The following is a 70072-nucleotide window of genomic DNA, read 5'->3' as shown; positions in this document are numbered from 1 at the left end:
TACATTCTCATAAAAACCACATGAAACTGGACTCTACCAGTTTCCAAACTCGGGAACCGGGCAGAATTGGATAGCGAAGGAAAGCTTTATACCTTTAGTGTGGCAGAGAAATCAGAAAGGTTGGAAGTTTGTTCAGGGCTGCATAGTACTCCCCACAGGACAGGGGCCCCTGTGCCTCAGCTTCTGTAGAAGGACCCTAATTGGCTTGAGATCAGCCCCCCAGCTTCCCTCTTTGGTTGTACCCCAAACTCTTACCTAGGGCTTCAGGTTCCTCCTTCTTATTCCTTGAGGTGATGCTGTTGGTAGGCTCAGCCTGGGCACCAGCAGTCCCAGAGGGAAGCAACTGGAAGGTGGGGTCTAGCTCTAGGATCATCTGGTTGAGGGTCTCCAGTGAGAAGTCAATGCAGGAGTCCAGGTCCTGTGAGGCCCCTGAGGCCTTCTCCCCGGGGCCTCGCAGGAGGCAGTGAGCTTTGGCTTCTGCTGGCTGGGCCTGCTGGAGCCTGCCGGCGCCTCCTTTGCAGAGTGTGGGCGCCATCAGAGGCTGGGAACCCCAGCTCTCTGTGGTGTAGTAAGGACACAGTGCCGGGAGGCCAGGGCTGGGGGTTGGGTGCAGGGCCATCCTGGATTCCTCGTGGGGAGTCAAGCTGACCACATGACCTCCAGCTAGCAGGGAGCTGGACATGATGAGGCAGGGAGTGGAGAGTTGAGTCCAGTGGTTTACCTCTGGCTTCCAATCAGCCTCCCTTCTACCCCAGTGCTAGATCCTGCTCAGGAGAGCTCCAAGGACCTGAAAGAAGAGGGTATGGGTGAAACCCCTGCATCATCCCTAGGCGCAGGACAGACCAGCCACTTCAGTTAAAGGCCCCCTTGGCCTCCGGGCTCTGACACTCACTAGCTGTGTAAGTTTGGACAAAGGAATGAACTTTTCCCCGTCTTAGTTTCCTCTTTTAAAAAATGAATGAACCTTAATGATATGCTCAGAACAATGCCTGGCATATCCGTGCCTATGCAAGGCACGGTTAAGTGACTTAAAGAGAAGGTTAGTAATCACTTACTCTGTCATGAGCGTATTTCTAAATGAATGCTGGCTGATGTTTATGAGGAACCCTCTGGTTCAGAGGCTCTGAGAGGAATACACACAGCCCTTTCAAGTTCTTATAACAACCCCATGAGGTAAGCATCGCCATTATCCCATTTTGCAATAGAAAGAACGGCTCCACGGTCACACAGGCAACCCGTGTCAGAGTGGGATTGGATCCCAGGCTCTCTGACCTCCTGTCCCCAGGCTAGTTGGGTGAAATGGAGAAGCAGGCAGGCGAGCAGCTGCGAGTAATATCTCAGGAGGCTCAGGGACTTGGAGGTGATTCTGTCGCGGGTGGGGACTTCATGGAGCAGTGGGAAGGGAGGAGCTAGCAGGGCAAGGCAGGTAAGAATGAGGAGGCAAGGATGTGTTCAAAGCACTGATACAGCATGTGTAAGGGCCCAGGGGCCAGATGGGAGGGCAAAGGTATCCAGGAAACAGAGGCGCTTGCGATGGAGGGTAGGGTGGCCAGCTAGGCTCTGCGGAGACGCGAAAGCTCAGCTCGGAGCTGACAGTTCAGACCCTGAAGGTGAGAGGGAGCCACAAGAGTGTTTTTGAGCTGGGTAGTGATCTCAGGTGACAGTCACTCCCTGGGGCTCATCCGGAAGAAAAAATGTCCTAGCTTCTTATCTTCCTCACTGTGAAAAGTTCTTCCTGATGTCTAACCTTGATGCCTTGGAATACTTGTTTCTCATGGACTGGTGTTGTGGAGGACTAGTGAGAAAGCTGGGTGGAACCGGAACAGGCTGACCTCAGTCCTTCAGGCAGCCTCGAGCCCGAGCCCGAGCCCGAGCCCTCGCTGCCTGCCTACCGAGTCCGAGCATGAAGCTACGATGTGACGCTTGAGAAGCCATTAGACACTTCTGGAGTTTACTTAGAAACCGGGACTCATGGAGTATAATGCCATCATGAGGGGTTCCCAGTTACCGGGTGCCAGACACTGGTCAACCTGCCTTATACAGCTGCACCTGGTAATTGGACCTTCTCGCAGCCCAAGCCTCTGGCCTCAGCCCATTTTACCCCTGAAGATACCCAGACTCGAAAAAGTCGAGAAAGTGCCAGGGATTGGGTGTGGTACACAGACCTGTAATCCCAGCACTAGACAGGTGTGGGAGGGGGAGGGAGCTACACAGTGAGTTCGAGGCCAGCTTGAAGATATAGGAGATCCTGTCTCAGTCCCCCAACCAACCAACCAACCAAATAACCAACAAAACCCCAATTAAAAAACCGGCTGTGGCTTCATATCTGGGATTCAAATCTAGGCCTTGGACCTTTGTAATCTTAACTCTTTCAGCCCCACGGAGCTCAAAGGCAGAGGGGTCACCGAGATGAGGGGCATGATATGCCTGAGGACAGAAAGCCAGGCTGGTCTGCACAGCCCCTCACCCCACCCCCTCCTCACCCCAGGCTCTGCAGCTTTGCTGTCAGACCTCTCTGGGCTGGGACCTGGAGGGGGTTGGGGCATGCTGATGTGGGGAAGCGTATCTATAAATGGCAGTGGAAGGGAGCTGGCCTCTGAGAGCCTTCCTTGGGGGCAGCCGAGGACACAGAGGCCAGGCGCAGCCCTCAGGGTTCACTGCCAGGCCTACAGAGGAAGCTGGGGATGCTGGGCACAGGAAGCTGAGTATCCCCCGTGACCAGGACTCAAAGACTGCCCACATGCTTCTCCAGACGGCTGCTGCTGCCTTTGTGTTCCTGGGGAAAAGGGGGCTTTGGTCCCTTGGTAGATCCCCATGGTTTTATCTGCCTGATGGTGACCTGATAATAACAGACCCTCGACCCTCACCCTGTTTCCCTACAGTTCGGGGGAGTGGGAGTGCTGGCAAGGCTGGGGGACCTGCCCAGGCTACAAGTGTGTATCTGGGATTTCATGGCACGTCATCTTGCCTCTAAAGGTCCTGCACCATCACCCTCCGCTCTTCCATCACGGGTGTGTGTTAAGAGCTCTCCGACCTTGGCCCCTTTCGGGATTCTGGAACCGACTGGTCCTGAGCGTCGGGTGGAGATGCTGAGGACAGGAACCTTCTGTAGGTTGTCCTTTAACCTTCCCAGGCCCAGGCTCTGTCTGCGCCTCTGGGATGTTCTATAGACTCTCTGGCTGTGCACCTCTCTAGCTGGTTCCTTTCTGCTCTGGGTCTTAGGGAGGGGTGCCTGGGCTCAGATTGTGTGTGTGTACGTGTGCATATGTGTGTGTCTTAGGAAGGATTCCAGCTGGCTCTGCCGTATTTACAGCTCCCTCCTACCTTCCCCTTTTCAGATTCTAACTCTTGGGTTTTTTGTTTTGTTTTGTTTTTGTTTTTTTCTCCTCCCTTCCCTAGGCCTCTGTGGAATCCTTGTTTACCTCTTTTGACTCTTTTGACCTTTCCCCCGTTCAAGCCCAGGTAGAGAAGGCAGAGGACGAACTCAGTCTCCCCCAAAGCACAGTCGCCAAGGTCCCCCTCATTTGAGTCCACTCCTCATTGTCCCTCGCTTCCCCAAGATCCAGGTATACTCACCAGGGGCGGTGGGCAGGGTCTGTAGGCCAGTGGACAAGTTTACCGCCTAGTCAAGTTTACCACTCTGTCTGGGGGTCAGGAAACCTGGGTCTGTCCAGGTTCTAATGAGGTGTCCAGGATCCCAGGCTAGCTGCTTCTTCCCTGGCCCTGGAGTCTTTTATCTGCGCACCCCGGCTGCAGCCTTTAAGCGCTGAACTGGGTGCCCTCACCTCCCACCCCCATCCAGTGAGTAAAAGCCTACCTGTCCCGTGGCGTGGCCTGGCCTGGCCGCTGCTGCACTCCAGATCAAACTGTGCTCAGCCCAGGTAAGTTGCAAGGGGAGGCGCCAGCCAGCAAACCTCAGGACCCGCCTTAAGAACAGCCCGCCCTCCACCCTCTGGGCTTCTCCCCCAGGCCCTACACGTGGCCTTGACAGCGGCCTGCCCCGCCCCAGAGGTGTCCTAACAGCTCAGGTAGGGCAGAAACAGGCTGGGAGGGGTGTGTGTGTGTGTGTCGTGTGTGTGTGTGTGTGTGTGTGTGTGTGTGTGTGTGTGTTTTGCAGGGGGCATTGAGTGGCACCCTGGCCTGACAGGCGCCGGTTAGGGTGTGTGTGAGTGTGTGTAGGGGCACCAAGGGCCCAGCTTAGCCCGTCCCTTGTACCACGTGATCAGGAGGATGCCCAGGCCAAGGTGTGCTGCGGGCCTCTGCAGGAAGGAGAAAACAGGGAAATGGTAGAGGCAGGGAGGAGAAGGGAAAGCTTGCGTCTTGGTAAAGGCACTAGTGGGGAGGAGACCCTTCCTATGGATCTGGACGCCTCTGTGAGGCCTACATGTTGTCTTGTCTTCCTTCTGTCCAGCCTGGGAATGGGGCTTCTGATGCCAGGGAAGAAACTAGAAGGCCGTAGAGGTCTTGTTGCCCTGCTTCTCAGGGCTTCGCTCTGCTAGGTGGAGGGGTAGGAAGTCAACCCTCCCTCCCTCTCTTTGGCTCCAACTTCCTCCCTGCCTCATAGCATCCCTCAGGATGTTGTGAGGGAGTGTCCAGTCAGGATGAACTGTGCTGGTGGCAGAACCCCATACTAGCAGGTTGGTGTGAAATGTTTTCAGCCCAGAGACACATGGGGACTCCAACAGGCCGATCTTGAGAGTGGGTTGCCAGTGTCTACTTCCAGAATTGTTTTTCGATGCCCTGTGGTTTTAAACTACTATGATGGGCCAGCGTTCCTGCCACAGGAGGAAACTGGACAAAGTGGCACAGGGCTCCTCTTCTTGAGAGTAGCATTGAAAGGGGTCCTCAGGTATCCATGTGAGCTGGAGAGATGGCTCAGCGGTTAAGAGCGCTGCCTGCTCTTCCTAGAGGTCCTGAGTTCAATTCCCAGCAAACACATGGTGGCTCACAACCGTGCATGCTGAGATCTGGTGCCCTCTGCTGGCTTGCAGGCACACATGCAGGCAGAACACTGTGTAAACAATAAATAAAAAGTATTTTATAAAAAAGTATCCGTATGATCCAACAGATGCGGTGAAGAAAGAAACTGGCTAACTTACTGACCAAGGGTGGGAGGAGGAAAGATTGCTGAGTTTCTTGGGGTGGGCTACATGGAGGAGAAACGGCCCTGCAGCTGTAGCTCAGTTGGCACATGGCTTGCTCACCATGTAGGAAGCCCTGGATTGATTTTGTCTATCCATCCATCCATCCATCCATATCTATCTATCTATCTATCTATCTATCTATCTATCTATCTATCTATCTATCTATCCATCCATCCATCCATCCATCTATCTATTTTCTCTCTGCAGTTAGGCCTTTTAGTTCACATGCAGCCAGTTCCTTCAGCTTTACCAGCCCAGAACACTGACTTCAGTTTCAGCTGCCCCACAGACCTTGTCCACTCCTCTGCCCACCCTTCTGCTTTTGGAACAGCCAGCATTCCCGAAGGGATGACATATCTTTGCATGTGCGTTCATAGGACTGTCTTCCCAGTCTGCTGCCACGAAGGGCTGTGTTCATCTGCACACCTGGGGTAGATCTTGTTATTGCTGGTTTGTTGTTCTTGTTCTGTTCTTGTTTGGGGCATTTTTGAGACAGGGTTGCTCTGTGGAGCCATTGCTGTCCTGGAACTCGCTTTGTAGACCAGGCTGGCCTCAGACTCACAGAGATCCACCTGCCTCTGCTTCCTAGGAGTGCTAGGCTTACAGGTGTGTGCCACCTCACCCGGCTCTTTATGCTGTTTAATTCTTTTTTTGGATTTGATAATACTTTGGTGAAGAATTTGGCACCTGTGCTCAGGAGGGCTATCGCTCTGCATCTGTCTTATCCTTGTGTTGACCTTGGTGTTAGGGTGATGCTGGCCTAGCAGATGAAGTCAGGGACATCCCTCTGGTGTCTGTCTTTTGAGAGTGATTATGGAGAACAGGTGTGATTTCATCTTTAGTTAGTTCACACCCTTCTTTCTTCAGTGAGCTGTCCTGGTCCTTCCTGCTTTGGTAGCTAATTGCAGCTGCCCTGACCCGATCCCTGGATTCCACACTCAAAGAATCAACCAACTGAGGGTCAGACAAAATTGGATCTGTACAGGCTTCTTGTCATGATCTCCTAATTGTAAAAACTATTTAAAAATTTTTATTACATTAATTGGTGGCACACACCAATAATCCCAGCACTCAGGCAGGCAGAAGCAGACTGATTGATATGAGTTCAAGGCCAGCTTGGTCTACAAAGTGAGTCCAGGACAGCCAAAGCTACACAGAGAAACCCTTATTAGATACACGTACTCTACAAATGGGTTAATTATGTGAGAAGATGTATGTTGATCCTACACAATTATACCATTTTGTATAAGGGACTCGAGCATATGCAGATTTGGGTATGGAAGGGGAGGGGTCCTGTGACCAACCAATTCAATCCCCAAGAGACTGAGAGGCAGTGATGTTTTTTTAAATATGTATACACAGATCTAGCTCTGCCTTTTCCTTCCTTTTTCCCTCCTCCCCCTCCTCTTTCTTTCTTTAACAGAGTCTCACTACATAGACCAGGTTGACCTGAAACTCACATCCCCCTGCCTCAGCCTCCTGAGTGCTGGGATCATAGGCGTGTGCCACCGTGCTCAGCATGGCATTTCTTTCTTAACCTTGAATACGCTGTTTCTCTGGCTGATGTTATTTCTGGGAGTTTATCTTTCCTGGTAGGAACCCCATTTTGTGTGCCTATCTGTGTTTGTCTCTGTGTGGGTGTGTCCCAGTTAGCAACAGTCAGCTTGACACAGCCTAGAATCACGTGAAAAAAAAAACAAGTCTCCCCAACTGAGTGATTGCCTTTATCGGGTTGGTTTGAGTCTATGAGATAGTGTCTTAATTGATGTAGGAAGGCCCTGTCCACTGAGGGCGGTGCCCTTTCTTTGGCAGGTGGTCCTGAGCGACTGTATACGGACTGTGGAAGTGAGCTGAGCCGTCAAGCAGCATTCCTTCGTTTCTGCTTAAGTTCCTGGACAAGGGACAAGGTTGCCGACTCTAAGACGCTCATGTCTCCCAGGAGGAACTGCTCCAGTCTCAGCCTGGTGCTAGTCTACAGAAGACCAGGCCTCCGCTAGCTATCCTACACGGCGGCCATCAGTCAGGAACAGCCATTGGCCTGCTCCACACTGAGACATGCTTTGGGATAAATCGTAACTCAGATGTCACCGCTGGCTCAGCATGAAAGGTGCATGATCCATTATTCATAATGAAGTTTTTATTTATTTATTGTGTGAGGTGGAACAGGGCCCTGGGCCGTGGCATGCATGTGGAAGTCGGAAGACGAATTTGCAAACCTCTGTTCTCTCCTACCACACAAGTTCTGAAAATCACACTCAGGTTGTCACCCGTCCCCCGCTGCTGAGCCATCTCACCAGCCCTCTTACTCATAATGTTGTATATCTCAGTGTTGTGTTGAAATGATGGTGCTTTGTGGATCGCAGGTTAAATAGAATAGACGCTTAAAAATTAATTTCATCTGTATCAAGTCACCACAAACCCTGTGACTTCAAACAACCAAAATACATTGTCTCACAGTCATGAGGCCCAAATCTGGCCACGACATGTTTCTTTTGGAGGCTAAAGGAAAGAATTCATTCGCTGCCTTTCCCAGCTTTTGGGAGTCCTTGGATTTGCGGCTGAATCCCTGTCATCTCTGCCTTTGTCTTCACCTCTGCTCTCCTCTTTTGCCGGTCTGTCTAATCCCTTCCTGTCCACCTCGTACAGGGCCACTTGTGATGGTGTCTAGAGATCACATGAATAATCTGGGCTGACTCACCTCACCTCAATTACAACTTTGAAAATCCTTCTCCCCCCCCATCTCCCACAAATTAATTACTGTTTTAAGGCTCTGGAGGCTAGGACCCGATATGCTTAGTATCTTTGGGTGTTTAGTCAACCGACTCTAGGTGTGGCTTCCACTATATTTCTGTGGAGCAGCTTCAACCCATGGTAACCCAAGAAGTCCAGGGGAAGGGTCATAGGTCCAAAGAGAGCACAGGGAATTGGAGGAGCATTCTTAGGGACCCCTCGGAATGGTCTCTTAGTGGAAATATAGGTGAGTCTGGCAAAATTGCTGAAAAAAAAAAAAGATTCCAGAGAGAATGTTTGCATACCATGGTCCCCGCCTAACCTTCTGCCGAGCCCCTCTGAGCTACAGAGCAGGCGTGCTAGGCACTGCTTTTCTCAGACCCCTCTGCTCTCAGAACCCTGCTCATGTGGTCAGTTACAGCCGCTATACAGACTTGAGGGTAAGGATTTGGGAGAAGAAGTATCTTCCTTCTGCCTTGCAGCTTGCAGCTGTTGGTCGGCAAGGTGTGGTCTCGGGAACTTTCAACAGCTGCCGTCTAGTACCCAGCTTCCAGTTTTGGTGGCTACGAAGTGGTCGAAGTGGCTTTTTGACTCCCCGATCAGTTATGGAAGTTGTGGTCCCTGAGTGGCACTTCTTGTTTGTTTGTTTGTTTGTTTTGAGACAGTGTTTCTCTGCGTAGCCTTGGCCGTCCTGGACTCACTTTGTAGACCAGGCTGGCCACAAACTCACAGCCATCCAATGGGTTTTCTAGCAAAGGATAAGAGCGCACAATTCTTTCTGCTCCCATTAGCTGTAAGGCCCCTGTCTTAGTCACTTTTACCTGCTGAGGGCATCCTGACCAAGGCAACTTAGAAAAGACGGTGTTTATTTGGGGCTTACATTTTCAGAGGTTGAGTCCATGACCCTCACGGTGGGAAACATGGCCGTGGGTAGGCAGGCCTTAGAGCTGGGTTTACTAGCTGAGGGAATACGACTTGAGATTCAGTCATGAGGCAGAGACAGCTAACTGGGAATGGCTTGAGCTTTTGGAACCTCTAAGCCACCACAGTGACACACCTACCCCAACAAGGCCACACCTCCTAGTCCTTCCCAAAACAGCTCTGCCAGCTGTGGTCTAAGCGTTCAAATATTTGAGCCTGTCAGGGTTATTCTTCTTCAAACCACCACCACCCCCTTCTTTGTGTGTAGGTGACTAATGCTGTGGGCTGGGAACAGAGAACAATTGGCCGTTACAGCTTTGGTCTAGGCAACCTGGGTTTTCTGCTGTGAGCAAGGCAAATCCAGGGAGGAAATGGAATGTCATAGTCAGTCCTGGCTCAGGAGATTTTTTTTTTTTTTTTTTTTTTTTTTTTTTGCTTCAGAACAGTCTGGGCAGCCCCACAGGCAACACGACTGCACTCTGTCTCTCTCTCTCTCCTTCTGTTTTTTAGACAAGGTTCCCAGTCTGGCCTCAAACTTGCAATCCTCCTGCTCTGTCTCCCAAGCGCTGGAATCGGAATTGCAGACGTACACACCATGACGCCCAACTTGAGACAGACCTAAGAGTTTGGGGAGAGCTTCTTGTGACAGACCTGGGTGTTTCGCTTCTTGCACAACAGATGCTTTATTAATTTCAGCGTGCCAGTCTGAAATTAACAACAGAAAGGGCTCTCCAGCAGAGCCTGTTGTGATAGTCTGGGTAACCAAGGACCAGACTCCACCACGTTAGGGTCCAGACGGCAGAGCAGGCAAGGCCGCAGACCCAGTCCCCGCCTGCCTGAATTCACACAGCCTCCATTGCCAGTTTGCCATGCTGCACAGAAAAAGACAGTAACTTTTCGGGTCCTTCGAAATCCCTCTGAGCTGGCAACCATTAGCTCTTTCTCTTTGAGTGGGAGGGGGAGGAAGAGATAAAACAGGCTCTTCTCTTCCTTCCTCCCTCCCTCCCTCCCTCCCTCCCTGCCTTCTTTCTTTCTTTCTTTCTTTCTTTCTTTCTTTCTTTCTTTCTTTCTTTCTTTCTTGCTTGCTTGCTTCTTCCTTTTGAGACAGGGCTTCTCTGTGTAGCCCTGGCTGTCCCGAAACTCACTCTGTAGCCCAGGCTGGCCTTGAACTCACAGAGATCCACCTGCCTCTGTCTCTGCCCCCCCCCCCCCCGAGTGCTGGGATTAAATGCGCATGCCACCACCATCAGGCAAGCTCTTCTTTTTCTAGAGGAGGAGATGGTGTTCCTTACAACGGGGCAGCTCGTGGCCTCAGATGAGTCTTTCAGACTGTGACTTCTTACCTATAACGACACACGTGCCTAAAGCCTTTAGTTGACCCCTTGCCCCTATAGGGTAGGCCAGGCCCAGTCCAGGAACATTTTTATGATTTGGGTCCACACCCAGGGGCAGGGTAGGCCCCATGAAGTCTCTGGGGCCAGGACTGGAAGGGACACAGGCCCTGCCAACATCCTTCAATTCAGAGTTTATTGTTCACATAAACCATCAATAAAACTGTGGAGTAATCACGGCAGCTCTGGAATATTTATAATGTGCATACATAGAACTTTATGTAAGTGTCATAAGCCACACATGTGAATGTATATGAGCGCTTACATTATAAAAACATACGTCCATTATAAAGCATACACACAACATATAAAGTCATACAGGATATTATGCACATCATAAAACTATATAGAACATGACAAAAAAAAAGAACAATATCTTAAAATGATCTCATGGTGTTTCATTTAGCTCAATTTTTTTTTTTTCCTCTCACGATGAGAACACGATAGAAGAGGCTTGTTTATTTTTGAAAAGAAAATCTCGGTTTTACACTTTGTGGGGCAGGGATTTGAATGTCTCATTTTAAAGCTGCTTTATTTCAACGTGCAGTTTTTTAATGGCTGCCAGGGATGAAAAGCAGGCCTCACAAAGACACCTAGATCCAGAAGGACGAGGTGCATTGTGGGGCTCTGCTCAGGAAGTCGTGACATTAACTTTCAGTTTTCAATTCCATCCGCCAGTTATGGAGAGGCTTTGTTCAAAATTGGCTTGCGAATTCTCATCTTCTCTCATGTCAATCAGTTGTTCTTATGAAGAAATTGGAATAACGTTGCATTTTAATACTTCCAGCAAATGGATTTTAAACCCACTCAAACTCTTCATTTAGAAGGCTTTTTTTTTTTTTTTAATTAAAATTTTCTTTTTCTTTTTTTGTTCCTTGTTTGAAGGGCAGATCTGAAAGATCTTGGAAATGTGTGAGGCTTACAGCCACCATAGCCATGAAATAACGAGAATGCTTTTAAACTTTGTCTTCAAAAATTCCCTGATGGACTGAGTCCCTTTCCCACCAGCTGCTTACTCAATAACTCTTCTGATTTCACCTTTATCCTGGCAAACAGAGATACCACCTGTAGAAATTTCTACAGTCCACTTGGTAGGCAGATCTTAATCTTCTCTGTAACGTGAAACCGTATCTTCACACGGGGGTGGGGTGGGGGGGGAGATGCTTGTTTTCTTGCTGTCTGGTTACAAGAACTCTCTTTCGGCCATTTGCCTCCACACAAGGGTGTGTGTGTGTGTGTAAAAGATTTCACTCTGCGGTCCAGGCTGACCTGGAACTAACTTTGAACTCCTCGTAGGTGGCGCTCCTGCCTCAGCCTCCCGAGTGCTGAAATTACAGGCATGAGCCACCACACCCTGCAAGCCTTACTTCTTAAGGAGTGTTAATTTAGTTGAATCAGGCGTTGTGAGCTGTGATTTCATCGGAACTGGGCACGTGTAAGCGTTCACACGCCACGGTGTATTAAAAGTAAGCAACAGAGCGGGGGCAAGTCTGTCAGGTCCTCTGCTTAATGGAACCTTCCCACTCCTTCCAGAAACTGACTCATGCGGGGGTTTACTACAGGCCAGCAATCAGAGCCGTGGGTCAGGCTGTACGCCAGATGTTGGAAGTCCTGAATTTCCTGCTTTTGGATGGAGAGACGTATTATATATTAAATTCTAACTTTCTTTCCCACATTCTGTGCGACCCTGCTTGGAGGCCCCTTTGACTGAGTGACAGAGGCAGCCTGAGCTCAGGTCACTGCCTGAGCAGGTGGGAGTTGAGATCCTTCTGCTCCTGTCCCCTCCACTTCACCCACACCTCGAATACGCCTGTGCCGTCGGGAATGTGACCAAAGGGCTATCACCATGCTATGTTCCAGAGCCAGGGCTGGAATCCGGACATCCCTGCCTCTCTGGGGGCAGTGCTGGGTGGGCCTGGGAGCGGGTGCGGATTGCTCAGTTTTGCTTGTGCACACTTTCCTTTCCCACACCCTTGCTGTCTCGGGACAGGCAGGCAGGAATGACAGACTCAGCATCACTCAGCCACTCTCTGCATCAAGGAATTTAAACTTGGCTTTGGTTCTTCATTGGCTGATTCTCATGTACCCGAGAGCTAGATCTAACACAAAACCAGACACTGTGTCTACAAATAGACCAGCGGGGGCGGGGGTGTGGTGGGGAGAGGAGATATGTCACTGTCACCCTCCAGCCTGCCCTGCTTGGGCTCCTCAGCCTCCCTCAGGGAAGTGTAGGGACAGTCTCGAGGGCATCTGTACTTGTGTCCTATCCAGGAGCAGCAGTGACCTAAGCTGTTGGACTCTCTGCCTGGAATGGCCAGGAGCGGGTATCCTTAGCCATTTTGTGAGCCATCTTGCATGGCTCTGGGTCCATCCGGTGAGCAAATCTTCCTGCTGAGGTGACACTGACTAAGAGAACTTACTAGAGGGTGTGTGGAGGGACCATAAAGCTAGTGAGATACCCCAGTGAGTAAAAGTGATGACTGTGCAAGCCGCATGCCCTGAGGCCAATCCCTGCAACTCGCAGTGGAAGGAGAGAGCTGAGAGCTGTCTTCTCACCTCCACATGTGTGTCATGGCATGCTTATGTCTGTACTCATATGTTGAAGTAATCGTTATTTGTGCTAGCCCCAAATAATGAGATGAAGACCTGTTACATTTATAATAAGCTTTAAAGCACTATAGCTGGGCAGATTCTCGTCTATTTTAGCCCATCTGTGTTAGCCTGGCCTACTTCCCAGCCTCATGCTCTGTTTCCTGTCCTCTAGTCTCACCCTGGCCACTCCTGTTCCATTTTTGTTCTCATGGCAACTACCTCTTGGCAACTTCCTCCTAGTCCAGCTTCACAGCCACGTCTTCATTCCCACCTCCCCATGACCCAGCAACCTCATCTCCTATCTACCACCCCCTCTCTCGCCCCCCCACCCCAAAACTGGGGTTGCAAGTCCTGCCTTAACTCTCCCACCTGCCGTAGACTGTTCAGCTCTTTATCAGAGATGACGGAGAACAGTTTTTACACAGCATTGAGACAGCAGATTCTTCTATAGCAGTGTCAATGCTAGGATCCGTTAGCCTTTAGCTCACTGCTGGTTCAACAATTAACAACTGAGACACACCTTAATACAATGTGAATGAAGGTCACCTCTACATCTTTCCCTTTTAGTCCAAGAAATGGCTTTTTCTCTAAAATCAACAAACTATATGCAACAAGAACAGTTATAAAAATTATCAGGTAAGAATCACATTCACAATGTCCAGTCCATTTGTATTTGGCAACTTCGGAGAAAGTATTCCGTTTATCTATCTATCTTGGTGAATCCAAAGTTCTGTAACTAAATCACTTTCTTAGTACCTTCTAAGCCTTTATATCTTCTAACTTTCATAACTTACAATTACCAACCTTAAAACACCTGTTTATAACTTTCTCTGACTTTCATATAACACCTTTTCAGGCCCTCTGACCTTCTTTTACTAACCTTAAAACACCTCCTTACAACTTAAAATTTCGCATCCTCCAACCTTCATAACTGGCATTTACCATCTCTGAAACATCTTCTTAGACCCTAAAACACTTTCTTAGATCCTTCACAGCTTAAGTTTTTATGTGAGACTGTAACTATCTAGTCTTCACCCTCACCAGAGACCTGAGAAGGATAAATATTACTAGAGTAGACAGGAAGTACAGAGCAAGCAGCTTCCAAAACTACAGAAAAGACAGAGACATCTGGCTGCCTGGACCGTCACCCAAGGTTCCTCAGCAACACGGCATCATCTTCGGCCTCCTGGCACAGTATACGTCAGACTTTTTTTTTGTGTGTGAAGCAGGAATCACGAAGAATTGCTAACCTTGTCTTGGCAAAGCTTGGTAACCGACTACCCTCTGTCCAGATTGTTCAGATTGGCCCTCGTGTTGTCTGCAGTTGAGGCAAGTAAAAAAAAAAAAAAAAATCTAGTGAGTTTGAGGCCAGCCTGGTCTACAGAGTGAGTCCAGGACAGCCAGGGCTGTTACAACAAAAGTACTCTAAGTACTCTCTCTGCTGGAGGGAGAGGTGGAAGGATTTTTGTGAGGTCTACAGAGAGAGTTCGAGGACAGCTAAGGCTACACAAAGACACCCTGTCTTGAAAACCAAACCGGAAAAAAAAAAAAAAAGGAAGAAAGACAGAAAAATGAAAATGTATTCTTGCTCCTCTTGGGTCATCCAGGGAGCTCTGTTCTCTGCCACCATTGCATTGGGTGACCCATCATCCACCTGGGAGCCGTGGGAGCTATGAGTGACTATGGGACCACGATATCCGACAGAAACAATCTAAGTACAGAAAGGTTTATTTGAGCTCACAGCTTCGGAGGGTTTCAGTCCGTCCTGGCAGAGCAGTCATAGTGGAAGCAGCTTATTGCATGACCATGAGAGCGTACTATAGAGGCTTTGCATCACAGCAGAGCAGAGAGCAAGGTGGGAACCCAGGGAAGGGCATACCCATCAGCCACCCACCCATAGTGACGTCTAAAGACACCCTAATTCTTAACTTTTCTACAGCATCTCAAAATAGGACCGGCAGTTGAAGAAAACGGCGTTAGAAGCATCAGCCCAGGGAGCACGTTTAAGATTGAAACCATAGTCTGGCTGTCATGGCTCACGCCTTTAATCCTAGCACTCAGGAGGTAGAGGCAGGTGGATCTCTGAGTTGGAAGCCACCCTGGTCTACAAAGTGAGTTCCAGGACAGCCAGGGCTACAGGAAGAAATCCTATCTCAAAAAAACAACAGCAATAACAACAAAGATTTAAACCATTGTGGCAATGATGTGGTTTAAAAAAAAAAAAAAACCAGCATGTTGTGTGTTCCCTAGATTCAAATTTCCTTTCTCCTGGAGGGCAGTTCTCAGCTTCTTCTGCAGTTAGGTGAGGTCATGGACTGAATTTTGGCCAGTAGAATGTGACCCAAAGGCTGTAAACCATGCTACATTCTGGTTTGGTTCTAGCAGAATCTGCCGTGGCTGGCTCTCTTCTCTGCTTGCTAGCCAGTTTGGAGAAGATCCGGAAGAGGACGTCAAAGCCCTGTGCTGGGATGGAAGGGGATTGGAAACCCGTGTACCTACCAGAAACGAATGATAAAGCATCGATTTGATTAATCTAATTAAGACATGCTCTTGCTATGTTAGTCCAGGCCGGGCTCAAACTTCAGACAAGATCCTCCTGCCTCAGCATCCTGAGTGCTGACATTGCAGGTGTGGGGCCAGCCCATCTGACTGAAACAATCCCACCACTTGAATGGCCCTAAAAGTGGATTCTTCCTCACAGCCTTGAAGAGCCCAGCCTGGCTGACACCCAGACTTTAACTTTGTAAGGCACCCCCCAAGCAAGGAACTCAGTGAACAACTCACACAGACCCTTGTCTTATGCAGATGTGAGCTAATAAGCGGGTAGGACCTGGGTAAGATGGCTTCGTTGGTGAAGATCGAGGGCCCAAGTTTGATCCTCAGAACCAACATGAAAAACAAAACAAAGCCTGTAACCGAGAAGCCATCTGCAATTGATAGAGCTGCTGGCAAAAGGAAAACCAGTCCTCTTTCATTGGGTCTAGCAGCCACACCCCAGGGCAAGCCCCGGGCCCAGGAGAAGTTGGCCAACACAAAATAAATTCCCCTTTGTTTGTTTTATTTTGGCATTTGTTGTTGTTGTTGTTTTTATTGTGTTTTTTTTGTTTGTTTGTTTTGATTTTCATTTTGTGGGTTTTTCGTTTTGTTTTGTTTTTGTCTTAAGAGAGAGATGACATAAGAGTTGTGTGGGTAGGGAGGTGGGGAGGATCTGAGAGAAATCAAGGAAGGGGAAAACGTGATCAAAATATATTTTATAAAACCAAAGCAAATGAACAAGCCCAACCAATCTGGGCCCCGTGGTGAGCATTCGTAATGCCAGCCCTGAGGAAGCAGAGGTAGGCGGCTCCCCGTAGGGCTCCGCAGCCAGCCAGCCTGGACTCCAGGCCAAGCCCCAGGCCAGTGAGAGAACCTGTCTCAGTTAACACAGTTAGAGAGGCTCCTGAGGGCACGTTGCTCCCACATGCGTGCTCACACACGCGACACACATACGTGAGCATGCTCATACATGTTTACACACACATGAGGGGGCTCACACAGAAAGAAAATGGGCATTGGCTTAAGCCACTAACTTGGTATTTTCTTCTGTTGTTGTTACATAGTAATAGAAGATGAATCCAAGCCGTAAGTTCCGGATATTTGAAAGTCCTACTTCAGATTTAATCACTATTAAAAATACATCCTAGCCATCTACTGTGACATATGTCTTTGCAGTAACCATGAAGGCTTAGGGTCATGGTCGTAGCTCTCTGATAGTTTGGAGTTCTGTGCCAGGAGGCAGCTCCCTGGGGTGGCGGGGGGGGGGGGGGGGTTAGCTCCTTGGGTTTTGGGCCTTGCCTGTGGTGTCATTTTTCTTATCAGCTCATCCCGTTTCCTCCTTGGGCCAGAACGTGTGAATACCCACTCCCAGAGAAGCCAAATTCCGTTCACTCCCCTGCAAACAGCTGGCCCTGGGGAGCTGGGCGTGGTTTGCTTTGGTTTCCTGCTTGATTAGGGAGGAATGCTGCGTGCAGGGAGAGACCTGGAGAGGAGACAGCTCTGGTGGGCATAGGGATCCCTCAGCCCCCACGGGGACCAGCGCCGTTGGCTCCTTTAGAGCTGAGGGCCCAGGGCAAGGACCTTTCATGTTTTCATTTATCGTGGTGAAATGCATATTGCCATACCCTCCAAGAGTGACACCGAATACATTTATAATACGATGTGAACATTATTTCTATCTAGTTCTGAATCATTTCTCTCTCCTCCTCCAAAAGGAAGTTTTATCTCCATGAAGCGGTCATTCTCCCTTTACCCCAGGTGCAGGCAACCACTAATCCCCATCTTTTCGGCTTCACCCATTCTAGATATTGTACATAAAATGGAACCATACAACATGTGGCCTTTGTGTGTCTAGATTTGTCCTCCTAGCATGACTTCAGGCTGCTCGGCATTGTACCCATAGCATCTTCGATGGCACTGTGCTGTGGGTGAGGGGAAGCCAGTGGATAACTTTACCACTTTGTCCCTTTCTGCTCTGTGTATTTGTAGTAGAAGACGCTACGGAAGCTTGGGGAATCCCCAGGAAACGGCCAGTCTCCCCGATGTCGCCTGCTCTCTGCAGCCTGACCCCCAATCAGGCCTAGGGACATCAGACAGAGCTGGTGTAAACCTGTCCAGGGAGGTCCCAGAAACTGGTTCCCAGCTCTCTCTGGTCAGGGTGTTCCAGCTGAGTTCAGGGAAAGCCACAGGCTGTTTGTGGTGACCGTCTTGAGGTCACAGAGGGTGTCAGGAGAGGAGTACATGCATGGCCTTGGGAGTTAGGGTTGCCTCACTGCTGGGTCTGGAAGATGGGGGGGAGTCTGGCTGGGCACCAGGGGAGGCAGAAGGCCTCAAGAGCAGCTTAGATCCTCACCCGAGGAGTTCATTTTTCCAGAGAAGCTTAATCCCACATTATTCTCTACTCTACAGATGCCTCAACTGAGGAAACCACTGGAATCTTTTCTGAAGGAGAATTTATCCCCAGAGCCCCCTCCCCGCTCACTAGGGGGAGAGTGCCAAGATTTCATTCAGTCACTGCCACCAACTCCAGCAAACCCCAGACCACAGGAATGCAACCAGGTCACCTGGGGACAGCGAGCGGGCCGCAGGCTGTCAGCCTGTGCCATGTGTGGGCTGGTTGTTTTGTGACAAGGGCATTTGGGTTTGTGGGGTCTCCAGTCCTCAGCATTGGTCCAAGCCCTGCCACTCTGGTCATGGGATCTTGGATGGTCACCTCTGAGACTGACCACACGCACCTGGCCAATTTGGCCTTCTGCCAGACCTATGTGAGGAACTGACCTTGGCCAGGAGAAAGGAGCCACAACTGGGGGTGATGGGAGGCAGGAGGGGAGAATTTGCCGGTCTCTGGGCTCCACAAGCTGAGCTAGAGACGTGCTTACAACATCCACTCCTAGGCCTTAAAAAACAAAACAAAACAAACAGAAAAACGATTTAAAAGATGAATCTTGCTAAGCTGTCTACACCGGCTTTGAATCTCTAATTCTCCACGCGCATCTCAAGTAGCTGGGATTATGGGATGGACGCACCATGACCCCCAGCTGGAGGGGTACAGGTGCTGAGATGGAAGGGACCCGATATTGAACTGTCCGCTAATAGAGGAAAGCTTAGACGGGAAGCAATTCACCCTAAGTCCTGCGGGCAGGTGGCACCTCCATCCCAAGGTTCACGGACCGTGAAAGTTGTGCTCAGAGAAGTGGGGAGGCATAAAGGATTTCAAGCTGGGCAGGACCCAACAAGGTGCAACCCCCAGGTTGAGAACCACTGTTCTACCCCTGTGCTGTACTTAAAAAAAAAAAAAATGCTGGCTGTAACCCACCACCAGTACAGTGGCTTGAAACCGGTCTAGATGCTAATGCCTGTGACATCAGAGGTGTAGAAGGATGTTCATTTTCACTCCCGGCTGTTTCCTCAGGCCGTGGCGTGGTACCTGGTACACAGACAGGTGTTCAATCAATGTTTGTTGAATGGCCCTCTCAGACGCTCAAATACCAATGATTAAGTGAATGAATCGCCTGCCCCACCCTGACGGGAAAGTGCGGCTTTGATCAGATTCTTCCGTTTCTGAGAAAACCACCCTAAACCACCCTATTTCCTGTGGCTTTGATCTGGAGCCTTAATTCTCCACTGTCCCCTCCCAGCTAACAGCTCTGGCGGATCATTTCCTGTTTCTGACCACCTTATCTCTCTCCCCCCCCAAAATCCTTGGCTTTCTCTTTCTAGGTGACTCTGCCTCGTGGCCCCGCCCTCTGCTTCTCCCCCTCCGTGTCCCTGGCAAGGGAGAGCTGACTAGCTGGATTAAATCCTCTCCAAACCCAAGCCTCCCGGGGTGCAAGGTCTTTCTGGGTCAGGCTCTAAGCCTCCTGGAGGGCTGGAGGGCAGAGGTCAAGGCCGGGGTGGGTATCCACATCCCGCTGATGTTTATAAGGTCAGGGGTGTCGGGAGGCTAGGGATGGAGGCTTGGATGGGACAGAATAACCACAAACGTGTATAATCACAGACTACAGATGCCCGGAGGAAAAGCTACACTCTGAGAGACTCCAAATGCTTTGGCGTATCAGGGAGGATTTCCCCAATTGACAAAAACAAACCAGCAAGCAAGAAACAACAGGAAGACAACTGGTATTAGCTAAGCAAAGAGAGATAGGAGGGGGGCTTGCAAGTGGCAGCAACCATATGTGCAAAGGTCCTGAGGTAGGGCCTGCTTGAGACCTCAAGCAAACATAGCACAGCCCAGTGAAATGAGGCTAAGGAGGTAGCTTTTGGCTAGCCCCCCCCCCATTTACTAGACTAGACATTTTTGGCTTTATTCTCTTTTCTTTTTTTTTTAGAGACAAGGTTTCTCTATGTAGCCTTGGCTGTCCTGGACTCGCTTTGGAGACCGGGCTGGCCTCGAACTCACAGAGATCTACCTGCCTCTGCCTCTGCCTCCCCGAGTGCTGGGATCCTAGGTGTGTCCCCTCACACCCGGCTGACCCTGCGTTTTGAAAGGCCCAGTGTTTCGGTATGGCTGACAGATGGGGCCAAGGGTCAAAGGAGGAACAGGTTTCGAGGCTGTAGATAATCAGAGAGGGAGGGAGGCGTCATTAGAGTGGTGGAGCCACAGGCACATGACTGGCTTCGAGAGATCCTGTGTTTGGAGGTCTGGGTTCAGTGGGCAACTTCAGGTGTCTGTCTTAGGGAGCCTGAGAGCCGTGCTGGACCTCGCCTCTCATCTGCTGTCTGTCTTCCTGGGGAGACAACCTAGAGGCCAGCCAGACAGGTTCAAAGTGCAAAGTCCTCAGGTGTATGTTCAGAGGGCACGTGCAGAAGGCACATGGCTAGCGGGAGAAGTTCTCTCTCACATGACAGTGAGAACAGGACCCCGGGAAAGCTGCCGTTAAGGTCTCCCCCACCACTGAAATTTGCAGCATTCTTGGTGCTAGGACTCTTCTTCGTATCTCCAGGGGCATGCCCCATGTCCTGGCAAAGACCCCATCCTTAAAGTAGCAGCCTGAGAGTTGTTCCTGGAGGATCTGGGCTCCCTCCCGCCCCCCGCTGGGTCCTGGGGCATCCAGATTTGGTTCCCCCTCTCCTCTTCCTGCCTCTGACTCACGTTCTTGGAAGTTTATTCCTCCGTAACTTGATTACTCATAGAACCACCCTTCCCACATAGGCCCGCGCCCTTCCCTGGGGGAGGGGCTGTATAGGAACCCCCAGGTTGCGGGTGCACAAACCTAACAGCCATGCCCCCATCTGCTGAACCCTCCCATCACAGAGTAAGATCTGAGTCCCCCTTCCGGGCCGGAGCTCTTCAGGGTTACGGATGCTCTCATGCTCCTCGGCTTTAGGCCCGGTGGCCTAGGAGCCCACCAGGAATGTTTGCTGCACTCCCTGTATGGGCTACAAGGGCTCAGGCGTGGGTGGGTTGTAGGCCCTCCAGCCCTTGCCCTCCTGCCTGTCCTTGATGCTGAGGGCTCTCTGTGACCCTCAAGGGCTCAGCTGTGGCAGCAGGGACAGCACGGAGTGAGTCCATCTGGCCCAAGTCACCCAGGAAGCCCAGGCCCAGTCCCTGCTGTGACTGTGAATAATGGGGTCAGTGTTAATGGGCCGGCTAGGGACCTGGAGAGTCTGGTCTCCAGCTGTCGGTTCCTTTCCTGTCTGCCCTGGGGGTAGAGGACTGATTTTTCTTTTTTTTCGTCGTTCTGTTCTCTGGCATTCGGCTCTCCACCCAGCTTCACAGGCATGCTTTAAAGACTGCTCAGAAGACCTTTGGGGAGGGGTAAGATGTAATATTTAGGTTGCAAGTCAGAGGGAGGGGAGTTTCCCCGTGAGTGGCCAGGGGGTCTGAAGCAGGGAGTGGTGTGTGTGTGTGTGTGTGTGTGTGTGTGTGTCTGAAGGGTCCCTATCATTTTATTTCCAAGGCTGTCTGCTCAAGTGATGTAGTCTTGGATGGTTCTCACTGGCCTGAGCCGCACACTCACGGGACACCGTTCTTTCCCTTCCTGATCTTTACTACCTTTTGATGTCTGCCCATCCCCCTGGACCTTGGTTGAAGATGCCCAAGAGAAGTGAGCACACAGTCTAAGGCAATTTCTGACTGCTGGGGACATCAGGTGCCATAGCGTACATAAGCAAAAGGACCACAGGGATCCAGAAGCGCACAAGAGGCCATGGGGAGTTCAGAGTGTATGGCGGAAGTTTAAACTTTCTTCTAGAAGGACTTAAGAAAACTAGCTTCCAATTTGGACAGGGCCGAGCCACCCAGATTACAATAGAAAGATCATAAGGCTTGGATAACTGAGAATGGAGCAGTGACCAGCGGAAGTGGCCTCAGAGAGAAGTTGTTTTGTTTTGTTTTGAGATAGGGTTTCTGTGTGTAGCTGTCCTGGCTGGACTTGCTTTGTAGACCAGGCTAGCCTGGAACTCAAAGACATCCAACTGCCTCTGCCTCCTAGTGCTGGGATTATGGGTCTGCGCCACCACCGCCAGGCTGAAAAGGCATGGGTTTTAATTCATGGAGAAGCTTAGAGTCTTTCCCTGCTTGCCCCAAGAACACAGCTCACAGAAGGTCATTTGGGTCTGCCCCAAGGTGCCAAAATCCAGAGACCTGAGTCCCTCGGAGTCAAAGTTTCTCTGACGCACCATTTTTGGGTGGGCTGTCTACACCCTGGTAGCTGACATGGCTGTGAGCTATTACAAAAAGCCAGAAGCCTGACCTTGACTCGCTTTGGGGAGAGACACTATTTTTGGACCTCGGTTTCCTCACGTGCAAAAAGCCTCTTGTAGCTGAAGCAGGACAGCAGGAGGCAGAGCCTGCTTGCCCTGTAACAAGGTCCTAGCGAGTGAATTGTACTCTCAGATCGCCTGCTGTTCCTGAAGTCCCCTGGCTCATTCTAACCTTCCCAGAGTCTGTGCACACTTCCCTTCATGCTGGGGACGCGTCACCAGCCTCCTGAGCCTCCTCAGGATGAGTGGTTCCGTGTGGAATGTCCTCTACTGAGCTGCAGGAATCAGGGGCCCGAAGGGAATTCCCTGTGGTCACCTTACCTCCTTGGAGACACAGAGACACAAACACACGAGCATCCTGCAGGATTTAGAGTCGCTCGCCACACCCTGGAGCATGCTTTGCTCACAGCAGTCTCTCCAAGCCCTTTAGTCACAGGGCTCCTCCTTGCGAACACCCAGGGGCAATGTGGGCTAGCGACAGGGATGTTTGTCCTCTGAGTTCTGCCTCCCCGTGTAAGGGTTGAGACAGTTATCTTCCAGTCCTCTTTCACTCCCTCAAGCTTTGCTCAAGGCTCACTCGGCCTTACCATTTATCAAATAGGGACATTATATGGTGGCGTGAGAATTAAAGGAGACATTATTACATGAGCAGGAGGGAGGCTAGCGTTAGGTGCCCCTTCTCATCTGTCTCCTTCCCCTGCTCACTGGAGGAAATTCGAGGATGGCTTACTCCGTTTCCAAAAGTGGTTAAGCCAGGCAGTGGTGATGCATGCCTTCAATCCCAGCACTCAGGAAGCAGTGGCAGGTGGATCTCTGAGTTTGAGACCCAGCCTGGTCTACAGAGTGGGTTCTAGGACAGCCAGGGTTACACAGAGAAACCCTGTCTCCAAAACCCCAAAATAAATACTAAAAAATTGATGTATTTATTGGTCTCCTTCACACTCTAAGAAAGGTGTTGATTCATTGGAGCAGCCCGAAGGTGTTTCTGACATAAAATAGAAGAGAAAGAGAGGATGATCAGGGCAAGACTTGGAGAGAAGAGAAATCTGGGGCACTCTGTCGCCCCAGCTCACCTGGAATTTGCTCTGCACACCAGGCTGGCTTCGAACTCACAGAGGCCTGCCTGCCTCTGCTTCGGGAGTGCTGGGATTAAAGGCATGTACCACCACTCACTCCTGCCTTGAGAGCAGCCTGGATGTGTGGAGGAGGAGGGTGGGTGAGCATCTCTGGTTAGGGTTAGGAAAACTTCAAGGAAGTAGTTTTGAAACGACCGCTTGGTCTACACAGCAAGTTCCAGGCCAGCCAGAATTACCCAGTGAGATCTTGTCTTAACAAACCAAGAGCCGCTTGGTGGCCTGGGCTATAAGATTGGAGGCTCCTAGGGGACAGGGACTTCTGAGTTCTTTATTAGACGGCGACCACTAGTGTGGACTGTATTCTTTCTGACCTTGGGCTCTGCCTGAAGCACCAGAACAGGATTCTGCTCCTGGTTGGATCCCATCTGTTTGCCCGAGCCCCGCCTTTGAAAGGGTAGGAGGAGGAGTGGAGCGGGCCGAGCACAAAGTGTCTCCTGCCATGTGCTGCCCAAGGAGAGAATAACAGAAAAACAGCTTGCCCCAGCCCAGCCCCAAAGCTAGACGTGTCATCCCGGAACATGAAAAATCCCAGCCCCACCCAGGAGGTTCTCAGAGTGCCAGGTAGGCTGCGTCTGGCCTATCTTTCCTCCTCTGACTGTCTCATGGGTGCGGCAGGGGCCAGGCCAAACCAAAGCTCTATCTCCTCGTGGCAGTGAGCGTGTCTGCCTGTGTCTGGCAGAGTTGCAGGGGTGGGGGTGGAGGTCACAATGACAGCAGCTCAGAAGCTCCTGCGCGAAAGGAACAAAGTGTTTGCACTGTGGACGAGTTAGGATCTGTCTGTGTGGGTCACAGTTTGGGCAGCGTAGCTCAGGGCGGCAGCGGGTTAAAGCGGCTCGTACTCTGGGTTGGTGCAATTCTGTGAGATCTGAGCATGGGAGAGAGTGGAGCTTATGACAAGGGCGTGAGCAGGGAAGTGGGGCACGCAGGAGGGAAAAATTAAACTTCCAGAAGTTTGGGAACGACTGCTAACGTAGCTAATTTGAATCTTGAGGAACGAATGTGTGGTGGTTACGAGCACTTGCTTTTTCGAGGAAGCCAGGGTTCGATTCCCAGCACCCACACGGTAGCTTACAACTCTGCAACTGTGGTTCCAAGGGACCTGACGCCCTCTTCTGGCCTCCACCAGCACGACATGCGTGTGGTACATAAACACACATGCAGGCAAAGCATCTAACACATAAAAAATAAATAAGTTAGAAAAAGAAGGGTGACTGAGTAGGGATTCAAGGTGGCGGAGGAGGAGTGGGTGTGAAAACAGAGCACAATGGTAAGGGGAGTTCAAATAGAGCAAGTAGCTTAGCGTGAAGCTAAGGAGGGGAGGAGGATCAGTACTGAGTACTCACTCAGCACCACCAAGTGCTGTGCTAGGTGCTTTGCCTGTGCATCACCACCTCATTCCATCCCACAGCACTCTAACCAGCGAGGCACAGATGAAGGGGTGAGATGGCTGGACCCGGAGGACGGGGGTGGTTGAGCCAGGACGAGTCAGGTTGGTTTGATTCCACGTATGTGTTCTTTGAACTACACCAGAGGCGTCCTGAACATATTCTACGGGATTTATATCCCATAATGTGTTTAAGGTTCTGCAGAGGTGATTTGAGGACATGTTGGGTTTTAGTTTCATATTTAAAAATACGATCAACAGACCCTGAGGTGTGTTACGTAACAAAAGGCATTTTTCCAAGCCTGTGCCTATTTTTGAATTCTCTGTGAATGTGTCGTCGATGAGAAAGGCTGCACAAACCGTTCAGGTCCCTATGAAGCTGCGGCCATTGGGGTTGGGGAGGGGCTCAGTAGGAAGTGTTTGCCACTCAAGATTGAGGAACAGAGTTCGGATCCTCAGGACTCTTGTAAAAAGCCGGCCGTAGCAGCATTTGCCTGTAATCACAGTCCTGGGGATGTGGAGACAGAAGGAGCCTTGCTGGCTAACCAGTCTAGCTGAATTGGTGGGCTCTAGATTCAGGAAAAAAGCCTGCCTGAAAGCCAAACCAAACCAGACAAATATGGATGGCTGGAGAGCTGTCTCAGTGGTTAAGAGCGCTGTTTATTCTCGAAGAAATCCCAAGTTTGGTTCTCAGCACCTACATGGGAGCTCACAGCCGTCTGCATCTCCAGATCCAGCAGATCTGAGACTCTGCTCTGCCGTCCTCGTGACACAGACATGCACATGGCACACGTAGATACATGTAAGCAAGCCACTCATACACATAAAGATAAAATCCTTAAGATGTATCTCTGGGGCTGGAGAGTTGGCCCAGTGGTTAAGAGCACTTGTTGCTCTGGCGAAAGACCCAGGTACAATTCCCAGCACCCACACGGCAGCTCACAGCCATCTCTTAACTCCAGTTCCAGGGAAGCCGATGCCCTCTTCCAACCTCAGTGGGCATCAGACACACAGGCACTTATACACAAATAATAAATAAGTAAATAAATAAATAAGCCTAAGAAAAACTCCCAAACCTAAGATGGAGGAAAATACCAGAAACAGATCTTGGGTCGCCATATCCATTTGCACTTAGGTATATATGTGTGTGCGTACACACACACACACACACACACACACACACACACACACACACAGAAATACATAGACATACATTTCCACATGCATAGTAAATAAATATACAAGTGAGCACCCTACCCTCCAAGCCCACTGGTCCCCATTACAAGGTAGCTGGGTTTCCAATCCAAAATTCCTCTTTTCCCTTTTCTTTTGGAAATGTCTTAACAGTAAATGCCAAATAAGAAAGGGACTGGAAGGGGACCAAGGGCTCGATAGAGGATGGCAGCTGAGTGAACAGGGCCATGGAGGCTGCAGCCTGGCATGCACACGGCAGAGCTTGTAGCTGAAGAGGAAGCTGAGCTGCCTGGAGGAAGCTTAGGTCTTTGATGTGCCGGGTGCAGCAGAGAGAGAGCCTTACTGAAAGTCTATAAGGCAGTGGTTCTCAACTTTCCTAATGCTTCGACCCTTTAATATAGTTTCTCGTGGTGTGGTGACCCCCGAACCATATTTCATTGCTACTGTAATTTTGCTACCGTCGTGAACCGCAATGTAAATATCTGCTGTGCCGTATAGCTGAAATGCAACCCCAGGAGGGTCATGACCCACAGGCTGAGAATGGCTGCTTTCATAGCCCGTCAAACTTCTCTGACCCTTCAAATGTGGACTGCTCGGCCAGCCAGGTGTTTGTTCCATTTTTGTTCCTGCTCCCATATCACAGGATCTTCTTTGAAAAAATTAAGTCGTCTGGGGGAAGATTTAAGGTCGCTCCTAGAACAAAGCTCATTGGCGGCAGGCGTTTAGAAGTCTCCAGGCAGAGAGGACAGCCCGCTGGGAAACAAAGCCTTCCATTCATACCCTCTTATCCATGTGCGCAGGGCTTCCAGGAAACTTTGTCCTGCTCATTCTTAAACGTGAATGGACAGCCATAAGCCAGGAGCTATTTGAGGAAGCCTGAAATATGAACTAGAAAGACTAAGATAAATAAACTGAAAATAGGACCTCTAAAGAAACAGAAACAGTTCATAGGCAGGAAGGAACTGTAAAAGAGTTCAACAAGATACTGTATCTATTAAACATGGGCAGTGGGGTGGAAAGGGAACAAATGGCAAAAAAAAAAGTCAGCTGGACAAATATATATATCTATATATTTCAGTGAAATGTTGAAATAGAAAATAAGGCAAGAAGGGAAAAAAATCAGAATTTTTGTTGGAGAAAACATAGAGATGTTAAAAAAGAAGTCCCTGCAGGAAGTCCTCTTCCTCTTTTTTTCCTTTTCTTCCTTTTTCCTTAGAGACAAACTCTCTCGTAGCCCAGGCTGGTCACAGATTTGCTATGTAGCTAAGGATGACCTTGAACTCCTGATTCTTTTTACCTCCTGGTAAGATTACAGGTGTGTGCCATCACACCCAGTGAATGAGGTACTGGGGAGGGATTGGACCCATGGCTTCACGAATGCTTGGCAAACACTTCACCACTTAACTGTCATCTCCATTTATTATTTACTTATTTTTGATTAGTAAGTATTTCAGGGAGAAGAGAGCAAATATTAGTATTTCAGGGAGCTCTTAGAAAACAACAAAAAAAAGTTTTTAAAATAGAAAATTAGATAGAACTTCATGGACTGAAATGATTTAGAGTTTTCAGACAAACAGGGCTTGTTAAACCCACAGCATTATAAAACAAAACAAACAAGCAAAAAAATAGGATTTAGAGACTGGAATGCCGGGGAAAAACAAAAAGACTCTACGATTCCAGAGAAAGCAAAAAGTCACCTGTAAAAGCACACAAACCAGGGGCTAGAGCATTAAGAACACTTACTACTCTTCCAGAGGACCCAAGTTCGATTCCCAGCACCTACCTAAGGAGACTCACAACCAGGGGCTATAATAGATCAGAAAAACACCAGACTTCTCTCTAACAAGCAGTTCTAGACACCAAATGGCAGCAGAGCAATGTGGCCCAAGTTCTGAAGGAAAATGACTTTTAATTTAATATTCCATACCCAGCTAAACTGTCTATTGGATGTGGGGCAAACTAGATTTAAAAAAAAAAAAAACAAACACCCAAGCTGGGCAGTCCTGGCTCATGCCTTTACTTTCAGCACGTGGGAGGCAGAGCCAGGCCGAGCTCCGTGAAGGGCCTGTAGCTGCTGAGGTAAAAACACACCTACCACAGGAGGTTTCTAGAAAGGCTATTGTTAAGGCTTGGCTGTCCTGCCTGCAGTGTGGACGGTAGGCTCAGAGCAAGGAGACAAAGCTACTCTCTCGGTGGGGTCAGACAGAAGGAGCCAGGGTCCTGGTGCCATGGTGGAGCTCCACACCGGCCTAGAGCACCCATCCCTGGATTTCCTGTTAGGCAAGAAAAACATCTCCCTTTGTAGTTGAAGTTACCGTGCCGCTTCCTAGAAGGCCGTGTTTTCAGAAAAAGGCTGAGCTAGTATGAAGGAAGACAACTCTCTCCCCTCCCGTTTCCCCCACCTGCCCGTGAATCAGGAACCAATATTCTCTTGTTTGGGGGAAGAAACTTTCAGAGGACCATCTTGGTGCCCTGACGCTGATTCCACCCTGTGGGACCAGGTGGGACACCCTTGGTGTGGGATGTTGGGAAAGGGAACCCAGCCTGTCAGAGCCTGCGTGGTGGCTCTGCCTGTTTCCTGGTGCTGTCTGAGCGTGACCCCTGACCCGAGCAGCTTGCTCCTCGGAGCATCTAGGCCAACCCAGCCTCTGCTGGAGAGAACTTCAATAGCCCAGCTGGCTGGTGGAGTGGGTGGGTTATTTCAAAGCAGGGGAGTAGGGACAGGAATCCCATTTGGACTTTGGGTCCTAGCCGTATCCTGCAGTTCATGTGGCTCCCGAAGAAAGCTGACATCTTAGTCCCTGTGTGTCTCCTGTAACTATTTCTCAACTGGATCGAAACCTGGAGACGTGTGGGGTGTGACTGATCAGCACCCGTAAACCTTAGCCTCTGTTGAGTACTTAGCCACGGTGGGAGCAGTCCCAAGACTGAAAATAAACACCGGTTCAGACTCCACTCTTCATGTACCTTTTGATATTACCATTACACATATTTAACTTTCAAAAAGTGTTTATTTATCTTATTTTATATGTGTAAGTGTTTCACCTGCATGTATGGATGTGTATCACATGTGTGCCTCTGGTGCCCTCAGAGGCCAGAAGTGGGTGCTGGATTCCCCAGGAACTGGAGTTATGGATGGTTGTATGTCACCAGGTGGGTGCTGGGAATTGAACCTGTGTCCTCTTCAACAGTAGCCGTTGTAGCTCTGAGCCTCTTAGCTATCTCCGTAGCCCTCAATATATTTAAACTTTAACTGAAATTATTTTTTTAAGATTTATTTATTTTGTTATGTATACAATGTTCTGCCTTCATGTACACTTGAACATGAGAGTCCATTACAGGTGGTTGTGAGCCATCATGTGGTTGCTGGGAATTGAACTCAGGACCTCTGGAAGAGCAAGCAGTGCTCTTAGCCTCTGAGCCATCTCCCCAGCCCAACTTAAATTATTTTTAGGGTAAGCACCTGGGCAGAGAGCTACGCAACCCTCTTGTGTTATGGTCACTAGCTTTCTCTGCTTCTTGGTTTTAGTTTTCCTGGCTATAAAACAAGGGCATTCGATGACTTGAGTGATAGGTGCCATGCCAAGCTTTATCACAAGTTTTATATTTATTTAACACTCTTTTTTTTTTGGGGGGGGGAGGGACTTGTATTGGCATGCACTGTGCTGGTCATACAGGATTATATAAAACCAACCTGAGAGCTGGGTGCGATGGTGCCGTTTGTAATCTCAGCACTCCGAAAGCTGAGGTGAGGCAGGAGGATTGCTGTAAGTTTAAGACTATCCTGGGATGCATAGTAAGTACCAGTCCAGCTTTTAGTCAGAGTTTGTCTAGAAAACAAACAAACAAACAAACAACCCCCCCCCAACAACAAAACAGGCACGTAGGCAATCAAAAGCGATAGTTGGGAGGTTGGAATCTCCTGGAAGCAGCAGACCACACAGGAGCAATCACAGCCTCATCCTTCTCATCGCTGTAACTGTAAGACACAGTTGGACTGGACACACATTCCTGCCGCTTCTCACTCATCCATCCTCATGGAAAACCTTGCTGGCTCATCCAACAGCCACACACGGAGGTGCCACCGATGATGCAGTTGTGTTCCAGCCGATGTGCTTGGGAAACAACAGAGATGCTTCCAGAGGGCTGGGTTTCAGATTGAAAAAAAAAAAAAAAGGGCTAAGCATTTTTTTTAAAGTTACAAATTAAGAACACGTTTGCTGCAAAAGTTAAGCAATACAGAAAGAGAGTGTCCCCTACCCCCTCTCTCCTCCTTGCTCACTTGGAAAGTAGTAATAATGGACAGATGCACATTCTTTGAGTAGATATAGGGTCTCAGAGGGCAGGGATGGGTCTACCTTACCTGTGATGTAGCTCTGATATGTGTTAAATAAGTATTTGTTAACTGAATTAATGGTTAAGCAGTAATCCTACAATGTATATGTATATTTCAACATTTCAACATTAAAATGTTTTTATTATTGTGAGTGTGTGTGTGTGTGTGTGTGTGTGTGTGTGTACCGTACTTGAAAAGCCCAGAAGAGGGTGTTGGAAGCCCTGGAACTGGAGTTAGGCAACAGTAAGCAGCCCGCCAGGGGTGCTGGGTATTGAACTCATGTCCTCTGCAAGAACAGTAAGCTCTTTTAACAGCTGAGCCATCTCTTTAGCTTTTATATGTTTTTAACATTGTAGGAAGACAGTGGTAGGCTAGGTGTGATGATGCACATCTTTAATTCCAGCACCTGGAGGCAGAGGTAGGCAGGTCTCTGTGAGTTTGGGGCCAGCCTGGTCGGCACAGTGAATTTCAGAACAAAAGCCAGGACTACTAGTGAGACGCTGTCTCAAACACACAAACATCAGAACAAACAAACAAACAAAAACTGAACAACAAACCCCCAAAACAACCCACACTCCCAGGCACACACACAAAAGACAATGCTACATATGTTTTTCTCTTTGCACTTTGCCCTGCTCCCTCAAAAAATCTATTATGAACAATTCTCTGTGTATTGTTTTAACTTCTTTCTTTCTTTCTCTCTTTCTCTCTTTCTTTCTCTTTCTTTCTTTTTTTCTTTCTTTCTTTCTTTCTTTCTTTCTTTCTTTCTCTCTTCCTTTCTTTCTTTCTTTCTTTCTTTCTTTCTCTCTCTCTCTCTTTCTTTCTTTCTTTCTTTCTTTCTCTCTTTCTTCCTTTCTTTCTTCCTTCCTTCCTTCTTTCCTTCCTTCCTTCCTTCCTTTCTTTCTTTCTTTCTTTCTTTCTTTCTTTCTTTCTTTCTTTCTTTCTTTCTTTCCTTTCTCTCTCTCTCTTTCTTTCTTTTTTTCATGGGTTGTATTGTGTCATTCCTTAACATTCCTTAACGGTTCATTAAAGCCCTAATCCCCCATTCTGATGTGTGTGACCTTCTTTGGAGTACGGCCTTAACAGATGTGACCAAAGTCAGAAGTAAGCCTGGCTTGCCACCACACCTTGCATTCTGGATTTGCCCTTGTCGGGAGGGTAATACAATGATTTTCTGTTGTTTTAAGCCATTGAGTTGTGGCCCTCTGTGCTGGGTAAAGAATCCATTCCTTATGGTATATTTGGTTGCTTCCAGTGGTTGAGCTGTAATGATGACGTCTGCTACCGTTTTTCTGGGCTGCATGGGCTGTCTGCAGCCCTGGGAATTTGATTTTTTGTTTTTCTCCAGGAAGCCTTTGAAACGGTCATGGACCAAAGCTTGGGGGCGTTAGCCTCCACATAACCTTGGCTGCCTTGCCAACTAACACTGGGGACACCTGTGTCTTATTTGGGACATACTCTCAACTAAAAAAAGTATTTGTTGCTCATTCGAAATGCAAATTTCAGGGGGCTTCTGAATTCTCATTTGCTAAATCTGGCATCTCTAGTCCTCTGGCTGTGGGCATCCCACACTGTACCAAGAAGGAGCCCAGGGAGTCTTGCAGCTCTTTGTTTCATGAGTGTGGAGGCTTGGGGAAGAGTCCTGGCTCCTCCACTCTCCTCTAGCACCCCAGCTGCATACAGGGGCACCAGCCTCCCCAGGACCCAGCCCATGTAAAGAGCATCTTATTTATTCTCTGCTCCTCATCTTTGCACCTGAAAAAAAATAAAAATAAAATAAATAAAATAAAATTTTTAATTTTTTTTGTTTTTGTTTTTCGAGCCTGGTTTCTCTGCCTCCTGAAGGCTGAGATTAAAGGTGTGCACCGCCACCACCAACCTGGCTCTGCACCTACAATTCTATTCTGACTTCTCTCAGCCTGCCCTCTTGGCCTCCCTCCCCACCACTGGATTTGCAAAGGTGGGCTCGCTTTTTCCACAGCTCATGGTGTCCAGGTGCGTGGTGAGAGCCTGTGAGAGAAGGGCAGTGCCTCCCAATCCTGCCTGGGTATAAGAATTGCCTGATGGCTAGTTAAAGATGCTACTCCTCGGGACTGGGAGAGTCAGCTCAGATGCTAAGAGCGCTTGTTGTTGCAAAGGACCTGGATTCCCTCCTTGGACACCAGGCACGAATGTGGTACCCAGACATACATGCAGGCAAAATATTCATACACATAAAAATAAATAAATAAATAAATAAATAAATAAATGATAGATAGATAGTTAGATAGATAGATGCCACTACCACACTCGCCTTTGGGTAGGAGCTCACATGTATAATCATTGTACTTGGACACTTTGATGCTGAGGTAGATGGATGGTACTGAGTTTCAAGTCCAGCCTGGGCTACAGAGTGATTTCAACTAGGCCTGGAGCTACAAAGTGAGACCTTGCCTCAAAACAAACAAACAAACAAACAAACAAACAAACAAACAGAAAGACCAGAAACGGAAAAAACAAACAACAAAGCTAAAAACAAGGGAAGGAGAAAAAAGTTTCTCTTGATTGGCATCAGATATCTCCAGGGAAGGGGTCCTTGTCTTTCTAGGCCCTGGCCTTGTCTGCAAGGAAATGTGCTCTGAGTTCTGCAGTCTCCGTGGGAACCTGGCAGGAGAGGTTTGGAAGCAAGGAGAGGGAGATCAAGGAGAGGAGGAAGGACAAGAGGCCAAGAGCCAAAAAGGAAGGGAGAGCCTGGTGTATTGGAGCCGGAATGCAGAAAGCTAAGAGAAGAAAGGCCCACACCGAGGATGGAGAGAGTAGCCAGGGCCACATCTGTTCACTGGCTGATTTAGAATTCAGCCTGAAAAAGCGACAAGAGTGGCTTGGAAGCAAGGAACCGACCGAGCCTCCTTCAGAGGTGAGGCCGGGGTCGCCTTCTCTCTGGACAACTTGGCTTCTGGAATGTCACACTCTTCCCTCATCCAATCCCCCAACCCATAACCCGGCAAAAAGCGACTCCTACATGCAGATCCAGCAGGGGCTTTGTGTGAAGGGGGGAGAGCGATGGGCGTTCCGGGCAGGCAGGGGACCGTGCCTGCGGGAAGTCAGTACAGGCATCCAGGGCAGAGCTAGAACATTTCCATATTAGACAAGTAACTTCAGCAAATATTGTTTTTGTTATTGAGACGAGGCTATAAATGTTCGAGTATGTGGTAGGCATACCACACGTCCCCCTGTGAGCTCCCTCGAGTGTGGGCCGGACCCAGTGACTTGCTTTCTAATGAATAAAACATGGCAGAAAGGGGAGATGTCCTTTTTAAGATCAGGCCCCAGGAAAACCGGGGCTCTCGTCTTGCTCTTACTCATTCAACACAGCCTTCTCCTTGATTTGCCGCAGACGAGGCCAGCTGCGGTGTGAGGGCCGTCCCTCGGAGAGGCCAGTGTGCCAAAGACCTGAGGTGGTGAGCAGACGGAGGCTTTCAAGCCAACGGCCCACAAGGAGCCGGATCTTGCCAACAACCGTGTGTGAGATCTTGGAGGTGGAGCCTTCCCTGGCAGAGCCGAGGGGTACTCCGCCTGCAGCTTTGCAGACTCCGCACTTGGATCCATCACCTGTAGGAACTGAGATAACAGAAGCTTTTGTTTAGGACGCTGACCTTTGGGCTACTCAGTTACATAGTAACGGGCAATATTGCAAGTGTGATTTGGAAAAGGCCAGCCATTCCTGTTTCATTCTCCCATATACATTTTCTTTCCTTCTTTTTTCTTTCTTTCTCTCTCTCTTTCTTTCTTTCCTTTCTCTCTCTCTCTCTCTCTCTTTCTTAGTACATGTTGCTATGTTGTGGAGGCTGTCTTCAGGAGTGTGGTCTTGTGCTTGGAGGGTCAGTGCTTCCCTAGACAGAGCCAACCCCCCCCACCCCCCACCCCGCAGCCTTTTGCACGTACCTTTTCATGAGTTGAAGCCATGGTGGGGGGCACTGATGTTGAAGTCTTTTCTCACTACTTGTCCCTAAGGGGGTGGGGCAATAATTCGAGATCTAGGTTCATGGCCTCTTTCTGGTGTGCTCAGGCTGCAAATAGGAACTATATACTGTTGCTATACCTATTGGCAAGCTGGATCAGCAAGTAAACTGTGGGGTCACAGTGGGTAGGGAGAACTGACTCCCAAGAGTTGTCCTCTTTGATCCTCACTTTGCTACTGTGTCATGCATGTATCTGTAATCACATGCATACCACACACACGCCACACACACGCAAATAATAAGTACAATATCAACAAGGAAACTCTACTTGTTATTTTGGTTTTTCAAGGCAGGGTTTCTCTGCTTAGCCTTGGCTGTCCTAGAACTCACTCTGTAGATCAGGCTGGCCTCGAACTCACAGATATCTGCCTGCCTACTGCCTCCCTAGTGCTGGGATTGTCTGACTCTGCCTGTTATCTTAATGAAGATTTACACTTAGTAACCAGGCTGCTTAGTAACCAGCAGTGTGGAAGGTGAAAAGCACTGATAATCGGTAATCAAAACCACCCTGGGAAAACGCCATGCATTCCTGGGACCCAGGGCCTCGGAAACCCAAAAGCCAAGAATTATTTGGGCTGTTACCATTGCTGCCCTCCAGTTTCTCTCCCACTTCCTCAGAGCACTGGGGACAGGGGCAGAGAGCCCCCTCCCCACCAAGCATACTTGGTTGAACAGCTAGTTAGTTAGGCGGGAGGGCCCAGGGGTTCGGCGGAGTATAGCAGAAGGGCTGTGCTCGAGCCTGGCAGGTCCACAGCTGTGTTTTCCCAGGCTTGATTGCCCATTGTGTAGATGCTCCAGTTTTTTGAAATCACTTCCCTGTTTTGGTTCCCAGCTTTTGACCTTTAAAGAAAGCCTTCCACGCAAGTATTTATGCAGATTAGCGCTTGGCTCCCATTCCGGCTGTTTCCTTGGGATACATTCCCAGCAACGAGCTGACTGGGTCAAAGAGGGGAGAAGAGCCCTATGCCCCTTGCTAGGAATTGCTTTATTGCTTTCTAACGCCACTTATTGCAGCTCAAGAGCAATGGCTTACAGACTGTGAGGGGTCAGCCTCAGGGCAACGCGTTATTCACACCCAGAAAACCAGCTCCTAGGTCCTTTACAACTACCCAAGAGGAAGATGGCAGGGGTTTCACTGCCCAGCGTTCTGGAAGTTCCAGCCCCAGGGGAGCAGAACGAATGGTGTCCAGTTTGAATGGACGGGTCTTGAGTTTGAATTCTTCTTTCTACCGAGCTGGGGTCCTACGTGCCAGCATGGCCTCAACTAACTAATAACTGATACTGACCTTTGACTCCTGACCCTCCTGCCCCCACCTCCTGAGTGTTGGAATTATAGCAGAGTGTCACCTTTCCAGGTTGGTTCTGAGTTAGAATTCTGACTTTGCCACTGGGTGTCCCTGTGCAATTTACGTTAGGCGTCGAGATGTTATTTTTCTTTTGCATCTATAAAGCAGAAACGGTAGTGATTCTGACCCCTTCAAATATGAAAGGAGGGGGGCTGGAGAGACGAATTATCGGTTAAGGGCACCGACGGCTCTTCAAGAGGACTGGGTTCATATCCCAGCACCCACGTGGCAGCTCGTAACTATAACATTAAGATCTGACAATCTCACGTAGACCGTAGACACACATGGCAGGCAACCCACCCATGCATGTGAAATAAAGGTAAATATATATATATATATAACAAAACCCAAAACCAAACAAACGAGAGGAGGGGCTGGAGAACTGGATCAGCAGTTAAGAGCACTTGTTTTTACAGAGGACCCAGGTTTGGTTCCCAGCGCCCACAAGGCTCACAACAGCCTAGAACTCTAGGTTCAGGGGATCTGACACCCTCTTGTGACCTCTGAGGGCACCAGGCACGGATGTGGTGCACATGCAGGCTAAACACCGTTCCATGTAAAATTTTAAAAAATCCACATAAAGATTTAAAAGGCAACAGGAAGACTAATGAGGTGTTATTTATCAGAGGGCAAGGGATGGGAACTGGGTGGTAAACGGTCGTCAGTGCACAGGGATTCATTTGCGCCACATAGCGGCTCAGCCTCAGTTTCCATCTCAGCCCTGTGTACCTCCCCCTCCGCTGAGTTTCCGAGAGGGACCCCCATTTCGTGCTCTTCGAAATTTTCCCTGAGCATCTCGTTGTCTCTCTGAGGCCAACTAGTAGTAATCTTGGTGCTGGCAGTCTTTGGTTGCCCCCTTGTGGACAGCTGTTTCCATTCGCCCTCTCTCAGCTAAAGGTGTGTGTGTGTGTGTGTGTGTGTGTGCGCGCCTGTGTATGTACGTGTGTGTCTGTATGTGCGTCTGCACGTCTCTGTGTGTGTATTTGTCACTTTGTGTGTGTGTGTGTGCGCGCGTGTGCGCGTGTTCGCGCACATGTGTGAACTCTGTCTGCTGGCTAAGGAAGGATGGGGTCCACAGACTGTCTGCTTACCTGTATACACGGCTGGGATGTACTAACATGCGTGCACCCATGTACACCTGACGCCACTCTTCCCATCGTGGCGAGCTCATGTGATTGGCTGAACAAGGCCATTGTCATACACTTCACTTGTGCCCGTTCAGATGGGCATTCATCACGTGCCTGCTGCGCGCCTCAGCCGTGACCCAAGGAGTACTGTTCCTGATGAGAGAGACAGCCAAACCCAAGCACATCACTGCAAACTAGCGCCTCGCAGACTGCAGGCAAGCTGCCTGGCGGCCGAGGCTCTGCAGCCCATCCATGACCATGTGGGTACCCCGGCTCCCCCTCCTCCGTGGTGGGGCTTGTACGAAGAGCACCCGTGAGGTTTTAGAAGAAAGCAAGGCCGTTTCTGAGCTTCTTCCGGCTTAAGCCTCGGGGTTTGGCCGCGATACCCACATTTTCTATCGACTTTGATGTTTTCTGATTTTTATTCACTCGGCCCAAGGGATTCTCTTTCTTCCACCCTCCTGTCACGATCCGCCCGCTTCCCTGAAGGAATGAAAACCAGATTGCGTGGTTTGGGCAGGAAAAGACTGGCCTGCTCACGCAAGCCACGGATGTACGTTTCTGTCCTCCAGCCCCCTGACCCGCTGGGAACCTCCAGCTGCCCAGGCCACAAGTGACAATGATCCTGTGGGTGAGGGGTAGGGGCTGAACAATGGTGAGAGTTCCGTAGACCCAGCTCCTTGTGTATTCTCCCTTTCAAGGGTGTGTGTGTGTGTGGGGGGTGTCACTGAGCTTGTCAGAGCTCAATTCCAGTTCAGCAAAATGCATGCGCTCCTAGACCGCTGTGGTGATTCGGCTGGGCAGATGAGAAGGGCCCTCCGCTCTGAAGAGGTCTCAGGAAGCGCTCAGAGAAAAGAGGCTGAAAGGCAATTACAGTGAAGCTGTTTAATGTGGCCCAGACACTTGTACTGCAGGGCAAAGGTGTGACCAGAATGTCGACTTGCCCTTTCTGTTGACAGTTGTCTAGGGAAGGCTGTCAGATATGCGCCAGAGGCCTGCCGGTGACTCTGAACTCGGTCACAATCTGAATGTAGTTTGCTCACGGAGTGACTCTGGCCAAATGACCTTACTTTTCTCTCTCTCTCTCTCTCTTTTTCTTTCCTTTTTTCAGTATGGGTGAAAAGTCTACCACCGGGCATTAACATCTTTCTGTCTGCCTGATTGTCTGTCTTCCTTTCAGAGTTTGAAACAGAATTTTGCTGTTACCTAGGCTAGCCTTCAATTCACTCTGCAGCCCAGGTTGCCCTTGAACTTGCGATTGCCTGGCTTCCGGTCCCTGTGGAGGTACGATAAGGATGGACTGACACAGGAAATAGGAAAGCCTTTATCCACAGGGTGCACAAGCATTAGAACCCACATTAAAAAAGCCTGTGCACCTGTAACCTCAGCTTTGGGGAGGCAGAAAGGAGGATTTTGGGGGGCTTGCTGCCCCAGTCAGTCTAGCTGAGTCAGTTGAGAGATAGGCCCTGTCTCAGAAACTCAGGTGGGAATGGTTAAGAAAGGTACTCTGCCCTAACACACATGCACACATATATGCAGTCACACAGGCACACCCAAGTACACACACACATAGACACACACAGACACAGATGAACATATATATATGTTTGTATGTGTGTACAAACATATGTATACATTTGTAATATACATTTGTACACACACACACACACACACACACACACACACCACACAGTTCCTAGCATTCAGGAAGCATTCCCAAGGTTGGTAGCGATTTGTGCTGGTCTGGATAGGTTGATTGGCATAGCCAACAGGCCCAAGGCTAGCGAATCGCTTAGAAACAGCAGAGTGCCTCTTTTCCTATTTTGCTCTAGGGGAATGCCAGGGCGGGTAGTGGAACTTCTCCGGGACCAGCTTGCTGACAGTGTGCCACCTTCACTGGGTGGCTTCCAAGACCATGGCCATCGGCTGTGGGTGTCAAGGCTGGTGGACGGAGGAGAATGAAGGCATGCCAGCTTTGTCTCAGAAGGGACACCTCTGCTCACATCCCAGGCGTGAGAACGGATCCTGTGGCTCCATCTTAATGCTGCGGGGGGGGGGGGGGGGGCTTGGGAGAGATGGCCCCTGGCCGGCCACTGCGTTCCCAGTGTCAGTCCTGGACGCCGTGAAGGGAGGTAGGAGTCTTCAGTAGACAAAGCTATCTACTGCCTCTGTTGCTACCTTCTTCCAGAACACACTGTCACGGCCTGGGTGGGTCACGGAGTCTGTGGGTGTGGGAGATGTATTCTGGCTTCGGGTCAGGGCTGGTCGGGGTGGGTGGAGTACAGGAGTTGGGGTAGGGTCTTCCGGGTCAGGATTTCCACTGGGTGAGACGGCGGTCAGCCAGGGAGGACACAGGTCATGGGAGTCCTGCAGCTCCCACGACCAGCCAGGAGGCAGGAAAGCGCAGGCCTGGACAGTCTGTGGCAGAAAGGGGTGGAGGGGTGCGTTGGGGGCCCACCAGGAAGGCCTGGAAAGTCGAGATAAGGGCATGGAAATCTGGAGTCATGCCTGGTCTTCATGCTGTGCCGTCCAGGAGAGTGGGTGGTTATGGGAGTAAGAAGCAAGAGACGGAGGAGGAAACTGTGAAGATGGAGAACGAGAAGTGTGTTGGGGGAACAGGGGGATGGAGGCAGGCAGAGGAGAGGAGGAGGGAGAGCGTGGGGCTTTGACTGGACCTGGTACCCACCCATCTTTCACTTTTGGGCTCCCTAGGCAGTCACCTAGCAGCCCGGTTGCAGTAGGGTTGCCTGCTTGGGGCCCAGCTCTCTACAGCCCTGCACGCAGGGAGAAGCCTTATCTCCCCTTCTCTGCTTTGTTCTCCTTCCAGGAAGGAAGTGGCTCCAGCAGCCCGTGGGTGAGACATTCCTTGGCTTTGCCTACTGTTCCCAGATTTTTCATGATTCCGGGAGACAGAGCTGGCATCTCTAACCAGCCTTGGAGAGGGACAGGATCCTTCTCAGGAACACTATGAACCCCAGAAAGCCGGAGCCTGGTTTTCAGCTACCCCAGCCCTCTGGGTACAGGAGCCACCTCCAGAGGGGGAAGCCTGGGCTGGAACTGAAAACTCCATGAAGTACCACCAAGGCACATGCCTGTAGGGAAGGAAAGGAAGGAAAATTCACCTGATGGGGGTGGGGGGTGGGGGGCGGAGGCGACGTTTGTAATGGCTTGTGACATATGCAATTCTGACAAGTGAGTAGGTTTCTGGTGGCTTTAGGGGTGGTAGGAAGAAATTGGGAGAAGAAGTTGGAAAGTAGGGAAGACTCAGGACTTCTTAAGGGGAACGTGAATTGGTACAGATTTTAGCTGCTAGGTAGGAAGTCAAGGAGACCCTGGAATGCAGTGGGTCAAATGGAGGACTCTGGGCCGGCAGGCAAGCTTCTTAAGGCTTCTGGGTAGGGGTGAGGCCATAAGCTGCACCAGGACCTCCCTTTTTACCTAGGAGGCTTTTCCCAGCTGCCTTTACGCTGACACGAGATCCTTTAGACCTCAGGGCAGTTCCGAAGGTGGTCTAGGGGGTAGACTGTCTGTAACTGCACAGAGGCCAGAGGACTTGGGAATGGGAAGGTTTTGCCCTGGTCTCAAGAAGCAGTTCAGTTCCACCTGAAGGCCTGTGGTCCTGGGAAAGGGTCAGGCTAAGGTGGGAAGAGAGCCAGGGAGAGGGGGACTCCCTCCACTTCACTGGCTGGGACCTGGGTGTCTACAGTAGTAGGCGCCTTCTGGACCTTGGTTTCCCCGCCTGCTCATGGTAAAATGAGATCACTGCCTTGGCCTACCCACAGCTGTATTTGATAAATGTTAGTTTCCCTCAACTTGGGATTGGCATGGGGGAGGCAGGGTGGATCAGTGATCAGCTGGGCCGATGCCGGGGAAGCAACTTAGATCCTTCAGACCTGGCCCTGTACTGCCTGGGAGGAGCGCTGTTCCTCCTCAGACCTCCCTGGTCATCCCTCCCCCACCTCCCGCCTACCCCTTTTCCCTCAGGAGGGACAGGGAAGGCCCCAGGGTCTGAGCCATTCCTCCCTGTTTGCACGTCGTGTGCCACCCAATCAACCTGGCAAGAGTTAGCGGGTCTCTAGAGGCTGTGGGCCTCTGGGAGGGAGGTGCTTGGCACATGATAGCAAGGGAAGCTGGGAGGAGGGCCTCAAGCCCAGGCTGGCTCAGGACAAGGGCAAGAATCCAGGTCATCAGCAGGTGCGCCCTGCTTAGCTTGCCATAGCCCCTCCTTTTGTTGGCTTTCCTGGTACCAGGGTCGACAAGAGCTCATAGGACAGAGCTTTCTTGCCAAAGTACGTGAGAAGGGGGTGTCGGGGCCCCCTGGCTCCTCTGCTGTTCTTGGAAGGAGGCTGAACAGACTCTTGGCCTCCTGTCTCCGGACTTGGCAGGTGCCAGTGGCACGCCAGCCCGATCTTGGTTCTAAATCTGGCCCTGCAGCCCATGGGCTGGGTGATGTGTGTGGTACTAATTCCTTCCAGCCTCAGTTTCTTCCAGCTCGTGGGTTCCTTGGCTGTCAGATGGGAGTAACGTCGTCAGTATTTTGAGAACTGAATTGTTAACGGTTGCAGAGTTAACATGGTGACAGACACAAATCAGGAGCTGCTGAAGCACCAGTTCCTCTCCTTCCCTCCCTTGTTCCTGCATCCGTTCTGTGTCCCATCTATTTCTTCCTCCCCTCTGTCCCTCCTTTTCCCCATCTCCCTTTCTCCCTCCCTTTCATCACCTTCCCTCCCTTTTTCTCTCATCCTTTCCCTCCCTCCTTCCCTTCTCTTTCTTTCCAGTCAGAGTTTGAAATGGGAGACCTGTTGGCATATAAAGGAAGCCTTCCCTCTCCCCTCTCCAGCTTCATAGAACCCCTCTGGACCCCAGGCCAGGAGATTGAGAAATAGAGGGAACTGATGACCTGACTCCTGAGTGCAGAACTCTAATCTGGAGATGATGTCCATTGGAGCACAGACCACCCCTGGGGACAGACTCTTCTGGAACCCTTGTCTTTGGGCCTCACTGAAGCGGGGACAAGCAGGTTGGCCGGCTGGAGTAGGAGGAGGGATGGGAACTGGCAGGCTTGGGCTTTCTCCTTTCCCTAAGACTAGTGTCTTCCATCAAAACTCAACAGTCAGGAATGGCCCAGCTCACTCTGCCAGCCAATTTAGAAAGAGCCAGAAGCTAATTCACACTCAAATGTTAATAGCAATAAAGAATCAATGATCGTCACCCCAGGGGTGTTGATGGCTGTTAATGACTTTCAGGTTCTGCCAGCTGCTTTCGGAAAGGCTCAATTCCCTTGAGCTACATCTGTCTTGGGCTCAGTCTTCTAGTGCTCTCAGCACTGGCTTCAAAACGCTGCCGAGAGTTCAAGAATGCTGGATCTCGAAGAGTGTAGGACCCAAACAGGTGGTGGCTCTAGAACCCTAATGACCGTGGGACACTAGCCGAGGGCCAGGGCGTGCAGCATTGGTGCCGTGGGGTGGGGATAGTGGTGGGAGGCAGGGTGCAGCGTGGGTCCACTCTGTCCATGGGATGAGCTGTTGGATGCTGTTCTCCAACATGGGTGACCTCTGTTGCATCTACCTCATCAGACCCTCTGGACACTTCCGGTGCTTTTGGCTGGAGGCTGTTATGAAGTAGGGTACAGTCTCTCTTGGGCACAGCTGGACAGCCCTTTGGGCAGGACATAGCTCTTAGGAACTCAGGCCCGAGCTGAGCTCAGTAGTGAGTTTCAATCTATTGGGCTGGGTCTGACCTGGGGGTCATATTAAAGATGCAAATTCTGATCCTATGTGTGTGGAACCTGAGGCTTGCATTGTGTATAAGTTCCCAGACGATGGGGGCTGCTGCTGCTGCTGCTGCTGCTGCTGTTGTGTGTGTGTAACTGGGAGAGGGAGCAGAGGACTATGGGAAGGACACTTCCCTCACCGTGATCTCAGAGGTCCCCTCTGACTCCAATACTGCATCTCTCAGCACATGGTAGGTTGGGGATAAGTTAATCCACTCTCTGCTGCTCCACCATACGCAGGCCGGTGGAGGAAGACGGCTAATCTTTAATGAGGTCAATAATAACATCAGTCACCATCCATTGAGGACTCACTCTAAATACCTTATCATTTCTCCATTGCAGGATCTGGCCCCAAGATGTTATTGAGGCTGGAGGGACCTTGAGTGTGGAGAGTTTGGGGATGGGAAACATTGGACATCTCTCTCTCTCTCTCTCTCTCTCTCTCTCTCTCTCTCTCTCTCTCTCTCTATCTCCTTAGACCCTTAGGTAGTGATGAGGAATTTATTAATCCTTTTCTTGGCCCAGGAGCCCATCTCATTGACAGAGATGGTAGTGGTGCCATTGTCCCTTGGCAGGGGAGCATGTGGTATATGGGATGCCCCTGAAGTGCCTCCAGCCAACCGCAGGTAAACATTAATCTTTGTACCTAAGATACTTCCCTCCGAGGGCTTGGTTCCTGTCAAGGAGAAAGTTTCCATTGTGTGTGTGTGTGTAGCGCCCACATGCTGGTGGATGTGTGCTCTCTATCTTTTCCTCTCTTCCGCAAACCAGGTCAGTGGTTTCACAGTTGTCATTGACTCAAGGTGCAGGAGGGAGGTGGCTAGGGCTGCTGTAGCCTGAGGGTCAAAGCCACTTGGGCTACGGGGACCCCAGAAATCAGTGGCAAAGGCGACCCAGCTGAGGAGAGGCCCCTGCTTCACCCTAAGTCTCTTCCAACCTTGCTCTGGACAGTTTCTCTTTTCTTTTCTCTGCCTCTGTGGGCGTGAACCTTCCTCTGGTCACTGGCTGTGGAGTCATGGGGACTGTGGCTGCTCTCTGGTAGCTGGAGGCTGGGTGGGAAGCAGAGAGAGAAAGAGAGAGTGCTGGCGAATGGGGGTGGGACTCTCCCTGTGGTAATAACAGCAGCAGCCCCGAGCACTTTCACACTTGTGTCTTTACCTTGCCCACAACACAAAACCCGAAAAGGCCAAGAAAGAGAGGGGACGGGCGGGTGTTATCGAGTGGGGCCGATGCTGATGACAGTGGAAAGCTACTTCAAAGGCATCCTAAGTCTCATTCTGGCCTCATACTCTCATTCTGGCCTCATACTCTCCTTCTGGACTCCCTCTCTCCCTCTCCCCCGAAGAATACCACCTCGGAAATGAAAGGAAGAGCAAACCCGTTGTTCTTGGTGGCAGCAAAGGTTGGACCTTGAACCAGAGTGACCTAAGCTGCATCTTTTGGGTCTGTCACAGGTGTCATTGTGTCCCTGGTTATCAAAGAACTGGGTGAGGCATGGACTTGCTTCCTGGGTCCAAGCTGAGTGCTGTGGGGGCAGGGTGAACAGTCTGGGCCCAGCACCCCTCCATTTTTCTTCCCACCTTGTTCTTATAAAGTACATCATCGCCTTTCCATGGCCCACCCCATCCTCTAAGCCCCTCCTACCTCTGCATTCTGCTTCCCAGAATGTGGAGGCTGCCGATCTGATTGAACTTTCCCCCCATTCAGCTGCCACCAAGAATGTCCCTGCAGGGTCACCCTTCCTTCCCCCCCAGCCCTCAACTGAGCCAGAAATCACAGACTATCCTTGAACCTCCCTGAGAGAGGACTAGAAGGCTGGGTGATGAGGAGTGGGGGGCCAGGGGCTCACTTCCAGGAAGAGGTGGGAGGGTCTCATCTGGCAGCCCAGGCCCTGGATGGCTAACAGATGATTTCTGGCAGCTCCCTGCAGAGGAGGCAGGAGCTTGGTCCCAAGGACCTCCTTCTGGGAGGTGAGTCTAGACGTGACTTCTACAGGTCAGCTCAGTGGCCTGTGCTGGACATGGCCCAGAGAGCAGAGCAAAGTAGTTAGCTGACATTGCACAGACCCTGCTGGAAATTACAGAGCGCTGGGGAGGAAAAACAAACTGGGGTTTCAGTTCCCATGGAAACAGCATCTATTTGCATAGGTCCCTGCGTCAGAGCCTTGAACTCTATGTTGTATGTGTGTGTGTATGTGTAGGGGAGGGGTGGACGTTGGAGGGTAAAGGTCATCGGTTTACTGTCTGGGACTGTTCCAGCACAGCCACATACACACACACAGAGTCCCCCGTCCTTCATCCATCATAAACAGATCTTATACAAGGACCTTTGGGCCAAGGTAGGCCTTTACAGTGCAGGTTTTTTTTTTTAATTTTTAAATTTATAATTTAATATGTCAAGAGTGTAGTTACACATACAGCTGTTAAACAAGGCGATAGTGATATTTATTTATTTTTTTAAACCTCCAGTGTGCCAGGCGCTGTCTGTGTACACCATCAGTGGGCTCTGTGTACCAATCAGGAGTTGTTCTGGGCTTGCTGAGTGTGCTGCAGTCTTCTTGGAAGGCCCGGGGCTCGGATGGGGCTGGCAGCGGTGTGGCTTCTTTGTGGAGATATTCAAAGCACAGGAACTCCACCCCACCCCAACTCCGAGCACTTTGTAATCAAAGCCAGCGACTTCTGTCCTCAGGTGTCAAGAGGGCCGATCTCTACATCTCATAGGGCAAAGACAAACCCCGAGCTGCGGCCCCGAGTGAGCTACCCAGAGGGCAGGGGCTCTTTCTGGCTCTTGTTTGCAGAGCATCCTCTCCTACTTTCTCCATGGCATCCCATGTCATTAAGAGTTCTACCCTCGATGCTCATCCAGTACATTCCCTGTCCTCAAACAGAAAAACTAACACTCAGGAAGCACTTGTCAGGGCCACACGGATGATACACGGACAGAGCCAGGATGCAGATTGGAGGCTAAAAGCTCTTTCTCAGCTTCCTCCTCCCTGCCAAGGGGCCACCTGGTGGCCAGACCTCCCGCCCTGGCTGGCCTCCAGCCAGCCTGCTCGCTGTCCGCCTTCTTCCCTCAAATGGGAAGCAGCTGTGCTGGTGAGGTGGTAGGTGGGGGTGGACACGGGCTGGGTTGGATCTGGTCACCGCCGTGTATCCTGGAGGTCGTGTGTCTGAAAAGATACAGGCGCCACCTCTGATGCTCACTGGTCACGCTCATTTCGTTCTTCAAGTGTCTAGTTTTCCCCCTCAGCAAATCAACAGGGATGCTGCACCGAAGTCGGAGTGACCTGCACCTTCCCCCTTGTAGGAGGAATTCTGATGGAATTCGCTTTCCTGGGCCTGCCAGTTTGGCCTAGCGCTTGGTTCTTGCCACAGGTTTACTGTTGGCAGTCACTCAGCTGGTCTACTGTCCTTCTGTGGGTGACTGTACGTTTGTGTTTGTCTTGTTTGCTTGATTGCTTGCTTGCTTCAACCGACTGCGATGAGAGTCTTTTTAGCTCCAGTCTTTAGGCCTTGAACTCACTACGTGGCCAAGAATGATCTTGAACTTCTGGTCCCCCACCCCCACCCCGCCTTCATTTCTCGAGAGCTGGAGCACAGGCGTTTAACCGCCACGCTGCGTTTATGGGGAACTCATGCACGATACACGAGCATTCCGCTAACCGAGCAACATTCCCCAGCCTTTTGTTTGAATTTTTCTGAGACAGGGTCTTGATCTGTATCCCAGGCTGGCCTAGGAATTCTATCTTCCTCCCTCAGCCTCCTGAGTGTGGCGGCGGCGGGGTGAGGGTGGGGGGTGGGGGTGTTACAGACAGACAAGCTCCATCACAATGGGCTGAACTGAGTTGTTTTTCTGGGTCACCCCTTGAGCATCTGGTATCACCTAACAGAACGGAGGGGCTTCTGGGAAGAGGCAGAGCCTGGAACTGTTTCTTACAGTCAAGATTAGGGTTGGGGGTGGAGAGCAGAGGAAGAGAAGGAGGCCTTGGGGCCTGTTTGGCTTGCGGCCGGAGCTAGGGGATCAAAAGGAACCGAGGAACGCTGAAAGTCCCTGAAGAGAGGGTGGGCCTTGAACTACATCTACCTCCCATGTTCGCCTCTGGCTGGGAAGTGAGGGGAGAAGATGAGAAATAAACACATTCTGAAGGGCTGCTGTTAATGAGGGGTTCTGGAGTTGGTGAAGCAAGAATCAGATTGCAAGACCAGCAAGAAGGCAAACTGCTGAATGCTGGGCGAGCCCAGGAGACGAGGCCACAACGTCCACACACACCACACAACCCTGCAATGTAGACAGTGTTTTCTCATTCCTTGGAGACAGAGATTGAGGCCAGGCGAATTCAGCGGTGTATCCAAGGCCACCTAGCGAGTAAGGCAGGCGGGAGTGGGCAGGTGGGTTGTGCCTTTTCCCTACCTCCTGGAAAGGGATTGAGTGTTCACTCGAGAGAGAACAGGAGCTTTGACTTGTGTGGGTTCAAGACCCCCTGGGCCCTCACAGAGCTGTGTGACTCAGACCAGGTCACCTCGTGAGTCTGCTCTCACCCTGCCTGCTTTTTTCGGTTATCGCTTTCCCTTTGCACCCAACCTCTTCTCCCAAGACTTCCTCCACCTCCCAAGCTCTCCTTTTCCTTTGTCTCTGCTGCAGGGTTGGTGGGTGAGCCCACAGCCCACAAAAGAGGTCAGCAGGACCAGTTGAGGATACAAAGGAGGAGATTAACCCCTTTCTTTCCTTGCCATCCCCATGCCCCAATCTGTTGTCTCTAGGCTCTGTATCTCAGCCCTGCCAGCGGGTGTCAGTGTCCCTTCTTGGGAACAGTTATGCCTGAGTGTGTGCACACAGGGGAGGCCCTGCAGTACCAGTGTGTGTGTGTGTGTGTGTGTGTGTGTGTGTGTGTGTGTGGTTCGTGTGTTTGCGCCTGTGTGTGCATTCTATGCATTTTTGCCTATCAGTGTTTATATGATTTTTTTTAAAAAAAGATTTATTTATTATGTTATGTATACAATGTTCTGACTGCACGTACAACTTCACACCAGCAGAGGGCGCAAGATCTCACTATAGATGGTTGTGAGCCACCTTGTGGTTGCTGGGAATTGAACTCAGGACCTCTTAACCGCTGAGCCATCTCTATAAGCCCTTGTATGATTTTTTTAAAGCATACTGCACATATGAATACTTACACATGGATACTAGTAAGTTTGGCTTTGTAAATTAAAGGGCAAAATACCCATGTTCACCTCCTTGTTTAAAAGATACTGGTAACTTTGGGGCTGGAGAGGTGGCTCAGTGGTTAAGTGCACTGGATGCTCTTTTGGGGGACTCAAGTTTGATTCCCAGTATTCACATGGCAGCTCACAACTGTCTGTAACTCCAGTTCCAGGGGATCTGATCTTCCGGCCTTCATGAACATCAGGGTACACAGACATGCATGCGGGCAAAACACAAATATACATAAAAGAAAATAGAAACTTAAAAGAAGTTATTTAAAAATACTGAACGTTTCAAACTGGAGAGGACAAGCCATATGACACCCATGGCTCGTGTGATGTGTGTCCTGGCTCACGAAGCTGGCCCCCGACGCTAAGCGAGTGCCCTCCTTGTATGTTTTTGTGTGTGGTTGTGTGATTCATGTATGACTGATTTGTGTGATCTTTGCAGTGGTGTTTCTTGTGTGATTGTTTTGAGTGCCTACTTATATGAGTCGCTTATATGAGGCTGATCTGCTGGTGTGTGTGTGTGTGTGTGTGTGTTTGTTGTATGTGCATGAACTGAGGCGCGAAATCTGAACACTTTTCTCACAACCCCCAAGGCAGCTCCCAGTACCTATCAAAGGAAAGGTGTGTTTTATTTTTGGCGCCTTTACTGCTGTTCCCATAATGCCCCAGGAGGCTTTTGTTTGATCGCCTTTGTTGGGAGGGTGACAAATACTTCCCTCCACCTGCTGCCACCAGTGGCCCCACCAGAAACCACAGCTGGGGGTGGAGTAGCTTCCTCAGCCCCTCACCCATTCGCTTTGCAGCCCTTCCAGGCATCAAAATGCCCAGAGATGTGCCCCCGGGGCCACAGACCCTACCCCCACCCAGTCAGTGTACCCATTGCACCTCAGAACTGGTGGGGGCTGGTGGAGGTGACTTATCCATGTTGCCCGGTGACTCTGTGGCAGAGCCAGGATGCCTGAGGAGGCGTGTGTGAGAAGCAGGTCCCAGAGGGGAGAAGGAGTCACCGGCCTGCAGCAGCAGCCCTGTGTTGTTCCCTGAAGGTGGTACTCTTCCTTATCTGACTGTGTCCCCTCCCAGGGCAGTAGTCTGAATCCAGCATCCTTTGAGAGAGGCTGTGTGCACCTAGCACAAATGCCTAGCACCTAGCTCCAGAAGTGTTTGATAAGAATAAGCAGCTATTTGCCTAAGTGCTGCAGCAAAGGAGGCAGAAGCAAGGCCTTTGGAGGCCAGCTAGAACGGGCTGAAATCCTTTAGCGGTTTTTATTGCTTTATGGATTTGGCACTTCCCCTCTCTGAGCTTTACTTTCCCATCTGTAAAAGGGTCTCTGGTAGGAGTGCTGAGAGAATCCAATAAGGTAAGGTTTGAATAAATACATAGTATAAATAAAGTTGGCTTTATTACCCTCTCCAGCCTTTGGTTTCTTCACTTACAGTAAGACTTCAGTGGGAGGTGGCTGCCTAGAAGGGACGCTCAGCAAATGTCAGCCCACCTCCTCACTTCCTCAAAGCCTCCCATCCCTCCCCAGGCCCTGTAACTCCTACTATTCCTTCCACAAGAAAATTCTGCAGCTCTTTCAGCCCACTGTGTGCAGAGGGCTGGCTCTGCTGGGGTGGGGGTGCCGGGGGAGACACTGGTGGGAAACTGATTGGGAAAGAGGCTGTGGGCAGAGCAAGCAAGAATTCTCCTCGTTCTCATCCCCAGACCTTGACTTTCCAGCCCAGAGGTAGCCAACAGCACCCGAGTTCCCAGCTGCTTTGAAACTTAGGGAAAGTTTCAAAGCTTTCGGGCATTCCGTCCGCCACATCTGTCAAATGTCACAATGGCAGATATTTACTTAGGGCAAATATAACATGTTCTGTCCTAGGCACGCTGTGACACAGAGTGAGCAGTCTCCTCACCTGCCCTCTTGATAGAGGCCCAGGGTATCCGACCTTAGTATGTACTACCCATGGGTCATGCCAAGAGATGAAAACTGGTGTGTGTGTGTGTGTGTGTGTGTGTGTGTGTGAAACATTGTGTGGGGGATGTTACAGTGGCACAAATCCTGGCCAGTGAACTCCGTGGGATTAGTGGACAGTAGACAGAATAGAATACGGTTATAGCCATTGTCTTTTCTTTTTTGGTTTTTCGAGACAGGGTTTCTCTGTGTGGCCTTGGCTGACCTGGACTCGTTTTGTAGACCAGGCTGGCCTGGAACTCACAGAGATCTGCCTGCCTCTGCCTCCCCGAATGCTGTGATTAGAGGTGTGTGGCACTGTGCTTGGCTGTAACAGCCAGTTCTAAACTGCGCACGGGAGGGGATGAGCCTGACGTCGGCAGGGAAGTGTGACCAGGTCACATACAAACCAGAGGGAGGACCTGGGGGCCATGCACATCCTCTCATTTCTGAGGTCGCAGCTCTAGCTGGACTTCTGTTGTCAGGGCCCTCATCTGTGCCCCCAGCAGGGGTGGCTGCTGGTGGGTGGGGAAGCTGGGTCCCGGGGGGGGGGTGCGGGGCGGGGGTGCTGGGAGCACTTGTTCTTCTGAAGCCAGACAGGTCGTTCTTTTGCGGAACAGTCGCCAGGGCCAGCCCCTGACCTTCAGGCTTTTCTAGGAATGCAGTCTAGGGAACCGTGGCCATTTTTAACCTTTCCTCTGAAACAAATAGCCATGGGCTCACTCTCCTTCCGGTGAGGGTGAGAGGCTCGAGGGAGGGTATGTGGTATGTGTGTGTGTGTGTGTGTGTGTGTGTGTGTGTGTATGCGTATGTGCACACACACACATGGATTCATCAGTCCACTGAAAATATTCTTCAAGTCTTATCTGCAATATATTGACACCCCCAATCATGTCCCTCCCTGTTGAGAAATCCCTTCTCAAGCTCTAGCCTTTATTCCCATGACCACCATCCCGGAGGCTTGCTCCTTCCTCACCAGTTCTATCCTTCACTCAAAAAAAAAAAAAAAAGCAAGTGAGTACCTAGTTCCCAAAGAAGATGATTCATATCACTGACAGGAACCATCTAAGGGGCATCTAAGGGTGAGTGTCTGTGTGGGTGGAGGCCAGAGATGGGCACGGGGTGGGGGGGTGGGGTGGGGGGGTGGGGTGGGGGGGGTGGGGGGTATCCTCTATTGTTTGCCTCCATTTACTGACTGGTCCATCTACTTATTATTCACTTACTGACACGGTGGGGGGGTGGTCTCTCTCCATTGAACCTAAATCTTTCACTTTCAGTTAGACGTGGTTGGCCCGGAGCTCTGGAATCTGCCTGTCTCTGTCACCCCCAGCACCAAGCCAGGCCTTTGCCTGAGTGTTAGGAATCTGGACTCGAGGCCTCAGGCTTGTACAAGCAAACACTTTACCCGCTGAGCTGCCTCTCCTGCCCTGCCCCTCTCTCTGAAAGGAACAATTTATTTTATTTTATTTTTCTAGGGATTTATTTATGCTCGGCGGCGGTGGCGGCACTCGCCTTTAATTCTAGCCCTCGGGAGGCAGAGGCAGGTGGATCTCTGAGTTCGGGGCCAGCCTGGTGCTCCAGATCGAATTTCAGGACAGCCAGGGCGGCACAGAGAAACGCTGTCTTGAAAGGCAAAAGCAGAACAAATGATTTACTTATTTTCATTTTATGGGTATGAGTGTCTTGCCTGCACCCTTGTCTGTGAACCCCATGCTTACAGTGCCAGCTGAGGGCATCAGGCCATCCGGGACTGCAGTCACAAACACTCAACAGCTGCCATGTGGATGCTGGGGACAGAACCCCTGTCCTCAGGAAGATAACTTCCATTGCGCAGATTTGGAAACTGAGGCTCTGTAAGGGAGTCGGGGTCTGAACCAGGCCATCTGGCTCTGAAGTGGGAGCTCCCCTCAATCTCACTTCACACTCTAGGCTCTGGGCTAAGTGTTTACCCAAAACCTCCCCTGTTTTGCAATTGAGAAATCTGAGACTCAGAGCAGTTGAGCAACAGCTGAAGGTCACACAGCTGGGGAGCGGCAGGGCTGAGATTGAGAGTTGGCTGGGCTCCAGAGCCTCTGTTTTGTATCCCCCTTTGGCAACTTCGGCCAGACCCTCAGGCTCCACAGCCAGTTTAAGCAACCTCCCCTCCTCATTGCTGTGTCTCTTCGGGTAAGCCAGCTCCTTTCTCTTGTCTAGAGAACGGCAGGGCGGGGGCAGGGGCTGGGGGCGGTCTTCAGCCCCTTCTTCCCGAGGTCCCCATCATCTGGTTGAACCGAAGAAGCTGAGAGGTTTGGCACTTCCAGCTGAAAGGGCAGCTTTGTGGCCTGGGAATATCTCAGATTTGGCCTATGGTCACAGCCAAGGAGGATCCAAGTTGGGACTGCTGTGTGTGTGTGTGTGTGTGTGTGTGTGTATGTGTGTGTGTGTGTGTGTGTGTGTGTGTGTTGGGGATGGTGATGACAAGGGACTGGTGATGGAATGAAAGGGGCTTCGGGCGATTGTAGAAGGATGGCGAGGAGGCACAGGTGAAGGGGGATGGGGGCTGCTGTGTGCAGCACAGGGGAAGGGGAGAATGAGAAAGAAGACCCGGTGGGCTTCCTTGGGGGAGTGTTTCCTTCTACCCCGGGATCACCCTTTCAACTCAACACTTGAGAGAGCATCAGAGCAGGCCTTAGGGGTCAGGCCTTCGTGGAGCTGGAGGTTAGAACTGAGACACAGCGTTTTTAGGGAAATTGACATTGCTGGGGGTTGAGTTGGTTCTGTAAATATTTGGAGGCATCCAGTTATACTAGAAAAAAAAAAAAGTATTTGAAGCCAGGGTGGCGTGTTTGTGTGGCTGGCCCAGCTTCCTTTTCCATGACCGCTCTGTTGACATTCCCCTCCTGTAGGGACGGAGGCTTGTTTTCCCATCTGTAACCTCGTTAGGACACACACACACCCACTCTGCACTCTGGCAGGTTCTCCTTGGGGACGTCCATGCTCAGTGGCTTCGCTCTCTTGCCACATGCCTGTGGTCCCACCGTCGCGGCTGGGCCTTTTAATATTCAGTACCCATCATCCCGAACGCCACCACTGCACGCCGACTGCACTTGCGCCAGGCTCGCTCCTCCCAGGGTGCTGATTCCAGGCCTGGAGGAGGCCGCCTGACAAACTGTGTTAAGATCACTCTAGCCCCGTGCATCCTGTGGAGGAGGGTAACGGGTGTGTTTGTGGTTACAAGATTAGAACGTGGGCATGGTTGTGGGGCAGGCTCCATTTTTTTTTTTTTTTTTTTGCTTGGGGGAAATTGGAGTTATGTTTTTGTGTGAATTTCTCCTCCTCCTCCTCCTCTCTCTCTCTCTTGTCCTAACCCCCAGCCTGCTCCCAGGCTCAAGCCTTCAAACACACTTCCCTAGGCATCGTAGGCTAGACCAACCTCTCAGGCTTGGAGAAGTTAGGGCTGTGGTTACACACTGGGGCACAATGACAAGGACACTGCTCCTCACTGCTATCTTTTGAATGTGTGCGCCCTTCCGATAACCCTGTGTTTGAACTTGAACCCTATGGTGATGGGAATGGAGAGTGGAGTCCTGGAGAGACGAAAGGACCTGAAGGGAACTAGTGTGGCCCCTGATGCTCATTGTCTGACTTCCAGAACTGTGAGGAATAGATTTCTACCGTTTATAAGTTCCCCGGGCTGTGGTAGTTTGTTACAGAAAACAGGAATGGAGTAAGACATGCCCTACGTAGGGCCACTGTTACTAGTGGCCAGAAAGGAGGGCCCTGTGTTCCCAGCTCTCAAGTACCCAACAAAGAGTGCCACCTCACCCGTGCCATCTGTCTCATCCCAGCTCCCTTACTCTAGAATGCCACGACCTCTGAGCTTCCCACCAAACACTAGTTTGTGGAGGGAGGGGTCTGGGCAAGTCTGAAGGGGCCTGGCAAGGGTCAAGGCTGTTCCCGGCTGTCCTGGTACAGCAAGCACACCAGGATGCATTGTTTGCTGGGGTTTAGCCCAGGCACAGGGGTTCCTGGGACGACCTGCTCTTCCCATTCTCGGCTCAGAGCTGCTCCCTGCCCACCCACAGCATGTGCAACACTGCCTGCAAGGGCCTGGGCCCCCGTCCCACGGGCTCTGCAAGTGTGTTTGCACACGGGCACCCTGTACTCACTCCCTTTCCACCTCTTGTAGTCTCCTGGGCTTGTATCTCTGGTGGTGCTTAGTGACTGACCTCATGATTCTGAGTGCTGAGAAAGGCAGCCTTGGGCGGAGGGGTATGGGAAGCAAGGGCCGTCAGATGGTGTGGGGGATTACCAAAAGGGCTCACCCCCGTTGCCATTTACCGAATAATTTTCCCCCTTCTTTTAAAGCTGTTGTTTCCTCAAGGGAAATTTTTTATTTGTGCCTGAGTAAAATATGTGCTCTTATAAATCGAAAGCAGAACATGAGGAAAGGTTTCTGTTGCTGACAGAGAACAAAGAAGCAGCTTTGCTGGCCTTTGTCAGCCAGCAGGGTCATTTCCCCTCCTCGGTCCCCTGACCTTTTCCTCCCATCCTGGAGGAGAGACCCAACCTCTTGTCATCCAGAGCCCTAGCTGGGACTGCATTCAGCCCGATGATGTGGTCTGGCCCTCAGGAAACATCACCCCTTGCTGAAAAGAAGTGAGGAGGGGCAAAAGGGAGGGACAGGGGTGCTCTGAGGGAGCATAGAGAGACTGCTATCTCTTGCTGGCCTGATGACAGTTGGAGAAGGGGGGGGAGAGGGAGGGTGTTAAGTCCGAGTTAATCAGACCAGTCGATGGCTCCCATCCAGCCACAAGCCAGGAAGTGACCCCACCATGTTGGTTTTGGAGACAAAAACCTGGGTTTTTGGAGTATGTGACCTCTGTCCTTGGATCTATGGGCCATCTCTCTAGGCTGGAAGAAGGTTCATTCAGAGGCCTCAGCAGTCTACTCCACTACCAGGGTGTTCACCGGCCCCATCCCCTTCACTCCAGAAGGTGTGATGGCCTCTCAGCTTTCACTTTTGGCTGTGGGTTTGGGGACAGCTGTCCTGGTTTGTCTCAGCGGCGTCTCTTCCAGCTTCGGTTGAGGTAGAATGCATGGGTTGGGGGTTAAGCGGTTTCGTAGGCCCTGAGGTTAACCTAACTGGCCAGAACTGCTCTTCCCTCAGCAGCTCTTTGGTGGGTCCTGAGTCCTTGCACATGCTCCAGGCCCCACCTTAGGGCCCCTGGGAGAGGTCCTTGAAATCCGGGCGGGGGAGCCCCCTATGGGGAGAAGGTGGTGGTGGTCTCGGCCTCCGTGCTCATGGAGGTGTGCCGCACATGCCGGCAGGAAGACCATTGCCGGAGCTGCTCCTGGCTGAGGCAGCCCAAGTCCTTGAAGAGCTTGAAGAGGTCACTGCGAAACTTGACGCCAATGAAGGCGTACAGGAAAGGGTTGACACAGCAGCGGACTGAGGCCAGGCTGTAGGTGATATCGTAGGCAATGTTGAGCTGCTTGCTGACTTCACAGCTGCTGTTGGTGATGTTGAAATTGGCCACCGTCTGGGCCAGAACCACTCCGTTGTAGGGCAGCTGGAAGGCGATGAAGACCACGACCACAGCTATGATCACCTTGATGGCCTTGTTCCGCTCAAAGTTTCGAGCCTGGAGCAGGGTTCGGATGATGACAAAGTAGCAGAACATCATGGCCAGCAGGGGCACCAGGAATCCGATAACCATTTGGGACACCTGGATGGTGATCAAGGCCTCCACGTGGCCAGTCATGAGTGAGCATCTCCACGAGTTCTCGCTGTTCCTCTTCTGGAGATCGCTGTAGAGCAACTCTGGGGTGGAGAGCAATAGGGCCAGCATCCAGATGCCCACACAGGATAGCTTGCTGATGAGAAGCACTCGGGCGCGGTGGCGGTGGGTTGACACGGCCTGGACGATGGCCACGTATCGGTCAATGCTGATGCACAGGAGCAGCAGCATGCCGCTGAAGAAGCTTATCTTATAGATGCCAAAGATGCCCTTACACATGAAGACACCAAAGATCCAGGACTTGGCTTCGCTGTAGGCCCAGAAGGGAAGGGTCAGGAGGAAGAGGATGTCTGCCATGGCCAGGTTGAGCAGGTAGGTATCCGTCATGGTCTTGAGCCTCTTGAAATAGATGTACGTCAACACCACCAGCCCATTACCCAGCAGGCCCACAAAGCAAATGACCGAGTACACGAGAGGGAGGAACCAGGCCTTGAAGTTCCGCACATCCTTCTTGAAGCACACCGTCTCATACAGGGTGTAGTCCACGGTGGTGTTCTCGCCGATGTAGTCGTCTGTGACCTCATCTTGGCAGAAGCACACCTGAGGGGGAAGGAAACACCTGTTTAGCCAGCAGTCTGCATCTGGCTGGGACTTTGCTTAGGGTGGTGGTGGTGAACTCAGGAATTTCTGATTCTTGCAGATTCTCAGACCTTAGACCTTAGACCCATTGAGCCGGCATCTGAGGAGGTGGGGCCCTGGAATCCATCCATCCATCCATCCATCCATCCATCCATCCATCCATCCATCCATCCATCCGTGTGTGTGTGTGTGTGTGTGTGTGTGTGTGTTCCCCCCCCCAACCCTGAGTATTTGATTTGAAATGAACACATCTCAAGCCTCAGCACGTGGAGCTGGAGAATTGGCTCAGGGCATGTGTCAAGCTTGCAGAGAATCCTTGTTTGGTTCCCAGCACCCACTCCGTAGCTCACAGCCATCTCTACCTCCAGTTCCATGGGCTCTGATGCCCACTTCTGACTTCCTCAGGCAGACATGTGGGTGCACTTACATGCATGCAGGCAAAAATATTTTTACACATAAAATAATAAATCCAATGTTTTTAGCAGGCAGGTGAATTTACCCAGGAGGCATCCTGTTAAAGTGCACATCCTGTCTGGGGAGGCTGAGGCAGGACCAGACGCCTACATTTTTACTGATTGGTAGCAAAAGACTCCTTTTGTCAAGTCTTCCGACAGCCAGTGTCAACCTCACTGCTGGTGGACTGGAGACAGTCTAGGGCTTTTGGGGGTCTGCCGAGCCCCAAGCTGGAAAAGCACACATCCCCCTCTCTGTCTGGGGGGAACGGAGGCAAATCCCAGCTCCTGTGCTAGGTTGTTGAGATTCGATGGGGGGGCACCTCCATTCTGGCTCCCTCTTTGTCCACAGAGGGTTCGTCTTACTCCACGGCAGTGCTGCAATACTGGGAATGTGGGTCTTTTTCTCGGAGCCTCTTTTAGGTCCTCCTGGTGAAGTTTTCCAAGAGCCAACAGAATGCCTCAGCTCTTGAGGGAGAAACCTAACCTCTGTTAGGGTCAAGTTTGAGAAAGGTCTGAAGCAGACAGAGAAGAAGATCAAAGCTCCTGGGTAGGGATCGGTTTCAGCCAAGGGACCACTCCTGTGACTGTGGACCACCCATAGGAGACACGGAGATGTGCGTGGCTCCATGGTACCCACCACTGCACTCAGCTGGTGGGTACACGAATGTACCGCTGGATAGCAGGGCCCGTGGGGCACAGCTCCTGCAATGTGACTGCCTCCCTAGTGCCCACGAGAGCTGCTCCTCTCCTCTCCCCGTGTTCCCAGTCTCTCCTCATACCTCTCTGCCTCTCCTCCCGCAGATCCTAATCAGCAGGGCTCAGCTGCTCTGGGCTTTTTTTAGCCCTTTTGCCGGGCTGCAGGGTGTGTGTGTGGGGGGGGGGGAGGCTCAGCAGCTGCTGTGATTTTTATCAATGAAGGGGGTGCCTGCCTGCCGCTGGCCTGGGATAGATGGACCACTGTTGGTGGGGGTGGGGGAGGGGTGGTCTGAAGGCCCGATTCGGAAAGCTCAAAAAGCTCATGGTTCCTTCTCTGGGTAGGAGACTTTCAGCCACTCCATGGCAATCCAAGGAGTGCACCATCACTGTGGGCCTGGCAACAGGGTGGGGACAAAGTTGTGTTCAGGAGCCTTTTTTTTTTGTGTGTGTGTGTGTGGGGTGGGAGTGGGGAGAACGGTGGGGAGCGTTGGTAATTTGAGAAGGAAAGTCCACAGCAACCTTCTTTCCCTGGTCCAGGTGTGACTTCAGCCTGGGGGCCCTGGGAAGAGGTTAGCTGCGTTTGGGTCGGAGGACTTCCGCCCTGGGGCTTCTAGACTTTTCGGAGGACAGAACTCCCAGCTTCTATGAAGTGTGCTCCCTCACCACCCCCAGTCTTCCCCATCCCTTGCTCCTGCTCCTCCCCCCTCCCCCCAGGGCTGCCGCCTCTGCAGCCCACAGCCCCACCACATCCGGCCCTGTCTGAACCCCCCCCCCCTTCTCCCAAGTGAAAGACAAAAACCAGCCACAGATGTCTTCACCCTTCTCTGGCCTTCCAGCCAGAGGGGAGGGAGTGGTGATGGGGAAGGGGCCAGGCTAAGGGCTGCAGCCCAAGCTCCAGGGGGCCTCTGAGATGAGGCTTGGGGAACCGTGCCCAGCCTGGGGCCTGCCTCTGGCCTGAGTTCCTGGAAAGCTGCCCCTCTGGCCTCCGGACCTGGGGGAGAGTCAAATTCTGAAGCCTTGCTTCTCCAGGCTGGCCTTGGCCATTTCCCCACCTTCAGAGAATTCCCACCCCAACAGAGGAAATATGACTCGAAGAGTTTCTCCTGCCTCTGGGGCTTGGTGGGGGCACACCTTCTGCCGCCATCACTGGGACAGAGAACGGAGCACTTTGAAGTGGGCTCTTTGCCCTGCAAAGTCCATGGTGCTCCCTTCACCACCCTCCCTACTGGGTCCCAGGCTCCGCTCTTTCTCTCTCCCTTCTCCCCACAGGCAGGCCAGATGGCTCTCTATTTTTCGAAAGAAAACCAGACTGAGATTCTAAGGTTCTCCTTGGACCAAGAGGCAAGAGGAGATGACTTTGGGTGATTGGAGACTCACCAGATCACCAGACCCAGGGTCCTTTTCTCAGCCCACAGGTGAATGAATGAATGTACCTGTGTGCAAAACCAGGTCCCTCTACGCTTTGTGTCCCATAGCACCCGTCTCTCTGAGAGCTCCATACTCTCTTTCTGTCTTCTGGATGAAGAGGTGTGGGGGTGGGGTGGGGAGATGAGGGTGAGATTAGGCTACTTTTCCCTGGGATTTAATTTAAACGGGGATGAAGGGGCTCCAGAAAATGCCTGTCTCCTCTCACCCCCATGCAACCTTCCCCAGGAGGGAGGGAGGGGCCACCAGCTTTAATGAGTGGCAGGTGGGTTTGTGTCTGGGCCTTTCCTTCTAGCAAACTGTTCAAGTACCAGCATTCCTGGGTGGGGAGGGGAATGTGGAGGAGGGAAGAGAGCTTCCCCCGGCAGGAAACCTCACCTGGAAAATGACAAGGAGAGCCACCATCAGCACGTTTTTCCTGGGTTTCCCTATAGGAGACAAAGGAGAAGATGTCACTGCCTGGCAGGGAGACAGTTATTAAGGAAAGCAGGGTGTGTGTGTGTGGGGGGGGGGGTAGGAGCGGGGGTGCACCGTTGGGAACTTTCATCCCAGGCTCCAGGCACCTCGTTTGCTGGAAGAGAACATCAGAACCAGATTGCGCGTTTGAACACCTGGCCTGCTGCCCGGGATCCCTGTCTTCACCTCCCCTCCCTTCCTCCTCCACTCCCAGGTCTGGGAAAGACGGGCAACGGCTCCCCACCCCCTGCCTTGGCCCGGCTAGGCTGCAGCTGGTTTGCAGAATCCCCTGTGCCTCAACAATCCTTCTAGACCCCTGTCTCCACGTGCCCCCCTTCCTGAGCCATGTGATGCAGGGCCCTGCGGTGGTCAGGGTATGCACACACGTCCAGCACTGCCTTGATGGCAGGACCCACTGGCCTGGGCGCATTTCTTAGTGGCCAGGTCCACGGACAGTCGCATGTGAAGCCTCACGGATGTCCCAAGGGAGATGGGCTAAGGAAATGGGGAGCTGCTTTCTCCCCTTTAGCTTGTTTTCTAACCCAGTGTAGACAGAGACCCCCTGGTTAGAACAGGCCTGTGAGGCGCCATGGATAGCTTCTTTCTTATTCTGCTTGGAGCTGAGTGTGGGGCCAACCTGGGCTCTGAGTCCCCCTGACAGCTGAGCAAGATGACAACTGGCCAAGTAATTTATGCAGACATGTCCCACCCACCCAACCCTCTCTTCCTGCCTAGGGACCCTCGCTCTGCCTTCTTTGCCACTGAGACCCTTCTCCAGTCCTTGAATCCCAGTCTCTCAGATCCACAGGAGAGTCAGGCCCTGCAATGGGGTGCATGAATGCCCACTGAGGCCAGACTTGCAGACCAGGGTAGGATTTCGCTCCAGGCGACTATCTTCAGGAGGATGAGGGCCCTCTGGAGGCCAGGGAAGCGGCTCAAACCTAGAGGTTCCGCGTCCTTGGCCATAGCACCACCTGCTGGAGGCCTAGCTGCATGACACCCAGGGTGCCCAACATGTGTGCCAGGCTGAGGAGTCCAGGCATGGCCACCCCGTAGTACAGGCAGGAAGGGCATCAGGCCACCCAGAGAAAAGGTTTTCTTTTCTGCTGTCCATCCCCACCGTGCCGCCCTCCTAAACCCTCAAGGGCTCAAGCCTCCAACTATCTGTTCTCTAGAAGTCCCTGCCTCCCTTAGCTCCATCTTTTTTTTCTGGGGACAGACAGCCACCATGCCCTTGTCATCAGCTTGTACCAGAACATTTGCGGACAGGCCTGGGAACATCATCATGTGGCTTCACAGCTCGCGTCTCTCACCCACCCCCGCCCCCTCTAACTGAATTACCCCCTGGAGCCCCCAGACTTGAGGCCACGTGTCCATATTTAACCACACTCTTTTTTCAGGGTCCGGTGCACAGCCCGCCCTCCCCTGACTCATTTCGGCATTCGGCGTTCAAGGTTTCTTTCAACACGTCAACGTCTTTCGGTTACTGTAGAGAAAGCCCGATCTGACTTGTCAGTGAGAGGGAGAAATCCCTGGGGGGCAAGACTTGTTTCTGTTTTACTCCCTCGGCCCCCTTTTCCCGGGTCCTTTCCTTTGGCAGCCGCTGTGGGGAGGGGCTCTCAGGTTCATGAATGAGGTTGGTTTCTCATTCTAGGGATGTTGGATATGGGTTAGGGTCCAGGGGGCTGATGAGCCAGGGTCCTGTAGACTCAGGTCAGGCCATGTTCAAGACAGTTACCAGGGGAACTCAGGGGGAATTTGGGTGTGTGGTGGCAGAGGGACCTGGCCAGTGGCGGTGAGTCAGATGGCTCCCGTATGACACTAGTCATACAGCAACTGTTCTCAGGCAGCAGTTGGGAATGTCAGGGTCCAGGAGCTGTTGAGTCAGGTGCTGGGTGTTTTCCTGGGTTGTTGGCTTTGCAGAATGAGTACTACGAGAGGAAAAATTCCCTAGCACTCCAGCCTGGACCCTGCCCCCATCCAGCCTGGGAAAGCCTTCTCCCACTCAGGTCCTAAAGCTCCCATCGGCTCATTTCCCCAGTCCCTCCAGGCTGCCCAGGAACCCATGGCTGCTGATCATCTGGCCCCAGAGACACCTCAAGCATTTTTCTCTCTGGACCTTCTCAGCCAACTGTAGGGACATGAGAAAGGGCGGAGGCAGAAGTAGGGGAGTGTCCAGGAATCCAGAGAGCAGACGGGAGGCAGGGATGTGAGAGCACAAGGCTTCCCTGGGGTCCTCCACAGATCGGGAGGACTCTTGGCTTCCCTGGGGTCCTCCACAGATCGGGAGGACTCTTGGCTTCCCTGGGGTCCTCCACAGATCGGGAGGACTCTTGCCCTTTGTTCTTTCTGCTCATTTCTGTTGCTCCTACACCTCCCCTCCATCTCTTGAAGTTGGTCCTTCCTCTGTCCTGACATAAGGACCTGCTGTCCCCGACTCCTTCCAAAGCACACATTTCTCTATTTACCCGGAAAAGGGGGGAAAAGCCTTTGCTGGTTCCCATTCCTTTTAGGATGCCGTATGGACTCCCTGATGCTGTCACACAGAGCTGTAAGGAATGTCCCGGCCTGGCTGGCTTTTTAGCACATCCGCTTTCCCTGACTCCCGTTGGGCCTACACCTTTGCCTCTTTCTTGTCACTCTATTTATTGCCTTCACTAGAGCCTACTGACTATGAGCTCTAATGAGTCCAAGGTGTGGGCACACCCATATGGAGGCCAGAGGCTGACATGAGATGTCTTCCCCTGTCACTTGCTGCCTTGTTTTTATGAGATCTCACTGAGCCTGTTGTCTGGGATCTCACTATCCCTGACTCTTGTATCCTGGTATTACTGTGTGCATTGCCAAACTAAGCTTTATTTTTTAATAGGCCAGAAGAGGGCATCAGATCCCGATATAGATGGTTGTGAGCCACCATGTGGTCGCCGGGAATTGAACTCAGGACCTCTGGAAGAGCAGATAGCACTCTTCACCACTGAGCCACCTCTCCAGCCCTACACTAAGCTTTTGAACACGGCCTCTGAGACTCCAGACCCAGTCCTCATGCTTGCGTGTCACTTGACCGACTCTCCAGCCCCTCATTCACCTTGTTGACTTACAGCTATAGGACCTGATATTCCTGTCACATCCTGGCTCATAGGTCTTCTTTATTTGGTTTGATGGCTTCCGCACACCCTTTAAAATACAACTTGAATGCCTCCCTGACCCCTGTTCACGGCTTTGTGTTTTGTTTTTTTTCAATCTTGTCCTCACGCCTCAGGGAGGGCCGTATCTCACTGTTGATGTGGCGTGTTGACATCTATGTGGCTCTCCCCTTCAGGCTGGCCATTCATAAAACTCTCAATGAATGACACAGAAAATACCGTGCAAAGAGGAGAGCTTTCTCCTAGGCGCCCTGGGCTCCTGTGTTGTTCTCCACAGACAGGTCCCCAGAGGGCTACAAGGGACTGACCCTGAATCCCCCTCTGCCACCATCTATGGCTAAGCTGTGAGACACAGGCCTTTCATGCGTTCATTTTTTTTTTTCCCCTCTTATCTCTGATTTTGAGAAGTTGTGCTCAAGATCTGTGGTCCCATTTCTCGAAGGCGGAGAGGGCACGTTGGGACTGCTCATTCAAATCACGAAAGAGGCCGGCTCAGCCCCGGTTTGGAGTTTTTCATTTTGTATAATAGAAACCCAGCCTCTTCACCAACCTCTTGTCCCCGCTGGGTAGACGAAGAGTGAAAAACAGAATTCTCTGTGGCCCACCCGTCCTTCCAACGGCCCCGGTGCCTGTTTTGAGCAAAGGTTTTTAAGCAGTTTCAGAGTTAGCTACTGGGGTGCTTTTAAGTTGAGTAATAAAAGCAAGACTGCCCCTCCTTCCAGGGCCAGAGGTTGCCCTGCCCCCTGTACCAAAGCTATGAGTCTAGCATCCCAAAACCTAGTCCAGGAGTGACACTATAGTATCTCAGTGCCAAGGAAGGCAGGTGTCCACCCTCTTTTTGTGTTAAAGACCTTGAACAGGCTGACTGATGTCAACTGGGATGGGAGAATTTACGCCATGGGAGTTGGCAAGTGCTATAAATTCAGAACCTTTCCTCTATCCTGGGAGCCACTTTTTGGAGGAAGGTGGAGAAGGTCCTTTGGTGGATGGTGTGGGCACTCTGGGATTATGGCAGGTGGAGATAGGTCCCTGGGGAATAGGCTTAGAAGGCAGGCTGGTAGGAGGAGAAGCTGGAGCAGACAGACATTTGAAATCTAAAACCTGCTTGGAGTGGCTGATTCCATCCATCCATCCATCCATCCCGTCAACATTTTACTCCCTACACCCCAAAGCATCTGGGAGGCAGCGATGTAAGAGTCAAACTCTGCTTCCCACGAGCTCACTGCCAGCAGAGGTGGTCGCCACAGCTGGATCCAGACCCAGGGTGCAGAGCCTGCTGGGCAGGGGAGACAGAGATCAGGGCGCTGCTTGCTGTGGTGTGGCGGGGAGGTGTGTGAGGGCAGCGCTAGGGAACCTTCACTTTTTAAAGCCAACCCCTGTGGCTTTGAGGCCGCGGTGCTGCTTTACTTGCTGGTGAGCGGAACCCTCTAGGAACCTGGCCCCTCGAGCCTCAGCCGGGTCTGACTGCCGCTGAGGTTTAAGATGTGCAACTGGGGTGTCTGGAGCTGGCCTACCCGCTCAGAGCCTCCTGGGGGCTCCCCTGGCACTTTGCTATAGTAGACGCGGAGGCTAGGCTGGAAGTGTAGGAGGGAGGGAGGGAGGGAGAGAGAGATTGACAGAGACAGACAGACAGAGACTGAGAGGCAGAGGTTGCAGCTTGCATTTGTATTGCGTGATACAGAACCCTGTTGTCTCCAGTTCACTCCTTCTTATAACCTCATGGGCATGGAGGTTCAAATCCTGGCTTAACAGGAGGGAAAGGAGGGGCTCAGAGAGGGAGCAGGGTGTCCTGAACTCTTGAATTTTCTTAGTCCCCAGAGGTGCCAAAGAAAACCACCCCACCACTACCAGCCGAGAAAAAGTTCCATCCAGGTCAACAAGGTCACAGCCCACTACAGTCTTCATTCCCTGCCACTCCAGAAGGTACTTCATTTTCCTTGTTCCTCTTGGCATCTGCGGCTGTCCCCCACCCTGGGTCTGAAAAGGAAGGTACACCCTGCCTGGGCCAATAGGAAGGCATTCTCTGAAAGCCTTTTTTTCTCTTTAAGATTTATTTATTTATTATCTATACAGCATTCAGCTTGTACACAGATCTCACTCTAGATGGTTATGAGCCACCATGTGGTTGCTGGGAATTGAACTTGGGACCTTTGGAAGAACAGCAAGTGTTCTTAACCTCTGAGCCATCTCTCCAGCCTCCAACAGCTTTGATTTCACCAACGGCTTTGATTTCTCTGGAGAGTCCCCTCCCAGCCCCTGTCCCCCAACCCACGTTCATTGCCTGGAGTCTGGTTTTGTGTCAAAAGCCGGCCTCTCCTCACATGAAGAGGTGTACTCACCCAGGTCCATGATGCGTTCCGGGCAGCTGCAGTCACACAGGAAGGCGGTGCTTGTGTCTCTGTCTCTGTCTCCAGCTACCCCTGTCTGGGGAGGAAGTGGTTTGAGCCCCTTTTAAGTTGTGAGAGAAGCCACCCTCTGCTCAGCCCCTCCCACCCCTGCCCCACCTCTGCTCCTCCCTCTGAGTCTTCTGGGACCACGGGGTATATAAGAAGAGTGACGAGTGGAGTCACAGGATCCTGAATCATCAGCTCATTTACATTCAGAAAGCCCCTGGTGGTACCTCCGTAGTCTCAGCAAGGGGCTGTTTACATCTGTGAGTGTCTGGGTGGCTGTTGTGAGGTGAGACTCGGGAGCCAGATGTACTGCGTCCTTCTCGTTGTTTTGAATGAAACTCTCTTCATTTTGGTATGAACGTGATCAGCAGCTACTTTCCCAGCAGCCATCAGACACCCCGGCGTCCACCTGCACAACCAGGGTGAGGTCCCTTAGGTGGTCTGGCTACCAAGGATGGGCCAGCAAGGCTTCAGTGACACAACCACAAAGTGAAAGTTTAAGAGTTTGTTTTTAGTACTTAAACTAAACGCCTCGGAACTTAGATGCTAGATATGAGGGTGCCCGTACGTAGGCCCTCGGGTTTCTCCGCCAACAGAGAGGACACCAGATCTACTCCGTTATCCAAACTGGTTCCCTATGAAGAACTTTCATTTTATTTTTATTGTTTATTGTTGTTATTTTATTGTTTGTTGTTATTATTATTATTATTGACAGTGTCTCCTGTATTATAGACTCAGGCCTCACACTTACAATGTAGCCGAGGATGACCGTGAACGTTTTGGTCCTGCCCCTCCCTCCTCTGAGCTGCGATTACAGGCTTGCGCTACCAAACCCAATTCCCTACGCCCAGGGAGACCACTAATTAGTGTTTTAAATTAAAAAAAAAAAAATTAGTATTCATTTTATTGTTGTATTGTTGTGTATGTGTGTATGGTGTGTGTGTATGGTGTGTGCAGTGTATGTGTGCATTCGTAGGCATGACTGTGGGAATTTCCTGTGTGAAGATGAGAGGACGACGTCAGGTGCCTGTCTTCTTCCTCTCTGTTGGAAGCAGGGTGTCTTTGCTGAGAACCCCATTCCATACTGGCAGGGGAGCTGTCCTTCAAGGTCCCAGGGGCCTCCGGTCTCCAGCTCCGGTCTCCTTGCAGGAGTGCTATCAGGCTTCTTCTGTAGGCTCTGGGGATTTGGAGTCAGTTCCTCATGTTTGAGAAGCAAATCTCTGTTATCCACCGAGCCATCTCCCCAGTCCAATTAGTGGGCTTAAAGCAAGCGTAGAGGCTATGCTGGAACCACACCGGCTTCTAGAGCAAATCTCTAAACTCTCCATCTCCAGGAGAGACACCTGCAATTTTTCTTTTTTTTTTTTTCAAACTCTATCCACTAGTTGTAGCCAATTCAGGGGCGGGGGGCAGTGGCTGAGGAGAAGTTCAGAATGACTTAGGCTTGCTTCTGTATTAAACAGTAAAAAACAGTTACCATGGCAACATAATGCTTCCCCCCCCAGTTTTTTGAGACAAAGTTTCTCTGTGTAGCCTTGGCTGTTCTGGACTCACTTTGTAGATCAGGCTGGCCTTGAACTCACAGAGATCCGCCTGCCTCTGCCTCCCAAGTGCTGGGATTACAGGCATGTGCCACCACGCCCAACCCAACCTAATACTTTAAGCACTCACTTCATACCCTTATTTTGCTCGGCACATAGGGACTACATACCCCAGACTACTTTCTGGTTTCTGGGGAGAACTGGCCAATGAGGATGCGCTGACAGGCAGTGGAAGGTTGAAAGGAAGGGGTATGTCTCTTTTCCCCTTCTTTTAAAAAGCAACAGCTTTATTTGGATATAGCTCTTACCTAAATTCACCTTTTAAAATGGTTCATTCACTTTTATGCGTATGAGTGTTTGCCTGAATGTATTTATGTGTATCACGTTGTGTCTGGAGCCTGTGGAGGTGAGAAGAAGGCGCAGATCCTCTGGAGTTGGAGTTAGAGGTGGTTATGAGCTGCCATGTGGGTGCTGGGAACCGAACCTAGATCCTCTGCAAGTGCTTCAAGTGTTCTTAACTGTCGAGCCATCTCGTCAGCCCCAACATTTACCCTTTTAAAGCAGACAGTTCTATGGTGTTTATACAGTCACAGAGATCACTTCACCACAGTACCCTCTGAGTCATTTTTTTTTAAAGTCAAATCTCCTGCCATTATTTCCAATGATTCCCATTTCTTTTCTGCCTATCCACATAGCTGCTCACAGCCACAGATCTACTTTCTTTCTCTAGATTTGCTTCTGTTGGTTATTTTGCATAAACAGATGTATGCCGTATGTAACCTTAGTGTCTGTCTTCTTTTAATTAGGTTCAGCTCTATGTAGTATGGTTCAATTCTTCGTTCCCTTTTTTATGGCCTAATAATATTCCATTGCACGGACATACCACATTTCTTTTATCCATCACCGGTTGGCTATTTGGATTGTCTTTACTGTTTAGCCATAATGAGTATTGTTGCTATGAATATTTGTGTACAAGTTTTTTTGGGGGGTGATGTATCATTTGTCTTATTTCCTCTTCTATTCCCATGAACAGACACCACAATCCAGGTAACTTACAAAGGAAATCATTTAATTAGGGGCTTGCTTACAGTTTCAGAGGGTGAGTGAGTCCATGACCATTGGGGTGGGGTCCATGAAACAGAGAGAGAAAAAGAGAGAGAGAACTGGAAATGGCCAACGAGGGACCAAGTATTCAAACAAATGAGCATATTGGGGACCTTTTATCTCAGACATTTCTCTCTCATTCTATTTATTATTATCACTATTATTATTATTATTTCCTCTCACTTATTAAGCACGTGTGTTGTGTCTCTAGCAAGAAACTGAAGCCAGGTCCTTGAGGCTAGCACAGGAGAACCAGCCTCTTATGAGAGCCCATGGTACCCCGAGGACCGCTGTGGTCCAAGCACTGATGAGCATGTAGTTTGTGACAGTGTGACAGTGACTCCTGTGAGTTCTCAGTCTCCAACTGGACCATCGCAGGCACTCCAATGTATTGTACAAAGACAAGTCCACAGGAGGAGCCAAAAAAAAAGGGCATCTTTGCCTACCTCCATCTCTGGCCTTTCGAAACGGATCGCTTTACGGAGGTGGAGGCTGTTCACCCATGCGCACAGCGGTAGCGGGTGCTTAGTAGCTGTAGACTGATGGGTGGGGCGACTTCAACTTTTCTCTGAGGTGATGACCCTTTCTTCCTTGTTATTCCTTTCTTAGATACTGACCACAGAGTCCATCTGGGCTCAGAAGGCCGTGTAGGTAGAGAAGACTCTTGGGAGCTAACAAACATTGATGGGTAATGTTTTGTGTATGATGGACCAAAGCTTTCATTGCATTATTTTTTAATGGCTTTATACATCACGTATTTTATGGTATTTAGGAAATAATGAAAGACAATATTGCATTACAACATTGCAAGGGTTAACTAGGGGGATAGGCTGACATAGCCTAGGTAGGAGCCAGTGAAGATGCCTGTGGGGAACAGAGGTACCTAGAGGGTGGCAGGGGTGGCCTTGGTGAGGGAGGAAGGCAGCGGTGGTCAGAAGAAACACTATGGTCACAAGTTTCCCTCAGTCAAACTTCAAAAGGGTCGCTGAAGTTGGCAGTTCAGAGGGCAGAGAGCCACGCTGTGTAACGTGGCCTCATTTCAGAGTGATGTGGCCTCTGGGTCAGATTTCTGGCTTTGATACCTGCCCATTGGCTAGGCTGTATTTGGCACATGAGGTCGCATTCACTGGTTTGTGATTTGACATGAAGCAGTCTGTGCTGCTGTGCTGAGGTTGTGTTGAGATGCTAGCCTGTTCTTAGGTGCCAGTCTGTGTCAGTCTGTCCATCCATCCATCAACCAGCAACCACTTACTAACCACCTACTTGGTGAGTTTTGGAGGTAGGGACTCAGACTCTAGGGTCCATCAGCCATGGTCCCAGGCTTCCAACAACCGACAGGTTTCTATGTGACTTCCGTATTCCAAGCACATTCTCCATTGCCACAAGTTCAAGGCCAGCTGGGGGCTGCAGATAGAGTATCAGACCTGCCAACTTTACAGAGTGAGGATCCATGACCTTCTCTCACATAACCCTCAGGCTGTTGTATTCGGTAAGTTTCTGTTCTGCGACTGCAGAAACTGAGACTTTAAAAGTGATGATGACCTTTAGCTCCAAGCGCAGGGGCTTTTCTCCTTATGTCAAGTTGGCTCCTGCTGATGCAGGCCACGGCCCGAAAGGACTCAGGCCACGACTCTCTGCCTGGAAAACATTCCATCACACAAGGCCTATTGCTCTTTGCCCTGTTCTCTGAGAATGCGTGTCACTGTATTTTTGGGGAAGTTTTGCCCAGGAGCCAAGGTTTCAGGGTATGTGCAGAACCTGGAAGTCATCTTTACAGCCGTGCCACCCGACCGCCTCACTGAAGACTTGATTATTCATAGGATGGAGAAAACTTAATTTAGTATGACAAAACACAGCAGGTCTTGAGACTCCTGGAGAAGGTCCTTGACCGGAAGAAGCCCAGGAAAGGAGCCAGGTCTGCAGAAACTTCCTGTTGTCTTTCTCGCATAGGGCATGCGTACTCAAGCGCCAGTTTTCTGGTCCGCTGAGATTGCCCGGTGTTCTCTAGCCCCCCCAGGCTTGCAGTTCAATTGGTAAAGTCTAAGATGACACCCCTCTCCCCTCTTCTCCATCCCCACCTTCAAGCTCTTTTTTATTTCACTTGGGAATGAGAGGTGTGCTGGCTGGTTTTTATGTCCATTTGACACAAAGCTAGAGTCATTTGGGAGGAGGGAACCTCAGTGGAGGAAATGCGTCCGCCAGATCGGCCTGTGGGCGAGCCTGTGAGGCCAGTTCATTGTGGCTGGTGCTGCTCCTGGGCTGGTGGTCTGGGTGAAGGGTTAGTGACTTAAGAGCCTCAGGCGAGCTGGAAAAGTTGAAACACTGCTAACATGGGCAGGCAGGAACTGGGATTCTCCTGACCAGAAAGGCAACCTATGGATGGGACCCTCCGTTGGTACTTACAGCTCTGAGACTCCAGGAAGTAGATCTGCAAAATGGAATTTTCCAACCTCAAAAGTTTCCTTTTCTGTCCTGTAAAACCCTCAAGCCCTCTGCACCTTGGTGCACATTCTCTTTTCCCGCAGAGAGACTGCTGCCCTTCATAGTTCTAACGAAAGACCATCTGCTTCTGTTGAGGTCTGTCTCCCCTTTCTTTTATTTTCACATCACCTCGACTGATCCCCCCCATTTAACACTGGGTGATATATGAAAGCATGCTCAGCAAGCCAGTAAGCAGCAACTCCTCCAAGGCCTCTGCATCAGTTCCTGCCTCCAGGTTCCTGCCCTGTCTAGAGTTCCTGCCCTGACCTCCTTTGATACTGGACTATTGATGTGAAAGTATAAGCCAAAAGACCTTTTCCTCTTCAGGTAGCTTTTGGTCATGGTCTGTTATCATGGCAATAGAAACCTTAACTAAGACAATCAGTTTGGCTTTGGGACTAGGCAACCTCACAGGCAGATCTAGCATACATTTAGGGACACCTGGAATTGGAGAGAGATCTCGCACGTTACCTAGACTTTTGTGATCCAAGAAAACCCAAGAAGCTTGCTAAATTTCAGCACAGGAATAGTCTTGTGTTGCCTCACCAGCATTA

At 50.8% G+C, this 70072-nt stretch overlaps 2 protein-coding genes and 1 long non-coding RNA gene across 4 annotated transcripts in view; 1 reads left to right on the top strand and 2 right to left on the bottom strand.

The window, feature by feature from the left end:
* Tns4 (tensin 4) overlaps window positions 1-3900 on the bottom strand; it is an 18480-nt gene extending 14580 nt beyond the window's left edge. Inside the window, exons 1-2 of one of the 2 annotated variants that reach the window (XM_021653462.2) lie at window positions 3818-3900; window positions 256-787 (exon numbers count right to left, since the gene is read on the bottom strand). In XM_021653462.2, coding sequence (XP_021509137.2) covers window positions 256-682 — 427 coding nt within the window. In that variant the 5' untranslated portion in view covers window positions 683-787; window positions 3818-3900. Of the gene's footprint in view, window positions 1-255; window positions 788-3576; window positions 3758-3817 lie in introns of those variants that run through there. The other variant, XM_021653463.2, reaches the window with a different exon arrangement.
* Window positions 3901-51579: 47679 nt separating this feature from the next.
* Window positions 51580-62194, top strand: LOC132655148 (uncharacterized). Its single transcript, XR_009592792.1, has 3 exons — window positions 51580-51631; window positions 58245-58390; window positions 61726-62194. It is a non-coding gene; the product is annotated as an uncharacterized LOC132655148 (long non-coding RNA).
* Ccr7 (C-C motif chemokine receptor 7) lies at window positions 53817-64476 on the bottom strand. The gene is made up of 3 exons (XM_021628597.2): window positions 64339-64476; window positions 58779-58828; window positions 53817-55785 (listed from the first exon to the last, which is right to left on the bottom strand). Exons 1-3 carry the CDS (start codon window positions 64346-64348, stop codon window positions 54709-54711), a joined length of 1137 nt encoding a protein of 378 aa, XP_021484272.1. The 5' UTR covers window positions 64349-64476; the 3' UTR covers window positions 53817-54708.
* Window positions 64477-70072: the final 5596 nt, after the last annotated feature.

Source organism: Meriones unguiculatus, chromosome 7 (assembly GCF_030254825.1).
Source record: "Meriones unguiculatus strain TT.TT164.6M chromosome 7, Bangor_MerUng_6.1, whole genome shotgun sequence".
In the NCBI taxonomy this organism is placed as follows: Eukaryota; Metazoa; Chordata; class Mammalia; order Rodentia; family Muridae; genus Meriones; species Meriones unguiculatus.
The sequence above is the reverse complement of the archived record's forward strand: the minus strand, read 5'-3'. Positions and strand labels throughout refer to the sequence as shown.

Bases quoted from the DNA above. Each gene is read 5' to 3' on its own strand.
- Ccr7 (XM_021628597.2), bottom strand. The intron at 55,786-58,778 runs GTGAGGTTTCCT...CTTCCCCCTCAG, and splicing joins CTCTCCTTGTCATTTTCCAG to GTGTGCTTCTGCCAAGATGA.